The sequence below is a fragment of the Mya arenaria genome, chromosome 4, assembly GCF_026914265.1.
Source record: "Mya arenaria isolate MELC-2E11 chromosome 4, ASM2691426v1".
Classification (NCBI taxonomy): Eukaryota; Metazoa; Mollusca; class Bivalvia; order Myida; family Myidae; genus Mya; species Mya arenaria.
Genome location: NC_069125.1, coordinates 40,457,435 through 40,519,938, shown reverse-complemented (window position 1 = coordinate 40,519,938; position 62,504 = coordinate 40,457,435). Strand labels below are relative to the sequence as shown.

The 62,504-nt window shown below is 36.3% G+C and overlaps 4 protein-coding genes and 1 non-coding gene across 6 annotated transcripts; 2 read left to right on the top strand and 3 right to left on the bottom strand.

The window, feature by feature from the left end:
- Positions 1 to 3,262: 3,262 nt before the first annotated feature.
- Positions 3,263 to 14,053, bottom strand: LOC128229600 (ATP-dependent DNA helicase Q1-like). Its single transcript, XM_052941358.1, has 13 exons — positions 13,976 to 14,053; positions 11,908 to 12,078; positions 11,081 to 11,260; positions 10,487 to 10,792; positions 10,070 to 10,236; positions 9,683 to 9,764; positions 9,278 to 9,426; positions 8,621 to 8,738; positions 8,209 to 8,347; positions 7,808 to 7,896; positions 6,652 to 6,797; positions 5,140 to 5,263; positions 3,263 to 4,672 (listed from the first exon to the last, which is right to left on the bottom strand). The coding sequence occupies exons 1-13, from the start codon at positions 13,980 to 13,982 to the stop codon at positions 4,110 to 4,112; spliced, it is 2,241 nt and encodes a 746-aa protein (XP_052797318.1). The 5' UTR covers positions 13,983 to 14,053; the 3' UTR covers positions 3,263 to 4,109.
- Positions 14,054 to 21,885: 7,832 nt separating this feature from the next.
- LOC128230614 (ATP-dependent DNA helicase Q1-like) lies at positions 21,886 to 32,156 on the bottom strand. The gene is made up of 13 exons (XM_052943039.1): positions 32,093 to 32,156; positions 30,756 to 30,926; positions 30,355 to 30,534; positions 29,483 to 29,788; positions 29,060 to 29,226; positions 27,983 to 28,064; positions 27,541 to 27,689; positions 25,712 to 25,829; positions 25,154 to 25,292; positions 24,177 to 24,265; positions 23,384 to 23,529; positions 22,672 to 22,795; positions 21,886 to 22,577 (listed from the first exon to the last, which is right to left on the bottom strand). Exons 1-13 carry the CDS (start codon positions 32,097 to 32,099, stop codon positions 22,288 to 22,290), a joined length of 1,968 nt encoding a protein of 655 aa, XP_052798999.1. The 5' UTR covers positions 32,100 to 32,156; the 3' UTR covers positions 21,886 to 22,287.
- A 2,438-nt stretch (positions 32,157 to 34,594) lies between these two features.
- On the top strand, positions 34,595 to 34,666 carry Trnae-cuc (transfer RNA glutamic acid (anticodon CUC)). The gene has a single exon. It is a non-coding gene; the product is annotated as a tRNA-Glu (tRNA).
- A 2,437-nt stretch (positions 34,667 to 37,103) lies between these two features.
- On the top strand, positions 37,104 to 43,490 carry LOC128230616 (opioid growth factor receptor-like protein 1). Its single transcript, XM_052943042.1, has 6 exons — positions 37,104 to 37,494; positions 37,867 to 37,957; positions 39,855 to 39,930; positions 40,138 to 40,207; positions 40,584 to 40,735; positions 41,184 to 43,490. Exons 1-6 carry the CDS (start codon positions 37,351 to 37,353, stop codon positions 41,413 to 41,415), a joined length of 765 nt encoding a protein of 254 aa, XP_052799002.1. The 5' UTR covers positions 37,104 to 37,350; the 3' UTR covers positions 41,416 to 43,490.
- Positions 43,485 to 52,725, bottom strand: LOC128230615 (putative ammonium transporter 1). 2 transcript variants are annotated; one of them, XM_052943040.1, is made up of 12 exons: positions 52,631 to 52,725; positions 52,178 to 52,349; positions 50,513 to 50,602; positions 48,884 to 49,111; positions 47,562 to 47,659; positions 47,087 to 47,224; positions 46,292 to 46,525; positions 45,950 to 46,088; positions 45,751 to 45,845; positions 45,204 to 45,330; positions 44,728 to 44,844; positions 43,485 to 43,774 (listed from the first exon to the last, which is right to left on the bottom strand). In XM_052943040.1, exons 2-12 carry the CDS (start codon positions 52,236 to 52,238, stop codon positions 43,656 to 43,658), a joined length of 1,446 nt encoding a protein of 481 aa, XP_052799000.1. In that variant the 5' UTR covers positions 52,239 to 52,349; positions 52,631 to 52,725; the 3' UTR covers positions 43,485 to 43,655. The 2 variants fall into 2 exon arrangements, with proteins under 2 accessions (XP_052799000.1, XP_052799001.1); XM_052943041.1 differs by having other exon boundaries at positions 52,178 to 52,384; positions 52,631 to 52,710.
- Between the last annotated feature and the right edge of the window lie 9,779 nt (positions 52,726 to 62,504).

Genomic DNA, 62,504 nt, shown 5'->3' with positions numbered 1-62,504 from the left:
CGAAGCGCACAGCACAAGAACTATTATCATATCATGCAATGTTATTAATTAAGTTATCCCCCCTTAGCCATCTTTTGATACTACATGTATGTGCTCTTGGAATGTGCTAAAGGTATTTAAATGTAACTTGAAATATAGGTAGCGATAAGACGAAGTTCAGTGCACGAGAATAATAAAGCTGCCCTGCATTTTTTTAGTAAAGAACAATTATCCTGCCTAACATATTTTTAAGTTATCTCCCCTTTACCTGATATTTTTAGGCAATGGATTCTTGTCTGCACTAGCAGTACCGTGTCACGGTGTGTGTGTGAGGGGGGCGGGGGGTATTTGGGGAGGAGGAAGATGCACCCCCCCCAAAAAAAAATCAAATAAAAATAAAAAATAAAAACATTAGAGAAAAAAATAATAAAATAAGCCCAAATTGCACCATAGTTAAACTTTCCTTTGGATAAAGCCCTAAACCCCCGTGCCAACACTTTTAACCCAAATAAATATGGGTTCTGAGGATAGAGTACATGTCAAAAGGTTAGCACCATTATCCTTCCTAACATATTTCTTTACCGTAGTTATTTCCTCTTTACCTGGAAATGGATTCTTGTCTGGGCCATATCTAGGAAAATATATCCTAGATAATAAAGGGATACTAGATATTAAGATAAAGGCTTGAAATGAAACTTGAAATATAGATACTAGTAGATGGCAATGAGAGGGAGTGCAGCACAAAAGAACCGGGATCCTGCACTGCATATTTTTTAGTTATCTCCCCTTTACCCTTGACCTTTTTCAATAATGAAAGCTTATCCAGGCCATGTCTTGGAAAGTTATAAAGGGATTAAAATTAAAATTAAAATGTAGATAAATTGCGATGATAGGAAGTGCTGTGAAGTGCATAAGAACCAATATTCCACTCTGCAATTTTCTTTAGTTATCTTCCCTTAACCTGATCTTCTTGTCCCTGGGCCCCAGAGTACTTCTTTAATTGACCAGAAACAGATTTTCAGCTCAATGTCACCAAAACCTTGACCAACTGATTTTAATTTCAAGAGGGTTCATCTAATTGTCATGAACAACCTGACTACTAAGTTTTAGGTCCCTTGACCCAAGCATTGACAAGAGATGAACGAACAAGGGCAGCTCTCCGGGGTATAAACAGCTGCTGTCAAATGGCATAAACTATGTTTATTATTTACTAGTTTTACAAAGTTTCCTTTGCACCAGGGAAATAAAGCCGAGTCTGGAGTTGTAATAATGGGCCAGTTGAGTATTGTTTAAATGTCACCTTTTTAAATTAATAATTTTTGTTTGAATCCTTTTTAAAATAAGAAAGTAAATGTTTTAAGAAATTTTGCTGTTTAAAAAATCAGAAAACTGACACGACACTACAAACAATGTAATGTGCACAAAGATCTTAGAGAACATGAAATAGGATTCGAGCCCGATCATTTCAATTGATGTAATTATTTTTTTTTTTACCCAAAAGCATTTGAATAATATATTTTACAAGACACAAGGTGAAGATTCTTAAAATTAAGCAACAAGTACAAGTATTCCGGAAATCGGCTCTTGTCTTGAAAATCAGTGAAGGAACTGAAATGGAACTCGAAATATAGATAGATGGCAATCATCCGCAATTAGAAGAAGTGCAGTGCACACGAACCATAATCTTGTCCTCCATATATTTGAGTTATCTCCCCTTAACCTGATATTTTTTCGATTGGGGGTGCTTGTCTGGAAAGTACTTAAGTGATTGAAATGAAACTTGACATGTAGATAGATACCCATCACCTACATATCTAGCCAATGAAATCACATATCAGATTCCAATTAGTATCACGCTTAATTGTTAATCTTAAGACTTGCAGTTTTACAATTAACAGAAATGATGTCATAATTTGGTTCCCTGTCAACAACACATGATAATCTGAAACAGATATAACAGAAAAAGCATGACACCTGTTAGGGGACCACACACTTGGTATTCTTGGTCCAAATGATTATATGTCAAAATTAAGAAAAAAATATACATATCAGATAATAAAGTTGACAGTGAAATCATGCTCATTAATGGCCAATATATCTCTGTATCATACCTGCCATAGTTCTGGAGATCATTCCAGGGGATTTTGACATAAAAATTTATCCCTTCAACTTCAGCATCATTTCACCTTTTTCTTCATCAAATAGGCATCTGAGTTATACTTCTATATAAAACACTCATATTTATATGAAACACTGTGATGAGATATACAAATATGATGCACTTTCAGAATATCTCAAGGTAAGTCAAATAGCATTTATAAGATACTGATCTTAAGGGACTGAATTAAGTTTGTGTGCTGCTTTTGGATAAAACAACATTAGCATTGATGAAATCAACATGAAACATATTTGCTAAGTGTTTTTATACTTTTCGACCTAAATGTTCAAGGAAATGCTGCTCTTTATGAACAAACTAAGGGCCCCAAACGAAATCCCATGACAGTTCTCCATAAGCTCTTCCTATATACCAAATTTGATCGCAACATGTCAACCCTAACTCAAGTTAATCAGTACAATCAGTCACTAGGGGCCCAAACCCAATCCCATGAAAGGTTTCCATACACTTCCTATTTACCAAGTTTGGTCACTATATGTCAAACCTATCTAAAATTATTCGATGCCATAGGTAAGTTTGATGCCTAACGCCCCAAAAAATGACAAACAACGAACTCCATGATCCTGTTTTTGATGTTTATATGAAGGAATACTGGTATGTCAAATTCCAATGAAAACTGAAGACACTGTATACAAGGTGATACACCCGATTTCTTATTAATGCACAAGTCAATTGTAACCACGCCCCCCCCCCAGGTCCCAGGAATAGCGGGACTTTGACTTTCGGTCAATCAACCCCAGGTAAAATCCCCACCCTGCGGGGACAAACTGATGGTAAAATCCCCGCCAAATTCCCCCGCACCCCAGAGACCCAAGGTAAGGCGCATTCCCCGCTATATTTTGCGCGAAGACAAAACCACCGCATTCACCCGGCACTGCGAGGTCACCTGAAAGGTAAAAACACGGCCCATTTCCCCGGCTATCCTCGGTATACCCCCGGACCTGGGTGGGCCGTGGTTACAATTGACTGGTGCATAAGTATAGCATTCTTAAACAGTCATATGCCACCCTAAAACAAACAGTTGTATACCAGCTGCAATACATGTATATGTACACATATTATCATTAATTATTGTATCATAAAATTGAAATAACACTGAAATGTTTCCAAACTTCATTTATTTTCTAAAGCTTACATTTTTTTTAATAGAAACAATCATAAACATGAATCAAACATAAGTTGATTGTAAAAAAGATTACCATGTACATGATCTAGCTTCAAACACAGTTTTTCTCAACATAATCATTATTGACTGGAAATAGGTTTATAGGACACGGGTGCTTGCAAATGCTGCACTGCTCACAAAAGCAAGGGCCATTATTTCGTCCATTCTCCATAAAACAAAATTATGAGCTCCAGAACTTATAAATATTGAAGTCCTTCCTGATCTCATGAGTGTTGAAGTTATGAGCACCACCAGTCGAAAAAGTCCAAAACTGCCCTTTCTTGCTAATTTAAGAGGCATAACTTTGGTTTTATTAAGTGCAGCGGGAAACCAAACCCCAGGTGCATAACTTCATCACCTAAATATCACCCTGAAAGGTTTCTTGACTCCAGGTGAAATTGTTTAAGAGTATTGAGAGTCCAGAAATGCCAACTTATGCCAATTCAAGGGCCATAACTCTGGTTTCACAAAGTGCAGCAGAAAACAAAACACCAGGTGCAAAACTCCATCACCTGAACAACATTCTCCTAAGGATTCATGACTCTAGGAAATATAGTTTTGGAACTGCAAAACTTCATCACCTAAATAACATATCACCAAGGTTTCTTGAGTCTAGGTGAGAGTTTTGACTGACACAAGTTTGCATTATACTTACTGATGGAATCACAGACAAGGGCATATCTATATTGCTCCCCCACCCACATTTTTGTGGGGGCATAAAGATGAGAATTTAATAATTTTAATTTCTTGCACTTTTAAATATAACATGATTTTGTTTCTTTAAAATACTCATGTAACAATACCACAGTCACTATCAGAATCGATTACAACAGCTCCTTGGCTCAGATCTGTTGTAGTACTGTCACTTTTTCTTACTCTATCACCACCTTTTGAAGATCTTTTAACAATTTTGACTTTGTCTTCGACACTGGAAGAACTATTTCCAAAGTCTAAATCATCAGAGTCACTATCACACACAATTACTCTTTTCTTTTTAAGTTTGAGAGAGTTTTTATCAGAAGAACTCCTTTTCATCCCAGATTTCTGCCTCTCACACCCAGAAGGTTTGTTAGTCTGCGGTTCCCCTGAACCTCTAGCATCCTGTCTGTCTTGACTACCGTTAGGTGAAGTAAATTTCATATCAGTAAAAGCAGATTTCTCCTTATTCACAAACACCAACTCTGGCTTGCTAGATCTCCCTTCTGACTGACTTTGTTCTGAATTAGCAGAGTGACTCGAGTTCTGAGATTGCTTCGAATTCAAAGAAGGAACTGACTGCATGGATTTTCTTGCTCCTTTCAGCTCAATGTGCACTGTGTCAACTCCAGTGCATAGTAAGTTCGCCTTTCGTCCTGTAAACAAACATAACACTAATTGACTTTACTAAGGTTAAAATATTGTGAATACAATAACTACATATTTAAATTCTGCACTAAAACAATTGCCCTGCAAGCAGTTGCGAACCCTCGTCATTTTCTTCATTCGACCAAGAAACATAACAAATATTAAACCCATAGTCATGGGATTTAAAAATATGAGTATTTTCATTGTGTACAGTTTGTACCAAGATTCCCATTAACATTTTCAACAGATTTTCATTATGTGCAGCCTTAAAGCGATTGCACCAGCGCCACAATATAGACAACACCAAGGATATCACAATAAATTGACAATTTTTGCTTAATATCAGACGAAAGAAATTTTGGCAAGATTTTGTATCATCCATGAATTCTGGTAATGGGACACATTGGATCATATCACTTAAACAGATGCATGCACTTTGGCAGTAACCACAGTAGAGTGAGTTGGCCTTGTATACCTGGTATAATGTAGCTGATGGTGGAGTACGGGGTGAAGTGGAAGTCCTCACGTAAATACTGCTTCAATAACATGTGAGTCAGTATCACCTCTAGACGACTTCTATCTTCGCCTGTCTCGGTCTCCTGTATTCAAAAATGAGTAACACTTATACTATTAAATTGACCGTACCTGCCAAGAAAACAAGTTGTTTTTTTCAAAATCCTATTATGCATGGTCAAGATGCAGCCCAGACAAGGGTCATACAACCTTTGACCTCAAAGCTTGACCTTTGAGGTACAGACCTGTGTCTTGTGCGCAATACATCACTTCATCATGGTGAACCTTCAATGTTTGTTGTTTTTTATAAATCCTATAATGCATGGTCAATGTACAGCCCAGACAAGGATCATTTTAATCTTTGACCTCTAACTTTGACCTTTGAGGTAAATCCTGGTTTTTGTGCGCGACAGGCAACCTCATCATGATACTTGTAATGACAAGTGTTTTGAAAATCCTATAATCATTGGTCAAGATACAGTCTTGACAACGATCATCTAAACCTTTAACCATCACCTTTGAGGTACAGACCTGGGTCTTGAGGGAGAAATGCCACCTCATCATGGTGAACCTTCATGGCAAGTTTTTTTGAAAATCCTGTTATTCATGGTGAATATTCAGCCCAGACAAGGATCATTTGAACCTTTGACCTTGACTTTTGAGATACAGACCTGGGTCTTGTGCCCGACACACCACCTCATCATGGTGAACCTGCATGCCAAGTTGTTTTGAAAATCCTATAACACATTGTCAAGATACAGCCTGGACAAGGATCATTTCAACCTTTGACCTTGAACTTTAAGGTATAGACCTGGGTCGTGTGCCCATCATGCCACCTCATCATGGTAAACCTTCATGGCAAACTGTATTGAAAATCCTATAATGCATGAACAAGACACAGCCTAAACAAAGTTCAGTCTGAAATGACACACACACCCACAAACAGGGAACCGCCATTGTGACAACCCAAGCAATACCAGGCCTAAATGCTCAGGCTAGCTTGATCTCTACAGCTGAAATTTTTAACCAGAATCTAGTCAAGCCCATTAGTTCATAATAATACGTATACAAACATATTTACCAAAAATACTTTCAAATTGCACCAGAGGACATGATTCAGACTGAACATCAGGGGCCATGATAATGGACTGCAAATTTTCATTTTATTGTTACTTTCTTTCTAGTTGAGTTTGATGATGAAATTTACTCTACTTAATTTTATTTCTATTTGAAACTGTACAGTTATTCAAATTTATTAAGATGATTTGTTTTAATATAATTGTCAGCAATGAACCTATGTTTTAAGCTAATAAACTCAACAACCCTTCATTATGATAGTTAATGTCAAGTTATTAAATGTGTTTTTTTGTGTTTTTCCTTCCCACCAGGGGCATAATCCCTGAACTCATAAACTTTCAAAACTCCTATATACATGTTCTCTAGATATTCATATATACATTATTAACGGTCTTACCTTGACCCTATTTATTGGCGGACCCTTGCCCTGCCAGGCATCCAGCACTTTAGATGCCGTCAGTTTACTGTCTGCTGCTGACGCCTTGTCCAGTATCTGAAGGACACTGGAGCAGAGCTTGGTAACATCCTTCTTTTCTACCTCACCTGGAGAAACAAGCAGATTAGTCAGATTCAGAGAATTGACTTAAAAATTTGATAAATTGATTTGCATTATTGGTGAGACACTATGCTTGCTTTTGTTTCTGCCTGGACACAATGGCTAAATGACAAGTTGTGGTATTAAGGAGTAAAAAGTGAAAAAAAAATAGCAGGTGCACAACAGCATATGCTGACCAACATTTCTATTAAGTTTCCTGAGTGTATTTGCAATACCTTTGCTACATTATACGAAAGAGTTTTCATACTATTTCAAGGGCCATAACTCTTGTTAGACAGAGTGAAATGTAAAAGAAAGTGCAATAAAACCATTGCTGACCAAAATTCCTATGAAGTTTCATGTGTGTAGGTGCAAAACTTTTGGTGCTACATTCGACAAAAGCTTTTTCATATTATTTCAAGGGCCATAACTCTTGTTAGACGGAGTGAAATGTAAAAGAAAGTGCAATAAAACCATTGCTGACCAAAATTCCTATGAAGTTTCATGTGTGTAGGTGCAAAACTTTTGGTGCTACATTCGACAAAAGTTTTTTCATACTATTTCAAGGGCTGATAACTCTTGTTAGACGGAGTAAAATGTAAAAGAAAGTGCAATAAAACCATTGCTGACCAAAATTCCTATGAAGTTTCATGTGTGTAGGTGCAAAACTTTTGGTGCTACATTCGACAAAAGCTTTTTCAGACTATTTCAAGGGCTGATAACTCTTGTTAGGAGTGAAATGTAAAAGAAATGGCAGGTGCACAAAAAAAAATGCTGACCAAAATTTCTATGAAGTTCCATGTGTGTACCGGTAGGTGCAATACTTTTGGCAATACATGTGACACAAGATTTTTTAGCTAATTATCCAACTAAGTTAAAGAACATAGCTCTTAACCTGGGTGAAATGTGATGAAAATGGCTGGTGCACAACAGCCTATGCTTACCAACAAGTTTCATGAAAGGAAGTCCCATAGGTGGTCTGAATAGAGGGTTTTGTGGCAGTTATATTGTTACTTACACTGGTTATCGCAGTGGTCACACATTCGGTTACACTGGCTGCTGTCCCACACCTCACCAAAGTACCGAGCTATAACACTCCGCCTACACCTGAAAGAGAAATAATACAGAATATCACTCCTGACACAGGCTGCTGTCCCACACCTTGCCAAAGTACCGAGCTATAACACCACAACGGTAAGTGAGATATGAGTGCATTAAAACGGGATGTTTACTAGAGCAATTTTATATATCTGAAATCATCTTCTGCAAAACATCTGTATTAAGAATCTTCACTTTTGTTGATTATTTTTTTCAACTTCGAAAACATATTGTGATAAGGAAATTATTTGCTAGTCTTACATTCTAACACATGATTACGATCATCATTACTAACCTAAGTCAAACAAATACAAGTTATACTTCTTAGCGTCCACGCAGTACGCAACAATGCCATACAGGTTGGTTAGGCCTGTCTGTTCTGTCATCACCATGGTGCTCTGTCGGAACACGTCCTGCAGGCGGTAATATATGATGCAGTGGGACCGCTTCTCATCCCGACCTGAAGTGTGAAAGATTGGATGGAAACATACTTATCTTTGTTAAAAAACTGTTAAGATGGGCCAGCCACTATTGTCAAACCTCTATAATCATACAAAACCCATCACATAAAGATAAGAGTTCAGTTTTTTCTCTCCTTGTTTTGGATCAATCTTTGCTAATAGCACAAGTTTTACAGAATCTTACTTGTTATATCTAGACAGACACATAATTCAGTCCATGAATATGACTTGTTAATACCTATACCAAACACTGAAATAATATATGCACCTACCTGCCCGCCCACTCTCCTGGTAGAGGTTTTCCATGGACTTGCTCAACGAGTGGTGAATCACAAACCTCACATCCGGCTTGTCTATGCCCATACCAAATGCCACTGTAGCCACAACCACCTGATATGTAATTTTATCAAATACAAGCCCATGAAATTTTACTTTTCACACTTAAACATTCTCAAAATGTAAAAAACTAAGAAATACATGTATATAAAAGAATCCAAATAAATTGAACAGTTAAATTTATCCTTAATGTAGTAATTAAATACTATTTTTTAATTTAAACATTTCTTCTTTATATCAACCAGATATGCCAATCATGTATTAGAAAAACTTAGTACTTCAGGGTACAGGATATGAAAAGCATTGAAGGCACAACACTTCTAATATTCCTCCCACACAATGAGGCCTCTTGTTAGCCCTGCTCATATCCATGGCGCAGACGTTGGCCTTTAAGCCTGTGACTGTTTGTCCACCATCTTCATCTCGGATATTAATCAGTAATGACATTCAACAACAAGGTTGTTGATCCAGGCACGGTGAGCCCTGCTTTTCACCTTGACACTGAGGTCATCATGGTAACAGCCCACTTAAAGGCCCTGTGACAGTTTGTCTGTGGACTAAATGTACAATATTCATAACAGTTATTAACATACATGTACATGGTTGGCAATCCAGGCACGGTGAACCCTGCTTCTCTCCTGGGCACTGAGGTCGGCATGGTAACAGCCCGCCTTAATCCCCCGCGATTGCAGGTCCACAGTCACCTCCCCGGACTCTTTCTTGGAAAATGTGTAGATTATACCTGCAGGAATTTTATAAAGATGTTAACAATTACTGAAATTAAACATTTGGATCAACATTGGCTTGCTGACTTGTGCTTATTTTGATCACTGTATATATCATGGTTAACCCCAGTTTAGACTACCTTTACATCTGACAACAAGAACAATAAATGAAAGGTGTAAATTGTATCTCATTTTTAACAGAATTACTTTTTTCATAATGATTCAATGAAGGGCTTTTTTTCATTTTTGTTGACAACAACGAATCCTTGTTACCTGACTGCTTAGAAAACTTTGTGTCAATGAGTTTTTGGATGTCATCCATGACTTCTTTATGAACACCTGACTTAGCACGAACCTGAATACAGCAAATATAAGAAAGTGGAAAGGCAGTACTCAAACAGTTGTGTTTGACTCGCACTTACATTATAGAGACTACCAATAACATATACTATATTTAGTTTATACTAATTTCTTTTAGCTCGATTGTGGCAGAAGACAGCTAATAGAATCACCCTCGAGTAAAAATGTGTGCCTACAAAAAGACTCAAAACTCTTTATAAGGCGAATATATTACATACACCAAAACAAAAATAGTGTGCTTAGCTTGATCCTGTAATAATGGATTCAAGATTGTTCGAGAAATTTTGCCAGGCAACCCACCTCGTAAAAAAGGTTTGGTCTATTGAAGGAGGCTCTAAAGAGGGTAGAGTGTTCAATGTTGAGGATCTTCTTCACATCCTCCAGGACGGTGCTGGTTGCTGTGGCGGTAAGGCCCAGGATGGGGACCTCAGGGAACTGGCGCTTCATTATTCCCAGGAACTTGTAGTCTGAAAAAATTGTTTGAGGGCTATGGGAAGACTTATAAAAATACTTAAAAATATACACCAATATCAAAGCACTTCTTATGAAAAACTAAAAGCAAAGAATTGCAATAATGAAATGTTAAACTCCTACTTATCTAACTTGGACAGTTTGGTTATTATTATGGATAATGAGTGAAAAATTACAATGACAACAATAATTTCATGTTCATTAATCTTTAGTAAAGACTATCTTTCAAACAAACTTTAAATATACCAGGTCTAAAGTCATGCCCCCATTGTGAGCAGCAGTGGACCTCGTCAATCACAAGGCGAGCGAATCTTCCGGCCTTGTACATCTTCTCCAAACGAGCCATGAATCTCTTACTCTTTGCCAGCTTCTCGGGTGTAACATATAGCAGCTTTAGGCTGGCGTTGTGGTCAACCATGGCTTCTTGGACCTGTTTTACAGTATTTTTGTCAGAGGCGGCATTCAGCATGGTGGCGTCAACATTGTACGACTGCAGGGACATCACTTGGTCCTCCATCAGAGACACAAGTGGGGAAACCACCAGCGTCACACCTGAAACATATAATCTCCTTAAGATATGCTGTATTATGTTTTTCTTTAACTTGAAGAATAGATTAAAATTGTACTTCAGTCATCATTTGTTTTTTTTTACTTATCAATTACATCATTTTTTTTAACACGAAACAAGGGAACTTATGAGCAACATAATATATTTTTGTTTTTCTTACTCAAGGTCATGAAAAATTGAAGTCAACACATTTTGGTGTGTTGGTCGGACTACAGCAAAATTTTCTCTTTAAAAACAAATAAGCGAACAACATGTGAGTCAAATTCTCATACCCTTAGACAACAAAGCCGGCAGGTGAAAACAGAGACTTTTCCCTCCTCCAGTGGGCATGATGAGAATGCAGTCCTTCCCCGACATTGTAACATTCATTGTCTGCAACTGCATAGGTCGTAGATTTCCAATCTTAAACACAGACTTGAGAGTTTCCTTCAATTTGCCTGACCAAGGGAAATCTGGAAAACACAGAAACAAGATTAAAACTTTATTTTTCAGTTATCATATAACTACATACACTAGCAAGCACGCGTTTTTGCGTTTTTAAAAAACGCGTTGCCACCTCGGGAGAGCTTGCGACATAGCAGTAAATTTCAAGGATAAATTACGCAGTAGCCAGCGCTGTGGTGGGCTTTATCAACACGTTCATCTGCTGCTACCATGTACAACTTCCGAAAAGATGCACATGCGGCTTACCGCAATATGCAGGTATTTTATAATGATTATAAATTGTACCGTACATGCAGAACGGCTTTCACCATATAATGCGACTGGGAGGGTAAACAATCCCATCCCCCAAATTTGATAATTAGGTCGCTGGAACATTGAGTGTTTGTTAAAGCATTATCAAAATATACATGTGAAAGGGTGCGGTGTGCTAAATCTGCATAGACGTGTGGTTGGCAGTGTAATATGAGGTCAATTTAAAATTGTATTTGTTATTGTCTTCTTTGTTGTATGATTACAGAATGTTTACAATATTGGTAAGAATATTATCTCAGATAAGTAATAAATTAAGTAATAAATTAAGTCCAGATAGTCACTGCTTTGAATGTACATTGCATAATAATGAAGTTTATAACTGTTACTTGAAACACATATGCACCATTAGATTCCCATTTATTGTCAGCACTGTCAGTTTTGTTGGCCTGCGTGATAATAGCCTCTAGCTGTGTTTCCCTGTCAAGGAGGTCAGTCTGCCTCTGTAGAAGATCCTCAAGCTGGCACTCCACAGTCTGTAGCTCCTGTCGCACTGTCCGTAACTCTGCCTCAAAATCTGATTGTGAACATATATAATTGAACTCTATTGTTTAAGAAGTATAACATTCTACAAATGTGATGAATATATCAAATAATCAAAGCTTGTGTGAAATAAAATTGTTATGATCATAATCTACTATGTGCACACATGATACATGCAGGTTTTCCAAGGCCAGTACCCAATGATTCTGTAAAGCCTGTCAAAATTCAGTACAAAGTAGGTGTATACGGAAGCCCCATGACAAGCTAGTGACAAGCACTGGAATTTGGTTCGGTGTTCAGGTTGAAATGATATCTTAAAGACAGTTTATAACAAACTACTGACAATTATAATGATTTCTGGGGAAAAAACCTGGTTATTAATATACTATCCTTTAAGTATAATCACAAAATGAATACCTCTAAAATTTCGCTTGTGCAAATGTCAATACAAGTGTGGGGGTGGGGGGTTGTAGTCCATATCATCATTCGCTTTAGAGTCTTTGACGATTTTTGTTTTTTGGGAACATATTGAATGTCCAAATGTTAAAAAAGTTTCCTCAACGTTCATTATAGTGGCTGGGAGGGGGTTGATGGGGTGATGTCAATCAGCAAGAGCTATTACATTGGGGTTCAGCAGGGGTCTCTTTAAATCTAAGATTGTGTCATACCAGCAATTAGTCTAAAATAATAGACATGTTGTACGGGATTCTTCAAATCCCTTGCCAAATCAAAAATCATAAAAAAAGATCCGTCAACGTACTGGTTGAGAAGCAGTTTCCGACAGAAAGCAGTTTCCGACAAATCGCTTTTTCGCGTACTTTCTTTAAATCTTCATAAAGAAGGTACTGTAATTCAACAATGTGGTAACTAGGCAATCAAAAGTTGAAATTCTTACCGAGACACGTAAGTAACTTTTATTATTTAATGTTTAATGTTTATTTTTCATTTTGTACACAAACTTGCACGTGGGGGATCGGCACGCGCCGTGTATTGCGCATGCGTGTGAACCTAATTTGCATATCTATGAATAGCTACAAGGTTTTCCTTAATTGACTTATACAAACGATGATCATTGTGTACATATAAAGATTTGTGAACACTGGTGTCATGCTTGTTTCGCACCCACATTCACTTAAATGTATACAAACAAAAGTTTCTATCAGAAATGAATCAAAATATCATTGATATTCAGTGTCTGCCTGATTTCGAGTATGAATTGACTGTCGTAAATTTTAAGGTTTTAATTTTTCATAAATGCTGAAAAATTAAATAATATTTCTCTTATTAAAGTATTATATTTAGTATATTAAATAAACGGATAATAAAAACACACAATAGGCACCTAAATCCGCCCCGCATTCGATTTGTCGGAAACTGCTTCTCATCATAAGCTAATCAGAACAGTGTAAGTACCCTCTTTGCGCCCCTATTAGATACACTATGTGTGAAGTCACACATGTAAAAAATATATATCGACAATAGCAGCTTGAGCTGTAGTTATCTAAAATGTGAACAATTTTAGTAGATATTCAAACATGTATAAATATTTCAATAAAAACGTATAAAAACTGTCGGAAACTGCTTCTCAACCAGTACAATTATTTGGACTAATTGGCAATCATCAAACACAATGCGATATGTGAACCATTTGTATGCTGTTTACTAAAACTATACAAACTGGATCATTATAAAATTTGGTCTTCCGTGGTAAAAAAAATCTCATGTAATGATTTTATTTAACGATTTAATCATGGGTACCTCAAAATTTATCTTTTTCATTTGTCCGAATATTTACACTGTGTCCGAAATTACGAAACTAAGCAGTAACATAAATAGGTACAGTAAATGCAAAGCATCTATTGATTGAATATACAAAAAGATAAGTTTCTTCAAACGCAATGAGTTTTAATTTTAAAGTTCAATAGTGTTACCTTCCATTTTATTATTACACAGAATACACAGTTGCTGTTAGAAAATTGTTGTTGTTTTGTCGAATTTTTGGCTTGTTGTCGCCTATGTTCTCTTTGTACTTCGACGAATATATTCGCCGTTATCATCACATAGTACTGCTTCACATTGTGCTTTTACTCTTGCTACTTATAATGATACAAACGTCACTTAATTTGGAAAGTTGTTTGAGTCTGTGTTTTTTTTTGTTTTGTCTTGATTTTTAATTATTTATATTATCATTACATCCTCTTTGTTTCCATCAAATAGTCTGCCAAAGATGCAACTAAAGCTTCTTTTGCGTCCACAGGAATGATTTCTATTTCTCCTGCAAGAATGGCTATTGTTATTGCCCCACAGTTTATTCCAAAGCGATGTAGGTGTTCTTCAGTTCTTTTTTTTAGAGCTTTTCTTGCCACTACAAAATTTTTACAATGAAAAATGTAGTGGTCCACTGTTTCAGGAACCATACAGAGTCACAGTTTTGGTCATTACTATCTGTTATTTTAGCCCAATGTTTTTTTTAGATGGCTGTGTCCACTTAGTAGCTGGTTGATTAAACTAAACGTATTTCTATTTCTATCTCCTATGCAGCTCCTCCTTCCTGGTATTGTAAAGATGTCCTGGAGTCTTTCGGCCTTTTGTGAGTTCGCATACTGACTTGCCCATTTGTGCTTTGAAGTTTCTTTCATTCGCCTAATTACATCTCTTGCGTCCCTTTTCTTTTGCAAAGCAATATCATCTGTATTTTGGGCATCTCTGGCAGCTTCTTTGGCCAGGTGGTCGGCTAATTCGTTACCAGCCACATTATTATGGCCAGGTACCCAGCTGTACAGTAATTTTATTTTCTCTTTCTTCTAAAGTTGCAACTGCAGTTTTAATTTTGAGTATTGTTTCTATTTTTGTCTTTGGAGTTTCTTTTGAAAATGCTGACCTTATCGCTGCTTGACAGTCTGTGAAGATATGAATGTCTTTTCATTCAATGTTGGTTAGTTCACTAGCAAAAGTAAGGGCCGTCTCTATTCCAACTATCTCCCCGGCATAGTTATTACTCAACTTTGAGACAGCTAGGTTGTTTGATCTGTATTGGTACTGAGTTGTAGCCATCCATATAAATGACTGCCCCTGCCCCCATAGGTCCGGGATTGCCTAGAGTTGACCCATCAGTGAACATCAGCACATCTTCTTTACATTCTTCAAGTATTTTGTTGATGTTTACTACTTGGTTTTCCTTACTCTCTTTAAATTCTTCCAATGTATTTTTTTCCCTTGTTCTTGATAACCCGATGAAAGATTCGCTGTACTCAAACTCTTTTTCAATGTCACTGAACTCGGTGCGGCCTCTAAATTCTCCAAATCTACTCATAAGCATGGAGAAACACGTTGGTTTTTCTCTCTTGGTTCCTCTGTGGTTTAACCATCTGTTGGAGTCCTCTTTTAGTGGATCATCTGGCGCCTTCTCTGCTATACGAACTGCCTCCTCTGCCTGTTTTCTTTTAATGTGTATGTTTAGAGGAAGAGTGTTTGTTAGTACTTCAAGTGTCTCTGTACTAGTGGAATGTATGCAGCCACTTGCCTTCAACATAGCTCCTCTCTGGACCCCTTCCAATGGCTTTAATTTCATTTCTGGCACAGTTCCAAGTACCTGAGCACCAAAATCCATAACTGGGAGCACCAGTGCCCTGTATAACCTCATGTAAGTTGACTGGCTGCATCCTTTGTTACCTTCCAAGAATCTATCTAGTGATCTAAGTGCTTTAAAACCAAATGCAGCTCTTTCTTGTATATATGCTTTTCAAAACTAACTTCATCATATATTGTAATACCCAACAATTTCTTGTCTTTAACAATCTCAATTTCTTGAGTGCCTATGACTAATTTCCAGGTCATGTTAGATTTATCACCAATAACTAGGGCCTGTGTTTTCTCTGGAGCTATTTTCATGTTCCACTTTTGGCACCATTTGGTTATACTCTTCATGTCTTCATTAGTTTTTTTGACCGCCTCATTAGCGCTCTCGTGGCAGTTCCAAATTGATACATCATCGGCGAACTCTGTGTGTTCTCCGTTTACTGCGTCAACGCTGTCACTTGTGTAAAGATTACAAATTGTTGGGCTGAGTACTGATCCTTGGGGGATACCAACCTTAGATGTTGATACTTCTGATCTGTATTCATTTACTTGAATGGAATACTTTTTGTCAGTTATGAATTCCTTCAGGTACAGCCAAAGTCTTCCATCAATTCCTAGATCTTTTGCTTTCTTCAGGAGACCAGCCCTCCAAACCCTTTCAAAACAAGACTCAAAGTCCATTGCCACAAGAACTGTAACTTTCTTTTCATTCAGACCCTCCTGTGCCCCTTGTACTGCCCTGATAACTGACTGTGTACTTGACTTATTTTTTCTTTAAGCATTTTGATGTTTTGAAAACCCTTTTTAACTTCTATTTTCCAAGTAAGGCGATTTTTATGATCTTTTCTAGTTGTTTCCCAGTAGTACTTTCAAGTGTTATTGGACTATATGCGCGGGTTTTGTTGTAATCTTCTTTGTTCGGTTTGGGAAGCATTACCTTTGGATCTCTTTTAAAGCCTTCAGGTAGAGCTGCACTTTGCCAGCATTTTTGGAACAGGTACAGTAAACCTTGCTTCATGATTTCTCCGTCTTTCTTAAGCATGATGCCAACAACTTTCTCTTCAGGACTCGGTGCACTTCGTGTGTTAATTTCCTTTAACACAGAGTTAACCTCTTTAGGTTCCCTGTCAAGATTAATTCATATTCTCCATTATAAAGAAAAAACACTGGTGACATTGTTCTAGTGCTATGGACATATAAACATGTCAACAAAACTGTTTTGTTTACTAAAGACAAAAAACTTTTTTGGGTACGTCTTCTGTTACTGATCTTTAATACTGAAATGTATTACATGCAATCATTTGATGTGATTTAATGTTTACACACTGTATATATCATGTATGTGACATATAGAATTAGTAAGTTATCAAATATTACCAGTTTAACTTCATTAATAATAATTGATACATCTTAAAATGGAAATACTTAATATAAACATTGAGTGGAGGTATATTAAGTTAAATCTTACAAAGACTTTTGAAACATACATAATACATAAATGAAACAATGAACACCATCCATTTTCTACTATTGCCTGATAAAAACACCCACATTTGCAACAAAAATGTATTCTCTTTAACTATTATTCTCATATAAACCATTTATACCTATAAACTGAATACACAGTGATCAATTTATAATGTTTTGAACATCATAGTGCACATACAAAAGTTTATGTGTAAATATGTAATCTATTGTATAATGCAGCGGCGGCCATTTTGTCCGCCATATTGGATATTTTGCATGTAATTATTTTTCAAAGTTTTCCGTATGTCATAACATATCAGTAAATATAAACTTCCTTATTCGTATTTAGTTGTCACAATTGTTTTTTTTAATGAAAGTCCAATGTATGTTGCTATTTCCATACCATCGGCGGCCATTTTGTCCGCCATTTTGGATTTTTGAATTTTCTAAAATATTCTATACAACATAATCTTTCGGAATATGTATACTTTCCAATATCTCTGACTTGACACGGGCATTTCATTTTAATGAAATGCAAGATTTCACAAATAAACGGTGCCATTTTTATACAGTTGTCATATAGAGCTTGTAATTACAAAAATGTGCCATTTTTCAGGGACTAAAATGCTTATAACTTTGCTTCTACTGGGAATTTTTTCACCAAATAAAATTGTTCGTGATTGTATAAATGTCCCTTTTCCAGTAGTACATGTTAAAACCATTTTAATAGTTTTTTTCTTTTTTCACTGAACCCCCTATCGTCATACCTGTACACTTTACGGTATTGCGCGTTTTCAAAAATGAATTCAAGGCCATTTTATCATAATTTTTTACAATAGGAAATTAATTACGAAAACAATTTCTGAAAGCTGTTTGTTTTTTACTTTGCAACGATACCAAAATTTATCAAATTGATGAAGAATTAAAAAAAGTTAGACACTAGGACCGTGTTTTTCCATACTTATACGAAATAACGCGAATTTCGACGGTGACATTTAGACATTATTTGCGCAGCTTATAAAGGTAGGAATTTAAAACCAAAACCTTTATCCCCCTGTCCTTCTAATCCATTTTCCCTGTATAAATATATATTACAATTTATCTATAATCAGGCCACACCAAATTGATATTTCGTTCCTCGGATTTGATCGCCAAACATTTTTTTTCAGGTAATAATTTATTAAAAGGCTAAAAATAATCAAGTATAATTTTTTACGCTAGTTTTCGTGTTTTTTTTTAGGGGAAGTTATCGATGCGTAGTGTTTTTATACTATATCTCGATCGGTTTAGCATGGGTTTCAATAAATTCAGTCAAAATGGCGGCTTCCGGTATAAACAATGTGGCTCGAAGTTTGGAAATTAAATCATATTTTTGACAATAAATATGTTTTTAGCATGCTTGAAGTCATTGTTGATCGTCTTATGCACTAAAGGATCATTATTAAGCAATCATTATGCAATAAAGCATGTGTATCTGAGACTGGTAGCGATTATATTGCGTAATAAGTGACTCGTTTTGAATGGAAATCGGAATGATCAACTTAGTACTATTTTATTCAAGTCATAATACAAGGGACCAAAATTTTACCTCGTTACGACGATGCTGAACTGGAACATGAGTCATTGTTGGCATAAACAATTGGCTGGTGCATAAAAACATCTAAATAACCAAAAAAAGTACAAAAAGTACTCTGAAAAATACCCTTGTTCTTTTTGTTTTTATAAGCACATGTCATTGCATTTCCTGTGATAATAAAAACAAAATTTAGTCTATGTTATAAGGAGTCTGATGTTTGATGATGCCTGTGTAAGTGATCATTTTTTACAAATCCAAAATCAATCCTAAATTATGTCTAAATACAGTTGCATATGATGTTAAACTGATTCAGGTAGATTTATATAAGTCGTTTCAATTTTTTTACTAAAAGCAGGGTTATTTATTATTATGAATGATCGTCATATTAAAGTACGTTTTAATTATATAAGAAATAAGATTTATCCATATAATGTTTGTACTAAACGGATGAATAAATAGTATATATTCTGACATTTTCCCAACGTCCATTAGAGGTTCAGTTCAAGATGGCATTAAAATGGGTTTGTCCATTAGAGGTTATGTTCAAAATGGCATTAAAATGGATTTAAGGGCAATTATTTTGAACAATCTTTCTTATTTATATTGAATAAAAGGAAAAATATATTTTTCGCTCTTCGCTCGCTTCAGTTTTTATGAAAACTGACAATTTTTTTTTTTTTCGCTCGCTCGCTCGCTCCAATTTTTTTGGCAAAAATCCGAGGAACTAAACATTAATTTGGTGTGGCCTCATATAGATTCAAAATCAATATAGCGCGGAAAATCATTTTATTTCATATAAAGGCCTCTACAAACATAAGTCAAACAACTGAGCTTGTGTGGCCTCCGGGTAGGCGTAATATTGCGAGAGAAGTGATAAAACTTACCAGGTGAAATTATCCCCCCAAAACACCAAAATCTCTTCGAACACCGTCATTTTATTCCACATCACACATTTCCCTCACTTAAAAAAAATCGGAAGACACAAAACACGTTGTCACGATATTTGTTGTAACATGTACTGTGAAATATTGACATTGCGCAAATGAAATTACTCTAACTACTAATGATTCCGTTTTCGTTTTTTTTTTTCTAATGGAAATTTGTCCATTTATCTTGCTCCAAGCACCATCAATAAGATTATTTTTTATGTGTTTATGAAAGTACAATTTATTACCATTATATTCGTGTTGTTGTATGTTTCACGGTTTGTATGACGATGAACTTGAAATGATTACGTTAAAATAATTTTCAAATTACACATTACTTGATATATTCCCTTATGTTGACCCAACATAGCCTATAATTTTAATATTTTGGTAAGAAATCTTATTTCGACAATACAGTCGTAAAAAACCCCGATATGTTTAGTTTCACAGTGAGGACAAAATAGCCTTATTTTCGTATTTTTATTTCGCGCAAATAACCGACATAAACCGTATTTTTGTATTTTAGTCACACTGTCAAGTTGTTGCACAATTTCAGAACTCATATCAAGATTTAAATGCTTTCAGATATATCTAATGTTACATGAGATAAAAACATTATTTACGAAAGCAAAGTGTCAAGGTCACACATAGTGTTTATTCACAATGGAGTGCTGCATATAAGGACATAGAGTATAGGTTGTCGTGTCAGGGCTGTTAATTTCCCTTGTATGGACAGATTTTAAAATCACTTGCTACATGTGTTCCACATACGAAGACGACGTGTTGTGTGCAAGACCCATGTCCCTACCTCTAAGGTGAAAGATGCATTAAGTGTTTATTCACAAGGGAATTCTGAATATAAGGACATAACAGTGTAGGTTGTCAAGTATGGGTGGTATTTTTTATGTTCAGAGGCAATTTAAAATAACTTGCCACATGTATTTGACACATAAAGGCAAGATCAACTTTTCATGTACTGACCTTGTTCGTAGGTCAATGTCACATTCGGGGGCATTCGTCACATACTGTGACAGGTCTTGTTTTATTTATAAATCTTTACTCATCTCGAAAAGTATGCTTGCAAAATGCTCGCTTACTAGCATATTTTCTGGACTCGTTGAGTAATAAGTGCATTATAAAATGACTCGTGACAGATCCTATATTTATTTATTGTTGAAACGTCATAATTTTGATAAATATAATAAGAAATTGAACATTCTTCAGTCTGTATACATCATGTATAAGTCTCTGGATGATAATGATTATATTGTCATTATTTCTATTATTATTATTATTATTATTATTATTATTATTATTATTATTATTATTATTATTATTATTATTATCATCATTATTATTGTTTTATATATTTATATTAATGCATTAAATGGCACGGTTTGAATTATTCATGATCGTAATCTGAAAATGTACTATTTTTATTTATTCTTTTGATACTGTTGATAAACAATGTTGGGTAATGTAAGGGTATGGTCAGGATTTCATGATAAGCTTTGGTGGGGCTATCACAGATTTGATTTTGGCAATGATTTCTTTTTAAATGTTGAAATTGAGTTATTTCACTTATATATGAACCAAACACGAAGCGGCAGTTTGCAGGTGATCATTTGCACAAAGACCTGAAATGAATCAATTTGAACTCGTATCTAATGCATTAAGGCAAACTATAGCATTTTCTGTCACTTTTCTAAATAATTATTAAGATAAGAACTCCATTTTACTATTGATGATGTTTTATCATTATAACAAGAAAATTGTTCACTTTAACATGTTGTTTTTGTGTGTTTTTTCTTTATGGCAGACCTTATTAATTACAATACATATAAATGGAAAGCATTCCCTTTAATGAACTTTATTATGTTTCAAATAAAGTTGTAGTTTCAAAAATGTTATCTTTATATTTTGCTGAATAATAAATATATTTTTTTCGTACGATGTGTATTGAAATTATGTCTTTGTGTCACTTTCGACTTAGATTATGACCTACATATCTAGCTAATGAAATCGCCTATCGGCCTCGAGTAAGTACCACGCATCCATCGTTAGCAGTTTTACAACTTACCAGATATGACGTAATAATTTGGTTCCCAGGTTGCGGAAAACATAATTATCTAAGGGAGATATAACATCTTAATGGCCATAAGAATGGCCTGCTCGCGTCCCAAGCTATGCGCTTAATCACGTAGATTTAACACAATATGTGCGGGGCCAAATTTGACCCCAGGGACATGATTTGTACAATCTTGGTTATTAACTAATTGAAATAACGCTGTAATATTACCGATCTCCATTTATTTTCTACAGCATACATTTTCAAAAAGCACTAATATATAGAAACAATCATAAACATGCATAAAACATAAAAAGTTTTTTTGTAAAAGAGATTACCACCCAGGTTCAAACACTGTTTTCCTGAACATAATCATTGATATAATAAGAATTTAGTAAAACTCAATTATTTCACTTACACATAAATCAGGATTTTGTTTCATAGACTACTAATATTTCAGAACCACTCTCAATATCAAATACAATGGCTCCTTGACTCTTATACAGTACGGTCAATTTTCCTTACTCCATCATCTCCTCATAAAGTCTTTTTACAGTTTTGCATTTTCCTTTGACACTTGAAGAACCTTTTCCAAAGTCTTAATCATCAGTCAGTCTCACACATAATCTACCTTTTCCTTTTCAGATTCGGAGAGTTTTGATCAGAAGAACTCCTTTTCACCCCAGATCTCTGCCTTTCAGGCTCTGAATGCCTGCTAGAACGAGGTTCCCCTGAGCCTCTAACATCCTGTCTGTCTTGGCTACCGCTACCTGAAGAGTGACTTGAATGGCTTGAATGACTCGAGTGCCGAGATTGCTTAGCTTTCAAAGGAGGAACTGACTGCACTGATTTTCTTGCTCCTTTCAGCTCAATGTGCACTTCGTCAACACCAGTGCGTAGTAAGTCGGCTTTCTTCCCTGTGATAAAAAAATACACACATAAACTTTACTAAGGTTAAAGTACGCATGCATTTGGCAAATAATCACAGTAGAATGAGTTGGCGTTCTATACCTGGTATGATGTAGCTGATGTTAGAGTACGGGGTGAAGTGGAAGTCCTCACGTACATACTGCTTCAGTAACATGTGGGTCAGTATCACCTCTAGCCAACTTCGATCTGCGCTTGTCTCTGTCCCCTATATCATAGAAATGACTAACAATTATAGCATTTAATTGATTTTGCGCGCGGAGCAAACTTCCAACTTCCAACTTCACGGACTTCAAAAAAACTACAACCGCAAGAAAACCAGGCCTAAATTTTCAGGCTAGCTTGATCCCTACCACTGAAATTCGTAACCAAATTCTAGTCAACCAAATTAGTTCATGCAGATACGTACACAAGCATTTTTACCATAAATACTTTCAAATTGCACTAGGTTTCCATAATGATAAACCAGATGCTGCCTGGACAAATGAGTGGTAAAATTCAATCCACCCCTGGTTAAGATATAATTTAAATGGCATAAAGGTTTTGTTTTCTTTTGACAAGGGGTATAACTCCATTTAAAAAGGTTAGTCAGTAATCACAATGTGAGACCATGTCAGCAACCTGTAGTCCGACATATTCCAAGTGTAAATCCAATCAATCTTACAGTATCTTTGTTTATGAATATTCAAACAAAGTTAACATTTTTTTCTTCTTTCTCTATCCCTCTCTATTAAAAGCAGTTTAGTCTGAGTGATGGGACAGCATGTCAGCAATGATATGGTTAAGATGGTCTAACCTTGACCCTATTAGCTGCTGGTCCCTTGCCCTGCAATGCATCAAACACTTTAGATGCCGTCAGTTTGCTTTCCCCTGTTGACGCCTTGTCCAGTATCTGAAGGAGGCTGGAGCAGAGCTTTGTAATGTCCTTCTTTTCTACCTCACCTGGGGAAACAAACAGGGATGCGTCAGTGTAAGGATGTGGTTTTGAAATGTGACAAAAGACAAAAAGTATTATACTTTGAATGCTTGTGTTTCATCCACTATGTCTACTAGCATTAAAACAATTAAAATGAACTTCATATTTTTTTATACATCATACATTATGACAGGAGCATTTTCCTTGTGTGACATTATATAACATGTAAAAAATAATCTTTCTTCAGGAAAATATTGGTAAGCTATTTCATCCATCAAATATTTCAATAGAAACTTAAGATATCACAGTCGTGATGAATATCCCCGGATGCCGTCTGGACACAATGGTTAAATGAAAAGTTGTGGAAAAAAAGGAGTAAAATATAAGAGAGATGGCAGGTGCAAAACAGCACATGCCGACTAACTTTCCTATGAAGATTCCCGAGTGAGCAATGCTTCAGACCATTTATACTATGTCAAGAGTCATACATCTTTTTAAACATTAAAATGTAAACACTACCGGTTTTTAAACTATGCGCCAATTTTGGAGCTACGTTTGAAATATGATTTTTGTGATCTGACGTGACAGGACATGATGCGATGAATGCAACCACCATGCATATCTATTATGGGGTTCAACTTTTTGGTTATGTGCCATTTATATTGTTACTTACAAGGGTTTTCGCAGTGGTCACACATGCGGTTACACTGGCTGCGGTCCAACACTTCACCAAAAGTCCGGGCTATCAAACTCCGACGACACCTGAAAGTGAAATATGATTAAATGTCACACATGCAGTTACACTGACTGCTATCCCACACTTCACGAATGTACCGATCTATCACACTCCAACCACACTTCACCAAAAGACCGATCTATCACGCTCCGCCCACACTTCACCAAAGTACCGATCTATCACGCTCCGCCCACACTCCACCAAAAGACCGATCTATCACACTCCGCCCACACTTCACTAAAGTACCTATCTTTCACACTCCGCCCACACTTTACCGAAGTACCGATCTATCACACTCCGCCCACACTTCACCAATGTACCGATCTATCACACTCCGCCGGCACTTCACCGAAGTACCGATCTATCACACTCTGCCCACACTTCACCGAAGTACCGATCTATCAAACTCCGCCCACACTTCACCAATGTACCGATCTATCACACTCCGCCGACACTTCACCGAAGTACCGATCTACCACGCTCCGCCCACACTCCACCAAAGTACCGATCTATCAAACTCAGCCGACACCTGAAAACGAAAACATGATTGAATACTAGTATCACAAATGCTGGTCCATTGGCTGCTGTCCAACAAATGGCAAAGTACTGAGCTTTCCCACTCACAGACACCTACAGGCGAAATATGACTAAATATTACATCCTACAATGGCTGCTGCCCGACACCTTGCCAAAATACCGAGCTATCACACTCTGCCCACATCTACAAGTGAAATACGATTTCATTAAAACAGGGGAAATTTATAAGAGCAATTATATCTCTGAAATCATCTTAGGAAAAATATCTGTAATGAAGTTTTTTTCCCTTTTATTGATTATTATTTTTAAACTTTTAAAACATATTGTAATAAAGAACAATATTTGTTAGTCTTTCATGATAAATACAATTGTCATACTTGTTAGCGTCGACGCAGTACGCAACCATGTCATACAGGTTGGCCAGGCCTGTCTGTTCTGTCATCACCAAGGGGCTGTGACGGAACACGTCCTGAAGACGGTAATATATGATGCAGTGGGACCGCTTCTCATCTCGACCTGAATTGTGTCAGAATTGGCTGAAATGTACTTAATGTTGACATCGTGTAATTTTCAAACAAATTATTCATTAATAACGATTAAGTTATTTTTTTTAAAAACATTTGTTGTTATAACAACTATCTATATAATAATGCACGGATAATAATAATTATTATTATTATTAATATTTTACTACTACTACTGCTGCTACTGCTGCTGCTGCTGCTGCTGCTGCTACTGCTACTGCTACTGCTACTACTACTACTACTACTACTACTAAACCAGTACTTAAACATAAAGAACATCTTTTGTTATGTGTTTTTTTCGTTCAAGGACTAACATATAGACTCTTATTTATTTAGACAGACATATTATTTGGTCTTAGAATATGGCTTGTGTATACCTATACCAAACGCTGCAATGATAACTAAACCAACCTGCCCGCCCGGTTTCCAGGTAGAGGCTTTCAATGGACTTGCTCAATGAATGGTGAATCACAAACCTCACATCCGGCTTGTCTATGCCCATACCAAACGCTGCTGTAGCCACAATCACCTGATATGTAATTTCGCCAATTACACATGAAACCATTACAGACTTAAACATTCAAAACATAAAGGACTAAGCAACATTAGAAAAGGATCAAATAAATTGTAAATGCTAAATTTATCCTTATTAGTATTTAAATCCTGCTTTTTCTCAAAACATTTAAGTCTTGTTTTTTCTTTATATTTATGCCAATCATACATTAAACAACTAAGCAGATCAGGGTACAGGATGTGAAAACATTGCAAGCATAACACTTCTTATACCAATCTCACACCAATGAGGCCACATGGCAGCCCTTCCCTTCTCCCTGGTGCAAATGTTGGCATGCCAATAGCTGGCCATTATTATATTATGGTTATTTTCCAGATACATTGTCAGATGGATTTATTGTACCACTTCATAAGAAGGGTTCTGTTAATGAACCAAATAGTTATGGAGGTACAACTTTGTTAAGCTCTCTTGGAAAATTGTTTACACAAATGTTAAATACTAGACTTATTGGATGGGCAGAAGATTATCAGGTGTATTGAGGCACAGACTGGTTTTAGGCAAAATATGAGAATGATTAAACATATATTTAATTGTACAACATCCTGTAATTGCATTTTTACTTGATAGCAATTAGAACTGATATGCTGCGTTTGTTGACTTTTCCGAAGCATTTGATTATGTTGTTAGAGATATACTCTGGTATGAACTTATAAAAAATGGAGTCAGGGGAAAGATGTATGATATTTTACGTTTTATGTTTTTAAATGTTAAGTCAGAATTGAAATAAAATAAAGAATGAAATAACTATTGTTCCATGTTTATTTGGGGTACGTGAAGGAGACTCTTTATCTCCGCTTTTATTTCCCATGTATCGATATGACATAGAAGAGTATGCATGTACTATTAAGCTATTGCTTTTGATCTGTTTAAAATATTTATATTACTATTTGCTGATGATATAGTTTTGTTATATGATACAGTACCAGGCTGACAAGAATGGTTGTTAATATTATAAACGTATTGTGATTGATGGAAATTATGTTTATCCAGAAAAAGACAAGTGTTAAGGTGTTTAGAAAAGGAGGAAGATTACATATATTTTTTAAATTTATGTTTAAGGGTCGACACATAGACATAGTGAATATATTTACTTACCGTGGTATAGTGTTTAACAATTAGAGATGCAATTTCTATACAGATATTTTTATACTAACTTGGCAGTTTAGTTGAAGGGTCTAGTAAATCCAGAACGTATGTACATGTATCTTTTTTAATAACAAACATGAAATATAACAAATCAGACTTCAACATTCCCATGATGTAAAGGACTAAGAAATATTAGAAAAGATAAAAATAAGTTTGTTAAATGCATACTGTTTCTCAATCACAAGATAAGAATATAAATTTTCTTCTCCATAAGTATGGCAACCATACAGTAAAGCAACTTGGCAAAACAGGATAAAAGAAATGAAAAGCATTGAGCAAGCATAATGCTTCTTATTACAATACAATCCCATACAATGGGGTTCTCTTATTAGCTATGTTGTTCCCCCTAGTGCCGATGTTGGCACTGTAACGTACATCAACAAGTTTGTTGATCCAGGCACGGTGGACCCTGCTTCTTTCCTTGGCACCGAGGTCGGTGTGGTAACAGTATCTCGTATTGCTTTGTGACGGTACGCAGTTTTAAAGTACAATGCGGTATTTATAACAGAAATTAACGTACATGTACACTGTTGTCGATCCAGGCACGATGTACCCGGCTTCTCTCCTGGGCACTGACGTCGACATGGTAACAGCCCGCCTTAATGCCGCGCGACTGCAGGTCGGCAGCTACCTCCTCGGACTCCTTCTTGGAGAATGTGTAGATGATACCTGAATAGGTTTTATCAATATATGAACAATCATCGGAATTAAACATTTGGATCATAATAATTTCTATTTTGCTTAAGAAACTGTGATTGAGTATGGCAAACTTTTCATCAGCTTGCTGGCTTGTGATATTTTTATTACTGTATATATCATGGTAAACCCTTCACATCTGATAACAAGCCCAAATAATGAAATATGTCAATTGTATCACATTTTTTTAACTTAATTACTTTATTCATAAAGTTTCAATGAAACACACTTTTTCCTTTTCATTGACGACAACGAGTCTTTGTTACCTGACTGCTTTGGATACTTTGTGTCTATGAATTTCTGAATGTCATCCATGACTTCTGTATTAACACCTGGCTTTTCACGAACCTGAAGACGGCAGATATATGAAAGTAGAAAGGCAGAACTCAAACAGTGAAGTCTTAAAAGCTGCACTTTTATTCCCAAATAAGATTTACCACAATTAATAATATTGTTTATATATTCCAAAAAATGAATAAATGTCGAAAACAATGGTTCTTATGAAGGAAACCAAGTTGAATTTGAAAGAAATATGCATAGAATACGGTATGTCTACCTAACGAGACCATAGTAGACCACAGTAAATCTTTTAGCATTCACCAATCATTTAATATATTTGTGCTTTCTGCTATTAAATACACAGTTACAATCTTGTTATCAGTAATAAATATTTTCCATAAATGCATTATTTAGTAAGTAGTTTAAGGTTTATCAGTCAAAATTGATGTTTGTTATACATGTGTATGTATTGATTTTTAATAACAGTGTCACTTTATAAACTCACATTATAGAAACAACCCATTACATATACCATGTTTAGTTAATACTAAATTCTTTAGCTCTGTTGCAACGGAAGTGAACAGCTTATAGAATCACGCGGGAGTCTGTTCCCTGCGTAGAAACCAGTACTGATGTCCATGTACTGTGTTTGATAACAAACAAAATGCAATAGTCATGTTAGTAGTTAACAGTAAGCGAAGCATTAAACATGCATATTAAAGAACAGTAGGACAAATATCCATTAACAGACCACAAGCCATTTAATGTAACCATTTCGTAACAAAAACAAACTTTTTTTTAAAAATCTCCAGTGTAGCAGGTGTGAGTATCATATCTAATTAAGCAAAATTACAAGCTTAAACTCGATTTTACAAATTGTATTTTGTGTGTTCTGTTTCTTAAGATTGTCTTGATTATATTGAAAATGTTTTCCTACAAAAGACTTAAACCCCTGTGAATATTAGAAAAAAATACAAAAAATATACCACAACAAAAGTAGTGCCTAGCTTGATCCTATTATAATGGATTTAAGATTGTTCGAGAAATTTGACTATGCAACCAACCTCGTAAAAGAGGTTTGGTCTATTGAAGGGGGCCTTCAAGAGGGTAGAGTGTTCAATGTTGAGAGTCTTCTTCACGTCCTCAATAACGGAGCTAGTTGCTGTGGCTGTAAGGCCCAGGATGGGGACCTCTGGGAACTGGCGCTTCATAATTTCCAGGAACTTGTAGTCTGAAATAATTGTTCATGGGCTCGGCTAAGACCAATCATTTTAGGTGCTTGTAAAAACATTTTAAAATATACATAAATATGAAAGCACTTCAAATGAAAACTAAAAGTAATGAATTGCAAAACTCATGTTTAACTTGGGCAAAAAAATAATTATGATTATGAGAGAAAAATCACAATGACAACAAATAATAATTTCATGTTAATTTATCATATATATTTTGGTAAATACTATGTTCCATACAAACTTCCAACATACCAGGCCTAAAGTCATGTCCCAATTCTGAGCAGCAGTGGACCTCGTCAATCACGAGACGAGCGAATCTTCCGGCCTTGTACATCTTCTCGACATGAGCCAGGAATCTCTTACTCTTGGCCAGTTTCTCGGGTGTAACATACAGCAGCTTTAGGCTCGCGTTGTGGTCGACCATGTCTTCTTGGACCTTTTTTAAAATATCTTTGTCAGAGCCAGCATTCAGCATGGCGGCATCCACGCTGTGTGACTGCAGGGACATAACTTGGTCCTCCATCATAGACGCAAGCGGGCAAACCACAAGCGTCACACCTGAAACATATACCCGCCTTAAGGTATGCTATATTACGTTTTTTCTTACTTTAAGAATTGATGAACTTCAGCCATCATTGAACAAATTCTTGTCTGCAGTGGCTTGACCTAGACTATTTCAGTTGGTCATGTTCCATATGATATTATATTAAAATATCTGTTTATAAGTTGTTTTTAGTTGTAGTTGTAGTTACGACGCATTATCATATGCCAGAAGCTATGCAAAAAGACCGTGAACGAATAAAGTTGTCCAGTTCAACTTGTTGTTTTCAATATTTTACTCGAGATAAAAATACACTTGTGTCTTAAATATAAGGTTCCTGATATACACTTTGCGACAACTACAACAAACAAACGACAGGATATGTTTTTGGACTGATCACGTTTGCATTAACACGAAAAAAGGAACAGCAAACATGTAAACATCAGTGTAAGCACCTTTTTGGCTTACTTAAGGCCATGAACAATTGAAATATAAATATTTTTAGTGCGTCAGTCGGGATTAAAGAATTTTTTCCTCTTTGAAAAACAAATAAGCGAACAACATGTTAGTCAAATCCTCATACCCTTAGACAACAGAGCCGGCAGCTGAAAACAGAGACTTTTGCCTCCCCCAGTGGGCATGATGAGAATGCAGTCCTTCCCTGACAATGTAGCATTCATTGTCTGCAACTGCATAGGTCGTAGATTTCCAATCTTAAACACAGACTTGAGAGTTTCCTTCAATTTGCTTGACGAGGAGAAATCTGGAAAACAAAGAAAAATATTTAAACTTTTTTTTCAGTTAAAATATCATACAACTACATGCTATGAGTTCAATTTAAAAACATATTTGTTAAATTGTCTTCTCTGTCGCCATTATAGAATGATTCACTATTGGCATTTCTGTTTATCCCAGATAAGGGATAAATCAGAAGCTATATAGATAAACAATAATCAAGTGTATTACTGTTACACACATACGCACCATTGGATTCCCCTTTATTGCCAGCACTGTCAGTTTTGCTAGACTTTGTGATATTGGCCTTTAGCTGTGTTTTCTTATTCCGGAGGTCAGCCTGTCTCTGTTGCAGATCCTCAAGCTTGCTATCCACTGCATGCAGCTCCTTTTCCACTGTCCGTAACTCTGCCTCATGATCTGATTGTGAACATTTAATATTGAAATCAAGTGTATAAGAACTAGAAAACCCTACAACTGCAAGGAATATATCAACGGATCAAAAGTTGAGTCAAATAAAATTATTATTAGCAGAATTTACTATGTGCTCACACGATACATGTAGGTTTTCAAAGGCCAGTAACACATGCCCCTGTATAGCCTACAAAATAGGCTTTTATTATTTTTTGGGAAGGCCATTGACAAGTTTGTGACAGTCATTGATGGTGATACAAAATACAAGCAATTTTGAAGAATATCTTGAAAGTTGATATAGACAACATGATACTCGTCATGCATTGCTATTAGTATAAACATATTAATTATTTTTTTCAACATATGAACGCCATTTTTGCAATTTGTAACAATTCATCAATTATATTGGTTTTTGTGAACACAGTCTTCTGTTATGAGTAAACTGAACGGAGATAAAAAAAAAAAGAAGAAAAAAAAAGAAGAAGACTATACTGTATGTTGAAAGGGGATAATCGGGAATTTATTATTTTGGACGACATTTGAAAAACAAATAATTAAGCTTATTTTTTTTATTTTTTTTTCGTCAAGGGAGTTTACTGTGTAAGCGATGGAGAAACATATAGGAAATTGTCATAGTACCCTGTAACCTTCGTCCATTCGGGGACACGTTGATATTTTAAATCAATATTTTTTAATTAAACCAATATTCAGGGCAGTTACAATTTAAGACTTTGTTTTCAATAAATTTATCTATTTTTCAAAACACATAGTACTTCACATTTTATTGTGCAGCGTGGAAAATATCAAAAGCATTCTTCTGCAATTGATGAACTGGTCCCTAATTTAAAGCCACATTTTGGACAATATCAGACTTTAGTCGGCGCCAAGGCGGACTCCGAGCTCCGACTATTAATACTTAGAAAAATGGCGATATCAAACAAGATTGCAAATTATACGTCATACTTTTTTACAGTGCAGTTAACTGATATGATACATTTTTAAAACGAAAGTTGAGCTTATTTAGTTAAATTATGTTTCTCTCCGAATAGTTTTTCTTATTACACTACTGTACTGCAGTAATAAGCGGAAGAGTGCAATGCATATTTGAAATATATTGATGGAATAAACAAATTCATAGATTTTTCAAACGGAAAGAGCTGTAATAGTCTAACCTTCCATTTTATTGTTCCCCCGTAAAATATAATAGGAGCCTTGGGCGCCGATTTTTTACTAAAACGCGAAATTAAGGATAATTCCGCGAAAATAAGGTTAGAAATAATTGTTATGTAATAATATATTTATTTGTTTTCAGAAATTGGAGTACATACCAAATTTTAAATTTAGGTGCTAGTTATTATGAGTATATTACTGTTTTTATTATTATTCGATAATAAAAAAAATACCCTATATTGTAATATGTTTCATATTACAAGATAAGGGTATTTTTTAAATTTTGTCAAATCTCATTTGATGTTTAAGGCAACCAATTATATTGATGATAAACATGTTCAAATATATGTACAGCATAATTTTGGCTAGTTGAACTGATGTATTATGACTATTAAGGGCTCTTGTAATCGAGCCACTGTGGGTCACGGGGGCGCTGTTGTCATGGCCCGTGTGCTGTTAAATGAATGGATTAGTGTGCGAGTAATTTAATGAATGAATGAACAAATGTGTTGTTGTTGTTGTTGTTGTTGTTGTCGATGTGTAAGACACCCGGTGAAGCATCCCCTTCCCGACTATTACTTTGATGGGGTTTCGGTGCGGTATGTGGATCTCGTCCCATCTTCAGAGATCACATACTACGGCTTGAACTCCTTCCACGTACAGTCGTCGAGAACTTTCCAAAGCTTTTTTTGTTTCCCTGTTGTTGTGTATTTCAAATGTTCAAGTTTTGTTCACATGTTGTTTAAGTTTGTTGACAGCTTGATCTTTTTTCATGTTCTGCTATTATATGATATGTATTAGTTAAATGATTTTTGGCTTCTAACGTAATCAAATTCCATTTTGTTGCTTGTTCAGGAATGTGATTTGCTGATTCATAATTTTCGTTTTTCCATAATGTTGTTATACTGCCATTGTTTTCTGGGTCAATGATGACAAACATTATTTTTCAAAATTTGGTCAAGTTGGCCAATAATTTAAACATTTCAATACATACAAAACCTGATGCATTCAACACACTAATATTTTGGACGGGCATCATATTGTATTTATTGGCAACTGCAAATATGTGATATACAATTATTTTATTGTCATTTTTTTAAATATATATTATATATATTACTTTAGGCGCTGAGAGGCGCTGGTACCTTACTTTTCTCCTGCAGCAATTTATTGACCCTGAGAGGCGCTGGTACCTTATCTAAAAACATCGATATATTACGTTGATTCTGTAAGGCCGTCGGTACCGTATATATATATATATATATATATATATATATATATATATATATATATATATATATATATATATATATATATATATATATATATATATATATATATATATATTATGTTAGGTTGTTATCATATACAAGTTATATCTTAACACACTAAATTGTTTCACAATCAAACTATCTATAAACTATTCACTGTATTTTAAATATTGGATTTCAAGTACTAGTATACGTTTTACTATATTGTACAAAATGTTTAATATTTAAATACTTCGGACTCGCATGCTTTTATCATTTCTGGAATAATTGTGGATCTTTTTTTGTATGAACTTGTATGAACTGATTAAATATTTGTTTATTTTCAGAAATTCCATGAAAATGAATATCGCATTCGCTAGCCTAATGACAAACGCTAGACCAGACAAAGGACTCAATGGAAAAGTGAGATATGCATGCCGTTCTTTCATATTCATCTTAATGTACTGAGTAATTATAATCGAAACATAAGTTACATTTTAACATGAAAGAATATCGCCTACTAATATATGAAGTGTTCTTTAAATGTTGGTACTTGCTTCTTGTTGCGGTAAGACTGCAACTTTTACTTTTCTCCTGCAGCATTTTATTGACGCTGAGAGGCGCTGGTACCTTATCTAAAAACATCGATATATTACGTTGATTCTGTAAGGCCGTCGGTACTGTAGATTGACCTTGTAAAACTAGCGATGTATATAAACAGTAAAACGGTTTTGACAGTCAGTCAAAATCAATATTTTGTTCTGTTCTAATTTTCTAAAGTACAAAAGAATTTCATAACATTTCCTTGTTTCCTAATTTTTATCAAAAATAACTTTATTTTAATATGTTGGATAAACATCTTATTTTCTTTCGACAATAAATAAAAGTTTATTTTCGTATACTGAACAAAATAATTAATTTTCGCTAAAAAAACGCCCCAGTTTATTTTCGTATTTTGGTCAAAAATCATCTTTTTGCAAAATAACCTTGTTTTCGTATTTGAGTCATACCGCCATTTAATGGACTTGATTGTGAGCTGTTGCACTAATCGATTAAAATGTGGGTCATAAAATATTACATATTTAGTTTTGTAATTGTAATATTTAGTTTTGTAATTGTATTGATTAGAAAACTAATATCAATATTTAAATGGATTAAGATAAATCTAATGTTGTTTATGAACAAATAAATATTAAATAATAATATGTTTTAAGTCTAAGTATAAATATAAATAATTTAGTGAAATTGACAAGTTCCCAAGTGGTCTAGTGGTTAGGATTCCGCGCTCTCACCGCGGCGGCCGGGGTTCGATTCCCCGCTTGGGAAAATCTTTTTGCAAAATAGATGAGTTTGGTTCCCTGATTTTGATGCTTCTTTTTACAATGCAGGTAAGTACTTTTTATGAATTATACTAATAATCATTCATTTTTCGTCAATAACTTGATAGAATAGCAAAAGTTCACAGCTTTAGTTACTTTTTCCACGATTTAGCGTAAACCTATTTCGTACAAATTCATTTTCCTACCTTCAGCAACGACCAGTTTACACAGTCATATTTTTTTCAGAGTAAGTTTGTTTTTCGAACCAAAGGTCGAGGTATTGACGATAACCTTGATTTGCCGTCGCCGCCATGAACAATCTTCCTACCTGCTTACATCCTCGGCTAATTAAGGCTTTGGCGGCCATTATAACAAAATATATGTTTAGTACCGTATAATTTTAACAGACATCTTGTACAAGTCTCTAGATTATTATTATTATTATTATTATTATTATTATTATTATTATTATTAGTAGTAGTAGTAGTAGTAGTGGTAGTGGTAGTGGTAGTGGTGGTGTTGGTGGTGGTGTTGGTGGTGTTAGTGGTAGTGGTAGTGGTAGTAGTAGTAGTAGTAGTAGTAGTAGTAGTGGTAGTGGTAGTGGTAGTAGTAATATTTATATTAAGTCGCTTACAAGCTGCGTAGAAATTCAGTGGCTCAGTATGAAACATTTATGAGCGCAAAGTTAATATCAAGTTTTTTTTATTAATGATACTGTTAATAAACAATGTTGGGTAATTTCACTGTATCGTATCGCCGTAACGGCAACGATTGTTCTGATCACGCCGCGCTTAAAAAATAATCTGGGTTTTTCAGTTCGATCTTTAAACCAGGATCCAAAGTCTCTCTTTTCTGTACCGAAAACACTAGCTGTTAACCACATGCATTTCAATCGTCGGTATCTATCAAATAACAAGGATCTTCGCTTTTGGGGCTTGGAAAACAATTCTGTTGGTTTGCACACAACCATATAATATATCGGTCAATTGTAACCACGCCCCTCCCCCCCCCCCCCAGGTCCGGGGAATAGCGGGGACTTTGACTTTCGGTACAGCCAAGCCCGGGTAAAATCGCCGCCATGTGGGGACGAACTAATAGTTAAATCCCCACAAAATGCCCCCGCACCCCAGGGACCCTAGGTAAGGCCCATATGTCCCCGCTATATTTGGCGCAAAAAGGCAACACCATCGCATTCACCCGGCACTGCAGGGCCACGTGGAAGGTAAAAACACGGCCCATTTCCCGGCTATCCCCGGTATACGGCCACGGACCGGGGGGGGGGGGGGGGGGCGGCGTGGTTACAATTGACTGGTGCATACCGTCTGATGTTGAAGCCGATCTTAGAGGGACTAGACATCACATGATACCGTTGCAAAAATAAATGAAAATAGTTAAAAACTTACATAAACTTTTGATATCGTTGTGTACTTAAGGGGTATGAACGCAATTGGGTTGGTCAATGTGTGTGAAGTCCGAAGGACCCCACGCGTACTTTGACCAACCCAATTGCGTTCATATCCCCGATAATGACATCAACCCCGCAATTCATTCCTTATATTTACACCAATAGTCCATTATTTTATTCAAGAACCGTTAAAAAAATACTTCATTTCATTTAAGAAAACCTTTAAGTAATCCGTTTTTACCCATTCTGTAAATAGAACGACCCGACTATAACCGGAAACATTTTTTTTCAAATGACGTCACAATAACGTGGGAAAAGATCAACCACTTGAAATCACTTTAAAACATAAAATTGAAACACTTCTGGTACCAATATATTTAAAATATAATAAACTAACACTTTCAAAAATGTTGATCTATATTTTACGGGACCTGCAGACACAATACAACCAATAACAAGATCAATCGCTTTCAGGTATATTGTTATGCAATGAATTACGATCCGAACATATCCGAAGATTATGCGTTGAACGCAATTGCCGAAAGGCAGTTCATTTAAGGAATGGAAGTTGAGGTGTAAATATAACGGATTGAATCTTACTTACTGATGTATCACATCGCTTACGGCACATGTATCTTTCGTAGTTTTTCCGTATTTCTCCTGTTCAAAATTTACTGGTTCTGTCTACCACGTTAATCCCAGTAAATTTAAAATAATGCATTGAACTTATTTTAATAATTTCTTATTTTGTTAAAACCTATATAGTGTGCGTCTTTAAACGGGGATTAACTAAGGTCATAACCTTTGAACATTCGCTGTTCCATCAGAACTGGAATTGAAAATGGTTGAAAATGCATTTTGAGCGTATGTTATTACTTTTTTTTCAATATTAACATAAGTTAAATTGGATGTTTTAAGGGTGAAGGGGTACTAAATCCGATAGTGCACTTCCACTACTAGCCTGAGACCACAGTAAAGTTTCTTTATGTTTCATAAAGACACTATTAAAAGGAGTTGAGCGTACAAAGAGGGGTAAATAATGATAGCATAAACATTGCAATAATCAACTTATTGCCCATTATGACCTTTGTTTACTTTCGCTTTGTGAAGCAAATATTTGAAATTCTTCCAAACAAGTTAACCTGTGATTGGGATCCATACCCTGTGTCCAACAGTGGAAGTTTCAGTATAACAGGAATGTAAATAAACAAACAAATGACTATATTGTACATAAGACGGTGGATATCAAATTTTAATTTATAGAGGAATTATGATTTTGGTGAGGTATGGGGTCCGTGATCAAGCCAATTCGTCATACAAAATCATCAGCTCTTCGAGCTGCGTTAACAAGTGAGAAAATCCGTAAGCGTAACGAAAGACAGCAACCGCCAAGAAATGGACTGTCCGCCAACAGTTCAAGTCGCAACAAGGTAATATAATATTAAGCTTAACGTTGCTTGTGGGTATAATGAAACAAGATAATTGATACAGAAAAAAAAACTTTGTTGAATTTAAAATCAATGAACCTATCGTCTACAGCAGTTGTTCGGATTTTTTCATAGAACAAGCATTATATTTAATGCACAATCTAATCTTAATTATAATAAGCAGTTAAGTGTATTGGAATTAACGTAAATATGTAAAACAAGGAAGTAAATTATATGAAAGACGTAACATATTCATACTTTGTCAAGTTGATCTTTGGATATCGATTATATATAGTGCAAATACTCGATCAGACATTCACTTAAAGACCCCGGTGTACCGTACAGTACTAGCATGTGACCGCTTGACCTTATCAGATGCAGTCACAGGTCCGGCCAGAGACGCGACAGCGGTCGAGTGCCAACCTTGAGTTCTACAGCAACAAGATCCAGTCCAGACCTGCTCCAGGTGCGTCATGTTATTCCCCAGTTGCTCATTTTCTCAACCCATTCTATTACCTAGATGAAAAAACTGAATTTATCCAGTATGTATTGGTTTTGACATAGCAAGAATCGCCCTCCTTTCACAAAAAAATGTTCAGTCGAAAATAACCACAAGCGCTTTTGTCGTATTTTACGCCCCCAACCCTCCCCTCCTGGATTTGCCCTTGGCATGTATAGAATGTAGAAGCAATTGGCAAATTGAAAATAATTCAATCAAAGTTACAAATTTTAAAATTATAGCATCTGTACGACGCCATGCAGTAAAACGGTTTAATGATTTCAAAATGCCACTTTAGACAGACAGACAGAAACGTGTACACCTCGCTTAGTAGGTAGTTTGATTTTATTGTAACAATGGTTGCTTTTAGCTCACCTGAGCACAAAGTGCTCAGGGTGAGCTTTTGTGATCGGTCTATGTCCGGCGTCTGTCGTCCGTCGTTCGTCGTCCGTCGTCAACAATTGGTTATAATCATCTTCTCCTAAACCGCATTGACAATTTTTATGAAACTTCATAGGAATGATCCTTGGTTGTTGCTTTTTCAAAATTGTTCAAAGAAATTAATTCCATGCAGAACTCTGGTTGCCATGGCAACCTAAAGGAAAATGTCAACAATTGGTTATAATCATCTTCTTCTCCTAAATCGCTTGGACAATTTTGATGAAACTTCATAGAAATGATCCTTTGTTGGTGCTTTTTCAAAATTGTTCAAAGAAATTAATTCCATGCAGAACTTTGGTTGCCATGACAACCTAAAGGAAAATGTCAACAATTGGTTATAATCATCTTCTTCTCCTAAACCGCTTGGACAATTTTGATAAAACTTCATACGAATGATCCTTGGTTGGTGCTTTTTCAACATCGTTCAAAGAAATTAATTCCATGCAGAACTCTGGTTGCCACGGCAACCTAAAGGAAAATGTCAACAATAGGTTATTATCATCTTCTTCTCCTAAACCGCTTGAACAATTTGGATGAAACTTCATAGGAATGATCCTTGGTTGGTGCTTTTTCAAAATTGTTCAAAGAAATTAATTCCATGCAGAACTCTGGTTGCCATGGCAACCTAAAGGAAAATATCAACAATTGGTTATAATCATCTACTTCTCCTAAACTGCTTGGACAATTTTAATGAAACTTTATAGGAATGATCCTTGGTTGGTGCCTCTACAAAATTGTTTAAAGAAATTAATTCCATGCAGAACTGTGGTTGCCATGGCAACCTAAAGGAAAATGTCAACAATTGGTTATAATCATCTTCTTCTCTTAAACCGCTTGGACAATTTTGATGAAACTTTATAGGAATGATCCTTTGTTGGTGCTTTTTCAAAATTGTTCAAAGAAATTAATTCCATGGAGAACTCTGGTTGCCATGGCAACCTGAAGGAAAATATATGCTGTCGTGTCCGCGCTGTGACTTTGTCTTATATGGACAGATTTTAAAATGACTTGCCATGTTTTCGACATACCAAGACAACGTGTCGTGTGGAAGACCCATATCCCTACCTCTAAGGTGAAAGATACACTAAGTGTTTATTCACAATGGAATGCTGAATATGAGGATATAAGAGTGTTGGCTGTCAAGTATGGTTGGTATTTTTTCTATGCTCAGAGGCAATTTAAAGTAACTTGCAATATGTATTTGACACATAAAAGCAAGATCAACTTTTTATGTACTTGTTCATAGGTCAATGTCACATTCGGGGGCGTTTGTCACATACTGTGACAGCTCTTGTTCAATATTCTTTGAGAAACAAGCTATATTGATAACAAAGGTTAATCTCTTTTACTCAGGTAAGCGATTTAGGGCCATCATGGCCCTCTTGTTTAATGTAACTTTACAAAATTATATTGTATCTTTTAGGTTACACAATAGAAGAGATGTTAAAATGGAAGGGCAATTACGATATGCTGGAGAGGAACCATCGCTACATTCAGTGGTAGGACTTTAAATGTTTACTTTCAACAAATAAGGCGATGAGTCTTGTACTTAGAACTCATAATATATGACGAATTTATAGAGCTGAACTTACGAATATATGTAAGTACTAAACTGACGATTTTTTCTTTAAGTTGCAAGACAATGCCAAATGTTTCGGAAACTTAATAAAGTAAAGAAATATGAATAGAAGACTGTTTTTCCCCAGGCTCTTCCCCATCCCTGACGGGCGAGGTATGAACCATCTAGCCCAGCCCCTGCAGGCACACGAGGCAGAGGTGGGTACATTCTATTATGTGTTTAGGTGGGGTAACTCCTTTCACACAGAGTTGATAAGAGATGTGAAAATAGAAATTATCTTTGATATTAATGAACATAATTGTATAAAATATACAAGACTGACTATAGGTTGAACAATGTGCTACCTTTGACGAGCGGGAGATGTAGGTACTGTATATAGACAAACACTTGCTAAAAATATTCCAATCGTGTTTGAAATGTAAAAACTGTACATTGATACTACTTCCTCAAGGTTGAAAGAAAGTTGTGTTGAAGGCGTACAAGATATTCCTTCATCCCTATATTTATTTTGGTAAGACGGTAAAGAAACGAAATGTGATGACATGTTTATTGAAAACAACGGTCACTTTTTAGGCTATACGTAATGACGACCGACTGAGTAGGCGTGTGTTGAAGGCGTACAAGATGATGCTGCACTTCTATGGCATGGAGCTGGCCTCCGAGTTGGACGGGTCCGTCCGCCGCTGTGCCGAGAACTGGCGCCACAGATACAGGCACCTCAACAAGTAAGTGGTTAAGTGGTACAAGTTTCCGCTTCTCATCCAACCCCACTTTCATTGTCTCGCTACATTATTTTAAGATTCACCAAGGACACTTTTTCTCTGGATTCAATGATCAGAGCTGGTTTGTAACCAGTAATTGTGCATTATTAGTACCCGCTTACATTTCTGCAACGTCATTGGCCGTTCACAAAGGTTATTTCATTTCCGACGAAGCTATATAATAACATATATAAAAACTTCAAAAGTACTTCATGTAAACAATAGCATACCCCGCCTTCTCTAAGCAGGGATCGTGTTGGTAATTTCAAACTGCATATTTTTGACTGTTCACAACCAATATAAGCCCATGCATGGTGTCAAATAATGAAACAATGCATTTTATTGTTCACTTTACGATAAGCCTAAAGAAGGACAATCTTTTTTCACAATTGTCCCGGAATTGCTGTTTCAGGTCAAAGCACAACTACCTGCGCATTACCAGGATCATCAAAGCTCTGGGGGAACTCGGCCTCGACCGCTACCAGGTGCCATGGGTCCGCTTCATCATCGAGGAAGCGATTGACCACGATGAACTACCGGCGCTCAGGGGCAGCATCTATTACTGGATTTACGCCATAAAGGACCCGCACGAGGTTGATTTTATAAGGGACTCTGTGAAACGCGTCCTTCCGGAACCCTTCTGAATATATAATTATGAAGGCTTTTCTGAAGAGGAGGATGAGCCTGAGAAAGATTTCCAAGAATATTTAGAGCAAGATGCGGCGGGATATTTAAATGAGGGTGCGAAGAGTGAAGTTACTGAAAATGACATTATTAAAACATTAAATGAGACCAGCATTACAGGCAAACATGGAACTGGTAACCCTAACACACATTTTTACCGTGAGAAACTAACTAAGCGTAATTAAAGAATCTCCCAATTAAAAACACAAATCTAAATGGGCAAGGGATATGTCCAACTGTCTGCTTTACAGCATACTGAACGATAAAAATCTCCTATGATTTTGCGTTCGATTAGCAAGAAACTTTTGCCCGGTTAAGTTGATTATTATATTTTACACATTTCTGATTTGCCAGAAAAAAAAAACACACGCTGATGTCAGGATATGCTGTTTGTAAATACATAGTTTTTTATTTAAAACAATTGAATAGTTCATAAACTCAACATGGTATTCATGACCATATGCCTTTGCCACCCATGAACATACGGACAGGCACCCATCTTGGCTGGCTAAATTGATATTAACGCTCAAGGAAGTGCACTCGAAAATGAAGTCTGTGAATTAGAAACCAAGCTCGTTTATGCTGTTACAAGGCAGGATCGTCTTAAACAATACAGCCGACGAAACTGCCTGCGACTGGACGGAGTCAGAGGCCGACGGCGAAAGTACCGGCAAGCTAGTGACGGAAATATCCACTGCTATTGGGTCTGGTCAGTCCCTAGACGAAACTGATCGCCGCCATTGGCTTGGCAGACCTCCGCAAAAAGTAGCGTCGTTCAGCGATGTTGTTACTGGCACTGTCGCTGATAACAATGGAGCCCGGAATTTGCGCACCAACCACGCGGCATAATTATCAAGTGTATTAGTTACACATGTAAATCAAAACTTAACACTGGTTACACGGATGTTTAATAGAGATCTAACTAAACCACGTTGTGCACAACTGTTGTGACATTGCTTGCTTTACTGACGTGCGCGCATTTCTAATTTAGTTTTTTGTCATGTTTAATTTATAAATGAATAGTGTATATGCAGGTGCGTAGCTGACTGTACGCAAATACGCAGTTGTGTAATGATATTTTGACAGGTCGATGTTTATGTCACACCGAACACCGCGAATTTTAAATATAAACCGAAGGGGGGGGGGGGTGAATGAGTTGATTTGCTGTTCGTCAATGAACTAATTTCAATGTGCGTCATCCCAAGTTGGCCCTAGTTACGCGCCTGATATACCTACAACACGGGCATGTCTTGCCATATTTATTTACCTTTTTTTTAATTACATTGTGCAACTTCAGCTGTTTAAATGCTTAAATACAGTTTGCGTTAGAGAGGATATTTGTTTGGTTCAGAATAAGATCGTGATATATTTCACCGAATGAGAACCAAACGCTATATTTCGCGTTATATGGTTTAGCCATGATTGAAATAATTATATACGTTTGGTGTTCACGAAGTGAAATGTATTGCAATCTTACACGTACAGCTAAATAAAGGTAACAGGTGGCACTCTGTGTACGATCAAGCCTGTTTTTAATCTCATGATATTTATTTTACGATATCTGTGTATCGATAGATAGATAATTATCGCGAAAATTAAGCTATTAACAGTTAAACACGAAGCAATTCGTGAACGTTAACAGGTTATCTTATGGCAGTGATATGCCACCATAAAAAAAACAAAATAGTTCTAGTCGCTCAATCATCCTGCTCTCATGGTCTCCAACCTTTTACTCTATTCTCATACATTATACTTCATGTAGTTTCTCCATTCTTTAACGTATCAATGTGTTGTTTTTTTCATTTTATATTTCTATAATTGTTATTTTTAATAATTGTCTATCCGGCGAAGAGCCAGAATGTGTCCAAATCTTGCAATTCAAGTTGGAAAGGGCTCTCATAAGTTGTTTATCTTCTTTCAGCCCTGATTATTTTGTATACTATTGCATATGAATGTTCTCTGAAAATGAAATATGTTTAAACCAAATCAATATAAATAAGAATAAATTTAAAGTACTATAAACACCGTGAATGTATCATAATTTTATTTATTATTCCGCTTTTCGTAATAATCGTACGTAAACTTCCGTCTACAAATGCAGCAATTATGATATGCACTAACAAGAACCAGTGTAGATGTCAAAACAAAGAATCAATTCCACTGAATGAAGACAATGCGGTAATTATGTTAAATAACATGATCACTCCTTGTTGCCATGTTGCGCCTTAAACACGGCAAACTGGCGCACTTCCGGATTCTCGTACGGTCCTTTGTCCTCCAGTGACCAGTAGTCCACCCCGTGTCCCTTCTTAGGCTTTCCTGAAAAATATAAACATACAATAATGAACCATCGCGTGAACACTTGTTGTCACCATGCTTCGCCTTTAACATAACATAATGCGAAAACGTCTTGAAATATCGATATTTAAAAACAAATATTTATCAGTTACATTTGGAAAATATCACTCTTACCCTACCCCGAAAGTAGGTGAAATAATATCCATTAATCATTTACGCACCAGCCAATTGTAACCACGGCCCCCCAGGTCCGGGGAATAGCGGGGACTTTGACTTTCGGTCCAGTCAACCCCGGGAAAAATCCCCGCCCTGCGGAGACGAACAGATGGTAAAATCCCCGCCAAATGCCCCCGCAGCCCAGGGACCCTAGGTTATGCCCATTCCCCGCTATATTTCTGCGAAGACAAAACCTCCGCATTCACACGGCACTGCGCGGCCACCTGGGAAAACACGGCCCATTTCCCCGGCTATCCCCGGTATACCCCCGGACCTGGGGGCGGTGGTTACAATTGACTGGTGCATTACAGCGTAAAGAGCATATGCCATATTTGATATGAGAAAGGAAGGTTTGGCGTCATATTTAAATAAAGTGGTCGTTTAATTCGCACTATTTTAAACTACATACATCTTTACGTCCCACTTTGTTACCCCAGGTGCATTAATGTCATTTACAAAAATATTTGATGTAATACAAGAAGAAATGGGACTTGGAAATCTATAGATTTATTCCAGTCATATACCACGTCGCAATACGTAATTGCAGAGTGAGTATACAATAAAGTACGCCGTTTACAGCGGCGATGACCACTGCTTTGCCACTCGGAATAGCAGCACCCTGTTTGCAGTGTGTTACTATATGTTCTTTTGCAGCGACAAACATGTTATTGTTGTATTTGGTCACCAGTCACTTATACCAAAGTAAAGTTAAAGTTTGTTGTTCATAGAAACACGAAAGGTTGAAATGTCTGCCTTACTTTTAGCGCCGTCTACATCAGAATGGTAGAGTAAAGCGCGCAGCATCCGCTCAATATGACCGTGTCCATACGCTTCCACCGGATACGCTGGCTCATGGTGCTTTGGGATGTCCAGGCCTGGAAGTGAAGAAGATTTAAGTCTTTTTTTGTGGATTTTTTTGTCAAACGCCAATTTGGAAACTGTACAGGAGTGCGCAGTTTCCACTCCATGCTTGCTTAGTCACGGATGTATAATTCTGCAAATGCAATTTAACTAACATGACTAACGTAAGTAACTTGATAAATCTAGATCAGAATTTGTCTATAAGATGTGCAGTCATAAAGTAGATCACTAGATCAAGTTTTATGGTTTCAGGTTTTACGATTGGTGTCTTATGGCGTATAATTATATCAAGTAATATGATAGATCATGTATGCAAATGCTGGGGTACAAGGTCGAATTATAGAACACTCTTACTAAAAGAAAAAACAAATACCTCTAATTTCCATCTCCTCTGGGACTCTCAACACCTTGAGGAGGCGAAGAACTCCGAAAATGAGACCGGTAGTGGCCACCGTCCACAGCAGGATGACTCCCAGGCCCGCCAGCTGCCAACACAGGAACTGAAATGTGTTCACTTACGATTGATCGCACTAGTTTAATGTGATATTGAACATATATGTACATACCACAGGTGGCCGTAATCGGAATTAAATGATGATTTCTTTAGCAATAATTATATTATCATATTTTTCATCTTTATTTGTCGATACGGCCAACAATGGTACATGCTAAAGTATCCAAATACAGTAAAACTGCGATCGTTCGAGCAGGCGGTCGTTCGAAAATATATTTAATATTAAAATAGAAGGGAAATGGTCGGGACTAAGCCCCGACCTCGACCGATCGCCAGTTCTCGAACGACCGCCTGCTCGAACCATAGCAGTTTTAAATGTTTTTATATGTTTTGAAGTCACCTCTCCAAAAGCAAAGGCTTTAAAACCTTTTTCCTGATATCAAATTGATTATCCAGTTATTCCTACCAGCCCTGAGCGCGCGTTCCAGTGAAAGAAGATGCCCTCATCTTTGTGGAAGAATGCCAGCATCACGAGAGCCCAGACGCCGCCGCCAAAGTGAACTGAACGCAGAGAACATATTTGAGTTACCAGTTCTATCAATCAATCAATCTGATTAAAATCGTTTAATATGATTGGAATAAATGAAATAGCTCTATATACGAACGTGCGCATGCATCAAGTGGATCGTCGACGCCAAGTTTCTGGACACCCTGCGACACAAGGTGGTAGACCACGCCCGCCCCGAGACCCATGATAGCCGACTGCCAAGGATTCAACACGTTGCAGCCCGCACAAACCGACACCTGTGAACGATTTATACTGGTCGGATGGGCATAAATTACAAATTAAAATACGAATAACACTTGTTTATTATACTTAAAGGTATTGCTAATGATAGTCGTGGACTATCATTATTCTTATCAGTTTCGTCAACTATTGTATGACCAATAATTTCCAAGCGATCATGACGACCTACAGTTCAAACCATTGATTTAAGTGGACCTACCATTCCAGTTAGCGCCCCGTTTAGGGTGGCCATGAGACTCCAGTGACGGCTGCCTATTGGAGTCCACCGGGCGACGAACAGGGAGGAGAAGGCGGCGAACGAGGCTGCGATGATGGTGTTAACGATAACGCGACTGACAATTGCGCCGTCCCCCGGGTTGCTGATGGTGCCAAGGGACCCCCCATTGAACGCGAGAAAGCCGAACAGCAAAATGAATCCTCCAAGAGCCGCTATCTGTATGGTAAGGTAATTGGCTTGTGAGGTAAGGGCCTTCCATAATATGCATTGTGTAGAGTAGGCCAAACATGTACATATTTTCCATTAAAGTGATACTCGTATTTTAAATCAATACATACACATGTATAACAAACATAAATTTTGAGTGATAAACATTTAACGACTTCATAATAAAGCATTCATGGAAAATATTAATTACTGATAACAAGATTGTAACCGTTTTCTATAGCTGAAAACGCACAACTATTAAATGACTGGTGGGTCCTAAAATATTTACAACTATCGTCAAATAAGGTAGAAATACTGTGTTTGCTACACATTTATTTCGTATTAAACACGGTTTCCTTCATAAGAACCATTTTTTTCGATATTGATTTATCCCTTTCGGTAAATTAAAACAATTGTTTAAAAGTGGTACATCTTATTTGGGCGTAAGAGTGTATCTTTAAAATGCCGCATGAAAGTAACACAATCGAGATAAAAGGAATAAGTATAAACTTAATATCGTATATAGGAATAATTTAAATTTAGAAAGAAAACATATATCACAAGTTTTACCGGAACAGAGTGCCCTCTCACTATCATGTCGGAGTTGGATGTTTTCCCAAACCGACCCACACGCGGCCCAAGGATTGCCGCACCGACGAATCCCGCGGACCCGCCAATCACGTGCACCAGACCACTACCGGCAAAGTCCTACCAATCAGACGTTAAGTTGTGTATGTCAGACTTACAAAATCATGTATTGATTAGTGAAACAATGTAATATGTGAGCATAAGCAACAAATATTACATTTGTTTTAGTGTTTTGTCACCCAGTGGATGCCGAAACCAGTATTGTTGTCTTTTCGATATCGCATTGACACATTAAGGCTAAAACAACGTGAGCAACCAAACCCAAAATTCAATCAAACATTATTTCTATGAATATACTAACGAAAAACGTATTAACGCCAATGCCGTCCCCACATAGACTACGCCCCACGCCAGGACAGTCTTACATACCTATAACGTGGTAAGAGTTTTTACTAACAATGTAAGTCACTACGCCGATGTCGCCTCCATAGTCTACTCCCTGGGCCAGGAACCCGCCACCCCAATACCAGTGCGTAGCCACAGGATAGACAACGCCTGGAAAACAGTCGTTGCCTTCTAGTAATTTGATTCACAGTTCTTTTCGAAATACATTTTCTGGTTTCTGTTTTTTTATTGCCCAAATGTTCATTTATACAAACATTTATAAATGACATAATTATATATGTATACCATTTAATACAAACCGTTATACTAAATAATATCAATGTGAACAAATAAATATTGATCTAACTCTTTGTTTGAAAACTCCTATTAGCGTTTGGGACTTGTTTTCAAATAAAAAGGTAGACAAAAAAAATGGGAGAGGTGGTGTGTATTTGATGTTTTGAAATAGTGTTTTTAATTAAATGTTAAATTTAAAAATGAAAAAAACACCACCTACTAACTTTAAAAAACCTACTTGCTTTAAAAAAATGGATCTTATAAAGTACAGTTCTTTGGTGGATATTCATTCAAATGCGCTTTACAATACTACTATATACTGGAGCTGTTTTACTAAGATAATAAGTGTTCTAACTGTTGCCATCGTCTATTATATGTGTTGATTTTATTCTTCATTGTTGCTATTGTTTTCTCTATTTTTAGTCGTTTATTGAGATATATTTTTCCTTCACATTTTGATTTAAAAATGAAATATTTTCCTAGAAGTATCATAAAATTTATTTGATAACCAAATTTTTCTTTGTTTGGCATTAAATCACAAAAGCTAATGATTTTATATGATAGTTCTCTAAAGCTCACTTCATTGAAATAATTCGTTATGAATGTTCTAAATTCACCCCAAAACGTCTGCGAAATATGACACTCCCAAAACATATGGATGTTTGAGTCGATGTTCATTACACAAAAATCACATAACCTTGATGCAACAATATTGTACGTGTAAAGCTTATCATTGTTTGGAAGGATATTCATTATGTATTTATATTGGAATTCCCGAAGTTTCGTATCTATTGTTAGTTTGAGCGCCTGTGTGTACACATTTTTCCATTGTATAGAGTTAAGATCAAATTGAGATTCCCAGTTTTCTTCTCGAGTTCTATTTTCAGGTTTAAGTTGTATAATAAGATTCTTGTAGACTATTTTACTAATTTTTGTATTTTCCTCCATTTTATCTACAAAGTAAGTTGGTGTGTTATATGATATGCGTCATCATCATATGTTCACCCTGGTAAGTGTTTGATATTATATAGGACTTCCAATACTTCTTTTATGCGACAAACACACAAAACAATTATATATATGTATATATAGATATACCTGTTATTAAAAAGCTGTACACAAAATAGGCCAAGAACTCGCAGCGCTCGGCGACGGCCCCGGAAACAATGGTGGCTGTGGATGCCGCAAACGAATACTGGAAGAAGAAGTTGGCATATTCGGTCGTTGGAACTCCCTTCAGGGCAAAGTTGGAGTAGCCAATGAATTTATTCCCTTCCCCATAGGCAAGCGCAAACCCGAATATCCAGTAGGCAACGCCTGCTATAACTGAAAAAGAAGGTGTTTGTTGAAAAGATCAGTGTCCAAGTTTTCCGTTCTGACAGTTTCGAGTTTAAGCTGTCACTTTCAAGTCCGTGTCTTGGGTAAAAAAAGAATCGGTGATCCTCCTGACCAACTCATCCTCTCTGACAGACTCACCCTCTCTGACAAACTCACTCTCTCTGACAGACTCACCCTATCTGACAGACTCACTCTCTCTGACAGACTCACCCTCTCTGACAGACTCACCCTCTCTGACAAACTCACTCTCTCTGACAGACTAACCCTCTCTGAAAGACTCACTCTCTCTGACAAACTCACTCTCTCTGACAGACTCACCCTCTCTGACAGACTCACTCTCTCTGACAAACTCACTCTCTCTGACAAACTCACCCTCTCTGACAGACTCACTCTCTCTGACAAACTCACTCTCTCTGACAGACTCACTCTCTCTGACAAACTCACTCTCTCTGACAGACTCACTCTCTCTGACAAACTCACTCTCTCTGACAGACTCACCCTCTCTGACAGACTCACCCTCTCTGACAGACTCACCCTATCTGACAGACTAACCTATCTGACAGACTCACCCTATCTGACAAACTCACATTCTCTGACCAACTCACCACTCTGACAAACTCACCTGCTCTGACAAACTCACCTGCTCTGACAAACTCACTCTCTCTGACCAACTCACCCTCACTGACAGACTCGCTCTATCTGACCAACTCACCCCTTTCTGACAAACTCACTCTCTCTGACCAACTCACCCTATCTGACAAACTCACCTGCTCTGACAAACTCACCCTATCTGACCAACTCACCCTATCTGACCAACTCACCCGCTCTGACCAACTCACCATCTCTGACAGACTCACCCGCTCTGACAGACTCACCCTATCTGACCAACTCACCCTATCTGACCAACTCACCCGCTCTGACCAACTCACCATCTCTGACAGACTCACCCGCTCTGACAGACTCACCCTATCTGACAACATATTCTCTTTCACAAAAACACTCTCTATAGTCAAATTATGATGTTTTGAAGATTTTTATGAAATCAAAAAAGTCGACCGTAATATACTTGTTACGTATAGTATAAGTATTGTAGGTACATGTAGTATACTTTCATAACACTCATGTGCACTAACTTTCGTCTATTTTCGTAAGATCTCTCTATTACCACGTTTGAATATATTTAAACGCACCAATAATTGTATGATGGCAGATATCTGTCATTTCGCGAAATGGCAGAAATATGCCACCATATCATATAATTTGCTACGGCGATTCTTCGGTAAAATAAATTTTACTTCTTAAATAATTAAAAACTTGGATGCAAAAGTGCAGATAATTCAGGCAGGGCCAGTGTGCAGTGTACAGATAAGTACGAGAATTTCCTCTTACACGAGTCAATGACGTTCTTTATAAGGATGTTGGTCACGTTTTTGCTGCGGACGGACCCGGCCTCGTAAAACGCAAACCCACACTGCATGACTGAAAAGCATTAAAACAAACATAAATCGTTAAGATTTAGTTGGGTATAATCCAAACCTAAATGTAAGTAAAATCACCACAATCACCAAAATGAATCTACTTTTTACTTAGTATATAATCAGATTATTTTTAATGGATTCTAGACGCCATTTTCACAGTATTTTGAGTCGTTTATTGTTTGCCATGTACATAAGTATATCACAAGTTTCTGTGAACTTGATGTTAAAATCGGTTTAAATTATAGACCCAGGCGACTAATGTAATGGGATATTGCTTGAACAATTATTGCTTTTCCATCTGTTTGGGCACTACCCGAAAACTGTATATTTTCAACGCCATGCTGTTGCGCTTGAAGAAAACGATATGTATTTATAAATATATTCAAAAATGCATACATATATCCATCAATAACTAGAAACAAGTCAAAATTAGGAAATTAGTTTAGCTTTAAATAATTGTTGTCCATCTTGTTTAATCATAACCTACAGTTGTAGTGTCCGTGACGCATTATGTATTTATCCATATCTTACACCTTCGTCCGATTTATAATGAACCACTTTTCCTGGGTTTGAAGATTTTCTTGAAATATTCAATTCGCTCAAATACTCTGATATTTCTGTTTCAAATAAAGTCACACTGCTCAAGCAAAAGTCTGTGTCTGTGGCGCTGTAGTTTCCGTTACACAGCAAACAGTTTCTTTCATTATTTTTTTCTTATTGTCATAAACTTTTGCTTTGATACTCAAGATCTCGATAGAGGAGACACATTAATAGAAAGTTCTAACACATATACTATTCAATAGTTTATATTTTTGTATGGATATAATAACGACAAAAATTGAAAAGCTGTTCTCATAAAAATATATATCAAGAAATGCAATACACTTAATGAAGGGTTCCTTCATAGAGTTAATGCGAAATGATTCACAAAACAATAAAACATAATGGTTACTATTTTTGTGTATAATGATAGAAATGAGAAAACCCATGCCTTATCTGAAAAACCTAGTGCCAGACTTAAATAGATTATGAAAAGGTGAATAGGGTACTTAACTTCGAATGTAAAATCGGAACCATTGGAAGTTCATTTTAACCTAATTGCAACATATCTGGTCAAAATACTGACGAGCCTTTAACTCTCGAATACTCGATTTATGTGTGTCAAAAATGTTCATACCAAGTATGTCTAGGTCCGATATATTAATAATACATGCACAGGTATATGGAAAACAATTCTATTTTCATAAATTAACAGCGCATTTGACATGTATAGTGTCTTTAGAAGTGTAGATCGTCTTGTGGTTGTTTTTGTTGTTATGTTGTTAATTTTGTGCTTTAATGATAAAAACCAAGAAACACATTTTGACTTTGACCTCTACACAAAGCGGCTTGCAAATGACGAGCATCCCCACAAAGACCTTGACTAATTCGGCCTAAGCTTCGATATCTGACACTACTACACATGAAGGTCATTCGCAGGAAGACCTTGAAAAACCCCTCTACTTCCTCTCCTAGACATACCTGGACTTTTAACTTTGCACCAATACTTTGACTTTAACTCTATTAATGCACTTACACATGACGATCATCCCCATAATGACCTTGAAGAACTGGTCCACCTCCTCTCCTAGACTCATCTTGATCTTGAATTTTGAACCGACAGCTGAACTTTGACCTTGACCCGGGCTGCTTACGTTGACCTGACTTCAGCACGTGTCTCAATTTTCCATGACTACGTACAACACGGGCTGCAATTGACATGGGCTTTTATTGTCTGAAATCCCTAATAAAAGTTTAAAATTACCTTCTATAACATGTGGTTTAAGACCATAAACAAACATGTATGTCATTTGTATTACTTAAAATACATGAATGAACGAAGTAAGGCAAATCTGTTCCACATGAATATATTCTGGATATATAGGGCATCGATAGAACTTGCCCTCAACATTTAACGGCGTTGAATGAATTTTGTTTGTTTTGTTTTATAAGGAAATATTATATAATTTATAATTTAAGATATACATACCCCCATTTAATCACATGTTCGTTTAACACTATGTTATGAAAGATTATTGTTTTGTGAGCCGTCGCATTTTACCTATATATCAAGCGAAGTAGAACCGAAACATTTTAGATGAATTAATTGCATTTGTATTTTGATATTGTACTGAAGTGGAAAACAGTGATGGCTGGTTTCACACCGATAAACAATCAAATTAAACTAAAATTCCGCGAAACGTATATGTTTAACAACTGAACTAAGTGCAATATTGCCAACATATGTAGAGATGGTCAAATTCAACAATTCTAGGCCAACAACTCCATACAAATGTTGCAATCTGGTGGGCTATAAAACTTACGATAATAAAACAGGCTAACCAATTTATGCCCGAACATTGCTATCAAGTTCAGTGAATATTGATAAAGAAATGATTGATTAAGGGAGCATGTAAAGTGACCTGTGTTAATTTTTGACAATTATACGGCTGTAACACCTAGCTGTATGAAGAGTGCAATGAGAGCCATCAACTATTTGAGTGAACAACGATGTAGAAAGTTGCGTTGCTAACTTTAAAAAGTTCTGAACAATCGGACCGTCGTTTTTCTTTTATATTGATATTCCGGGAAGAAGATATAGATATCACCGAATATGATGAAAAACCCCGACACCGCCTAGCTCATAGTTGGTGATAATTGGTTGTAAAAGTGATTTATCTAAGATAAAATATTTAACATTTTTGTAATGTCGCATTAATTGTTTATAAAGCCATGTGATTCATCCTTGAGAAAATTGGTTTCAGACGAACGGACATTCCTATCACAACATTCGTGTAGAATACATGGAGGGGATACATATAAATGCAAAACTCAAACCCTATAGCACCTACTGTAACATTAACTTGAGCTCGTCAGATATGTATATATGTGTTCAAACATTGGTTTCGAACTTGAAATACTATAACGATTCTTTTTTTTAAAGTAGTTCTCCACTGTTGTTACGTGGAATTTTTTTTTCAAAACTAAGAGTTTCTTATCATTTCAATACACAATCGACAGTAACAATATCCTTTATTGCAACAAATACAACATCAACTAATACTATTTCACTAGATACCCTGCATACCCGCCCAGCGCATATCCCAAGCGCCGACGGTGCTACTGATGCTAATCAAAGTGTTCTAGTGTTGGATGTGTGCGTGAATATTGAAGGTAGATGTTGTCGTTTTTCACCTTTAGCGCAGATGGTGCTACTGTTACATTGGTGTGTGTTGGTGATGTGCGTCAATATTGAAGGAATGCGTTGTCGTTTTCATATTAAGCATAGACGGTGCTAGTGTTGAAGATGTGCGTCAATATTGAAGGAATGTGTTGTCATTTTCATCTCAAGCATGGACGGTGCTAGTGTTGCATTGGTGTGTGTTGAAGATGTGCGTCAATATTGAATGAATGTGTTGTCATTTTCAACTCAAGCATAGACGGTACTAGTGTTGCATTGGTGTGTGTTGAAAATGTGCGTCAATATTGAAGGAATGTGTTGTCATTTTCATCTCAAGCATGGACGGTACTAGTGTTACATTGGTGTGTGTTGAAGATGTGCGTCAATATTGAATGAATACGTTGTCATTTTCAACTCAAGCATGGACGGTACTAGTGTTACATTGGTGTGTGTTGAAGATGTGCGTCAATATTGAATGAATGCGTTGTCATTTTCAACTCAAGCATGGACGGTACTAGTGTTACATTGGTGTGTGTTGAAGATGTGCGTCAATATTGAAGGAATGTGTTGTCATTTTCATCTCAAGCATGGACGGTACTAGTGTTACATTGGTGTGTGTTGAAGATGTGCGTCAATATTGAAGGAATGTGTTGTCATTTTCATCTCAAGCATGGACGGTGCTAGTGTTACATTGGTGTGTGTTGAAGATGTGCGTCAATATTGAAGGAATGTGTTGTCATTTTCATCTCAAGCATGGACGGTGCTAGTGTTACATTGGTGTGTGTTGAAGATGTGCGTCAATATTGAAGGAATGTGTTGTCATTTTCAACTCAAGCATAGACGGTACTAGTGTTACATTGGTGTGTGTTGAAGATGTGCGTCAAAATTGAAGGAATTTGTTGTTGTTTTACCTCAAGCATAGCCGGTACTAGTGTTACATTGGTGTGTGTTGAAGATGTGCGTCAATATTGAATGAATGCGTTGCCATTTTCAACTCAAGCATGGACGGTACTAGTGTTACATTGGTGTGTGTTGAAGATGTGCGTCAATATTGAATGAATGTGTTGTCATTTTCAACTCAAGCATAGACGGTGCTAGTGTTACATTGGTGTGTGTTGAAGATGTGCGTCAATATTGAATAAAATGCGTTGTCATTTTCAACTCAAGCATGGACGGTACTAGTGTTACATTGGTGTGTGTTGAAGATGTGCGTCAATATTGAATAAAATGCGTTGTCATTTTCAACTCAAGCATAGACGGTTCTAGTGTTACATTGGTGTGTGTTGAAGATGTGCGTCAATATTGAATGAATGCGTTGTCATTTTCAACTCAAGCATGGACGGTACTAGTGTTACATTGGTGTGTGTTGAAGATGTGCGTCAATATTGAATGAATGCGTTGTCATTTTCAACTCAAGCATGGACGGTACTAGTGTTACATTGGTGTGTGTTGAAGATGTGCGTCAATATTGAATGAATGCGTTGTCATTTTCAACTCAAGCATGGACGGTTCAAGTGTTACATTGGTGTGTGTTGAAGATGTGCGTCAATATTGAATGAATGCGTTGTCATTTTCAACTCAAGCATGGACGGTACTAGTGTTGCATTGGTGTGTGTTGAAGATGTGCGTCAATATTGAAGGAATGTGTTGTTGTTTTACCTCAAGCATGGACGGTACTAGTGTTACATTGGTGTGTGTTGAAGATGTGCGTCAATATTGAATGAATGCGTTGTCATTTTCAACTCAAGCATGGACGGTACTAGTGTTACATTGGTGTGTGTTGAAGATGTGCGTCAATATTGAATGAATGTGTTGTCATTTTCAACTCAAGCATGGACGGTGCTAGTGTTACATTGGTGTGTGTTGAAGATGTGCGTCAATATTGAATAAAATGCGTTGTCATTTTCAACTCAAGCATGGACGGTACTAGAGTTACATTGGTGTGTGTTGAAGATGTGCGTCAATATTGAATAAAATGCGTTGTCATTTTCAACTCAAGCATGGACGGTACTAGTGTTACATTGGTGTGTGTTGAAGATGTGCGTCAATATTGAATGAATGCGTTGTCATTTTCAACTCAAGCATGGACGGTACTAGTGTTGCATTGGTGTGTGTTGAAGATGTGCGTCAATATTGAATGAATGCGTTGTCATTTTCAACTCAAGCATGGACGGTACTAGTGTTACATTGGTGTGTGTTGAAGATGTGCGTCAATATTGAATGAATGTGTTGTCATTTTCAACTCAAGCATGGACGGTACTAGTGTTACATTGTTGTGTGTTGAAGATGTGCGTCAATATTGAATAAATGCATTGTCATTTTCAACTCAAGCATGGACGGTACTAGTGTTACATTGGTGTGTGTTGAAGATGTGCGTCAATATTGAATGAATGCGTTGTCATTTTCAACTCAAGCATGGACGGTACTAGTGTTACATTGGTGTGTGTTGAAGATGTGCGTCAATATTGAATGAATGCGTTGTCATTTTCAACTCAAGCATGGACGGTGCTAGTGTTACATTGGTGTGTGTTGAAGATGTGCGTCAATATTGAATGAATGCGTTGTCATTTTCAACTCAAGCATGGACGGTGCTAGTGTTACATTGGTGTGTGTTGAAGATGTGCGTCAATATTGAATGAATGCGTTGTCATTTTCAACTCAAGCATGGACGGTGCTAGTGTTACATTGGTGTGTGTTGAAGATGTGCGTCAATATTGAATGAATGCGTTGTCATTTTCAACTCAAGCATAGACGGTGCTAGTGTTACATTGGTGTGTGTTGAAGATGTGCGTCAATATTGAATGAATGTGTTGTCATTTTCATCTCAAGCATAGACGGTACTAGTGTTACATTGATGTGTGTTGGTGATGGGCGTCAATATTAAAGGAATGTGTTGTCATTTTCATATCCAGCGCCGACGGTGCTTCCGTTAAATTGACTAGTGCTGGTGCTGTGCATAAATATTGAAGGTATGTGTTGTCATTTTCATATTCAACGCCGACTGTGCCACGGTAAAGTGTGCTGAATATCTAATAAAGGTTTTGTCATTGTTATTTCCAACGCCGACGGTGCTAATGTAATTTTGAGAGGTATTGGTGATGTTCGTAAATATTGAAAGCAAGACAGTGTTGTCGTATTAAGCTCCATTGATGACGGTACTCGTGCATAGTAGAGCTTTGCGAGTGAAGGAGATGCGCGAGATTTTGAAGGTAAATGATGTCATTTTCATCTCAAGCGCCGACGGTGCTACAGGGAAATTGAGGTGTGCTGGATTTGGATGGGTGCGTGAATAATGACGGAACTTGTTGTCACTTTCACATATAGCGACGACGGTGCCATTATTAAACAGGTGGGCTGTTGATGGAGGTGTGCGAGATTATTGAATGTATGTGTTACCATTTTCATTCTAAGCGCTGTCAGTTATATATATTATATAGACAAGGGGTTGAACTCAAATTTTGCAATCCTCCCAAAAATGAAGTAAACAATGTATTACAGTTAAATTAATGTTTTTGTTATAAATAAAGTGACTAATGTCAATATACAAATGACGTTTAAAAGACCGAAATCAACAGAGTATTAAATTATCCATAAAAATCCATACATTATCGCATTTGGACACACGCTCGCAAAAAATCCAATATATGAAATTACCTCAGTAAATATCACGATGCGTGTAATGTTGTACGATTACATGTATCCAGTTCGATGAAGTATCATAAATTTGAACACCAACCGCTTTGTTCGTTGTAATTGAATGATTTACACCACTATAATTGGCGAAAAACAAACATCGAGTTTATTTTTGTCTTTCCTCGGCCATTTTGATTTCCAACACTCCAGTTGTATCTAGCGATTTCATTGGCTGATGACTGGCTCCGTCACGGCGGTGGTTTTTACAATAGCCAATAAATTAATTCGTAACAAAGTTTAACGCACGCCCAAAAAAATGGCGAGTTTGACAGATTAACTATGCTGAGGGAATTTTCGGTGTTTTGTGCTCTTTTTCGGAATGCATCGGTAAAAAACGCGCATTTAATATGATTATTTTTTGTTATTTTAATGAATAATAGCGTTTAATATTCGTCATTTCGTAGAAAAAGGTACATTTACCTACGTTGTTTCCGTTTGCGAACCTGTGTCAGAATTGCAAAATTTGAGTTCAACCCCTTGTCTATATAATATATATAAGATTTTTTTTAGAGAAAACCGCTGTGTGTCAAATGGGATTTATGGCATCACACTAGAGTTTTACAATGGATTGTTAGTGCTAAAAAGGAGAAATAGTAATAATAAATTGAATAACATTATCACCTTGTGGTCATATTCACAGGGGTTTCTCTCTCGAAAAAAATCTTATATATATATTATATAGACAAGGGGTTGAACTCAAATTTTGCAATCCTCCCAAAAAATGAAGTAAACAATGTATTACTTTTAAAAGACCGAAATCAACAGAGTATTAAATTATCCATAAAAATCCATATATTATCGCATTTGGACACACGCTCGCAAAAATCCAATATATGAAATTACCTCAGTAAATATCACGATGCGTGTAATGTTGTACGATTACATGTATCCAGTTCGATGAAGTATCATAAATTTGAACACTAACCACTTTGTTCGTTGTAATTGAATGATTTACACCACTATAATTGGCGAAAAACAAACATCGAGTTTATTTTTGTCTTTCCTCGGCCATTTTGATTTCCAACACTCCAGTTGTATCCAGCGATTTCATTGGCTGATGACTGGCTCCGTCACGGCGGTGGTTTTTACAATAGCCAATAAATTAATTCGTAACAAAGTTTAACGCACGCCCAGAAAATGGCGAGTTTGACAGATTAACTATGCTGAGGGAATTTTCGGTGTTTTGTGCTCTTCTTCGGAATGCATCGGTAAAAAATGCGCATTTAATATGATTATTTTTTGTTATTTTAATGAATTATAGCGTTTAATATTCGCCATTTCGTAGAAAAAGGTACATTTACCTACGTTGTTTCCGTTTGCGAACCTGTGTCAGAATTGCAAAATTTGAGTTCAACCCCTTGTCTATATAATATATATAAGAATTTTTTCGAGAGAGAAACTCCTGTGGACAAGAATAGTTTTTTTCAAATGACAATTTGTCATTTTTTTGTATTGATTGTGAAGAAAAAAAGGTAAAATTAAATTTCCAACCAATTCTTAAGAGGAAAATGTGATATTTATCTTATCTCCTGATAAAAAACTTTCAATCACATTGGGCACTGAATGGGGTACTATATTGGTTTAAATAGGAAATGACGTCATGAACACATAGTAATCTATGACTTCATCTTTCCGGTGATCATTATGATGTCACAATTAAAAAGAGTTTAGTTTTTGTTGTTATTCCTTTCTGCTGTACTTGATATCACCTTTATATGTATTCTTCTTACAAACAGTGTGAGAATGATCGCATGATTCTTTGATTTGAAATTTTTCCTAATACAAAAATTTTGCAATGCATGCATGTAGTGCAGAGAATAGCATCGCTTTAATTGTATCCTGTTTTTAGCTCGACTATTCGAAGAATATGGAGAGCTATACTACTCACCCAAGCGTCGGCATCGGCGTCACACCTTGGTTAAGGTTTTGGATGTAAACACCTTTAAGTCAATATCTCAGCAAATACATCATGTATTGCATTGAAACTTTAGATATGTATTCCCAACTATCTAACCTACTATATTAATGAAGTTAGATAACACTTATTTGAATTTAATGCAAATATTGGGCCTTTATCATTTGGCTTAGAAATTCTGGTTAAGGTTTTGCATGTAAGCACACATAGGTTAATATCTCAGCAACTACTTGATGTATTGCATTAAGATTTTATACAATGGTACTCAACCATCCAACTTTCCTAATTAACCAAGTTAGATAACTCTAGTTTGCATTTAATGCAAATAATGACCCTTTATTATTTGACTTAAAAAATCTGGTTAAGGTTTTGCTTTATTATTTGACATATAAATTCAAATACATCATGTATTGCATTGAAACTTTATACACAGGCTCCCAACTAGTCAACCTTAATCAGGAAAGATAACTCTATCTTTTATATTTTATCATTTTTGCCCCTTTATTATGCAACTTAGAAATACTGGTTAAGGTTTTGCATGTTAGCACACATGGTTAATATTTCAGCAACTTCTCATGTAATGCATTGAGACTTTAGACAATGGTACTCGACCACCCAACCTACTTGAATAACCAAGTTAGATAACTATATTTTGCAAATAACGGCCCATTATTATTGGACTTAGAAATTCTGCTTAAAATTTCCCATGTAACCACATTCATGTTAATATCTTAATAACATAATGTATTGCATTGAAATCTAATCTAATTTTACAGTGATCCATGTTTCGCCAAAACTTTTCAATCCTTACACTGAAAAGCGGCGTAATAGTCGAGCGCGCAGTCTCTGTGACAGCTCTTGTTTACTAGAGAAGTAAAACAGGTTGGTTGTTTTTGCTGTCTCTTCTTAAAGAATATTTTGATAAAAAGATACTGATAAACCCCGGCATGCATCGTTCCATACTGTATTTATCTTTATTAATGTAAAATATATGTAATTCATACTTACCTTTGTCTATTCATGGAAAGATATTTTGAAGTTTTCAAACCTTGGCATTTTAGGCCAGTGCTTAGCGCCATCCTGATATTACAGACGGCCTAGCCCTGTGTCCATCATGCCAAGATCATTAATAGTCACTAAGTGTTGTTAGTAATATTATCCTGGATAAAGTCCATTTTTTCAAGCATTGTTCATGCAAAATATTTAATAAGTACCAAGTTATTCAGTAAATTATTGATGTACAGGTTTAACATTATTTGCATAACATGTACTGATCTCAAACCTGTTGTTTTATGGCACTAACACAGCAAAACGTAATAACTCTTGTCGGGAATTTCACAAAGTTCACATATTTTCTTTGTAATTCAGCGTGTACACCGCCATTTTACCTTTGAATCTTGGGTAATCCTGAGATAGTTTTTGACCTTTCAAGATTTCAAAACTTGACAAGTTATTCTTACTTGAGCGTTGGAATCATGTCGTTCCACAAGGTGATAATGTCTCTTAGTTAATAATCCATTATTCACATGAAATGCACTGATAATTTATTGTTGTAATCCAGTGTGATGCTTTAAATCCTTTTTCGGAAACTTCACGGTCATTTGACAGTTCGTCCGCCATCTTGAATATTTTACAATGGCTGTCAGCCAATCGGGTCATTTGACCCGATTCTGGGTCATTTTCGGTCGGGTCAATTTGGGTCAGGTCATTTTTGACCGAGATTTTCGGGTCATTTAACCATAGGAGTATATAAGGCCGTGAATTTTCAGTCTGAGAGAGAGTCGAATTTGGATCATTGAGCAAGCTGCCTGCATATTATTCTTAAAAGGTTAAAATCAACCTGAATATTTAAATAGACAATAAATAAGTAAATATAAACTACTTACAAGTAATAAAATAACAGGCATTGATTTTATATTGAGTTTGTAAACAACTTTATACTGATAATAATATTTTACTGTCTTACTACGACGTGCTGTGCCAACGTTCATATAAGCCAACGCGTTTTGCTGTGTACGGTGCCGCTGATTACTACCGTATAATATATCTGATGTTTGATGTCTTGATGCATATATTTATTTGCTCCAAAAATAAAACGTAAAACGTTCATTGCGTCGTCATTTTGGCTAGGTCGTAACAATTATTGCTTCAAATACTTGGTCACCCTAAAAGGGACAGTTGATAGCGTTGACGGACCACGGGGCTATGTCGTAACATTTATTGCTTCAAATACTTGGTCACCCTAAAAGGGACAGTTGATAGCGTCGACGGACCACGGGGCTAGGTCGTAACAATACTAAGACTCGTGATCATATAATAGGCTGTATTATACAACTCGTCAAGGAAATATGTTAGTAAGCTCGACAAAGGCTAACTTATTTAGACATTTCCTGAAGTTGTTGAATATGTTTTTTAAAGCTACATCAATGAAAACTTGACATCTGTACTGTTTTGAAAACAAACATATATTTATATATGGCGTTCTCGGATGACCCTGACTTGGACCTTTTTGACCTAATTATTTTTAGAGCTATAGCATTTTAGACAGTTTTAAAAACAATATTTAATGTTGTCTTTTGATGACCTAGATTGTGGCCTTATGACACACATTTAAATTTGAAGCTTCGGCCATGAAATTAAGACCATTTATTTGAAATTAAAAATCAAAATTGTGCTTGGATAAAGTTGTCCTTTCGACATACTTTCCTATTTTTAAGCTGCTTCAATGTTTTTTAGTACAGTTTTCAAAACAAAAACAATGTTGTGCTTTGATGACATAGAATATGATTTTTTGACATACATTCTATTTTTGAAGCAACAGCAAAGAAATTTAGACCATGTGTATAACTTTTAAAACAAATATCAATATTGTACTTGGATAACCTTGATAATTACCGTTTGACCATCTTTTCTATTCTAAGGTACTGCAACGAAAGTTCAGTAAGTTTTGCAAAACAATTATCAATGTTGTCCTCAGATCTCCTTTACAGTGACCATTTGACCCTCTTTCATATGTTTACAGATTGGACAAAATGTACTGCTTTAAAAATAATTATAAATGTTGTGTTTGGCTAA

What these genes read in the sequence shown, in the direction of transcription:
- LOC128229600 (XM_052941358.1), bottom strand. An exon ending in CCAGGAGAGTGGGCGGGCAG is followed by an intron (nt 8,348 to 8,620) that starts GTAGGTGCATAT and finishes TTCACACTTCAG; the next exon opens with GTCGGGATGAGAAGCGGTCC. An exon ending in TGACCACTGCGATAACCAGT is followed by an intron (nt 6,798 to 7,807) that starts GTAAGTAACAAT and finishes TTGTTTCTCCAG; the next exon opens with GTGAGGTAGAAAAGAAGGAT.
- LOC128230614 (XM_052943039.1), bottom strand. An exon ending in GGATCGACAACAGTGTACAT is followed by an intron (nt 25,830 to 27,540) that starts GTACGTTAATTT and finishes ATTACATATCAG; the next exon opens with GTGATTGTGGCTACAGCAGC. An exon ending in TGACCACTGCGAAAACCCTT is followed by an intron (nt 23,530 to 24,176) that starts GTAAGTAACAAT and finishes TTGTTTCCCCAG; the next exon opens with GTGAGGTAGAAAAGAAGGAC.
- LOC128230616 (XM_052943042.1), top strand. Translation starts at nt 37,351, where the DNA reads ATGGGGTCCGTGATCAAGCCAATTCGTCATACAAAATCATCAGCTCTT. An exon ending in CCAGTCCAGACCTGCTCCAG is followed by an intron (nt 37,958 to 39,854) that starts GTGCGTCATGTT and finishes TGTATCTTTTAG; the next exon opens with GTTACACAATAGAAGAGATG. An exon ending in AACCATCGCTACATTCAGTG is followed by an intron (nt 39,931 to 40,137) that starts GTAGGACTTTAA and finishes GTTTTTCCCCAG; the next exon opens with GCTCTTCCCCATCCCTGACG.
- LOC128230615 (XM_052943040.1), bottom strand. Translation starts at nt 52,238, where the DNA reads ATGAGTCTAGGAGAGGAGGTGGACCAGTTCTTCAAGGTCATTATGGGG. An exon ending in TATGGGGATGATCGTCATGT is followed by an intron (nt 50,603 to 52,177) that starts GTAAGTGCATTA and finishes AATGCTTTTCAG; the next exon opens with TCATGCAGTGTGGGTTTGCG. An exon ending in ACGGGGCGCTAACTGGAATG is followed by an intron (nt 46,089 to 46,291) that starts GTAGGTCCACTT and finishes AATCGTTCACAG; the next exon opens with GTGTCGGTTTGTGCGGGCTG.